At 36.9% G+C, this 72,089-nt stretch overlaps 1 protein-coding gene across 1 annotated transcript; it reads right to left on the bottom strand.

Annotated features, from left to right (window-relative positions):
* Positions 1–15,085: 15,085 nt before the first annotated feature.
* chl1a (cell adhesion molecule L1-like a) lies at positions 15,086–55,948 on the bottom strand. The gene is made up of 26 exons (XM_017487511.3): positions 55,808–55,948; positions 47,916–48,075; positions 45,444–45,552; positions 45,014–45,204; positions 44,785–44,907; positions 41,689–41,859; positions 40,917–40,946; positions 40,696–40,798; positions 40,363–40,544; positions 39,646–39,780; positions 36,857–36,997; positions 34,933–35,044; positions 32,663–32,829; positions 32,389–32,545; positions 31,954–32,078; positions 31,358–31,459; positions 31,028–31,225; positions 30,766–30,836; positions 30,180–30,402; positions 29,811–29,926; positions 29,161–29,365; positions 28,565–28,687; positions 28,017–28,196; positions 25,997–26,128; positions 19,567–19,639; positions 15,086–16,444 (listed from the first exon to the last, which is right to left on the bottom strand). The coding sequence occupies exons 2-26, from the start codon at positions 47,995–47,997 to the stop codon at positions 16,291–16,293; spliced, it is 3,405 nt and encodes a 1,134-aa protein (XP_017343000.1). The 5' UTR covers positions 47,998–48,075; positions 55,808–55,948; the 3' UTR covers positions 15,086–16,290.
* Positions 55,949–72,089: the final 16,141 nt, after the last annotated feature.

Below are 72,089 nucleotides of genomic sequence, written 5' to 3'. Positions count from 1 at the left end.
CTGCCAATAAAGTGATCCAAGTACAGCAAAAAGTATAACAAAGACTGGGAAAAGTATAAACAAGTTAAAGGCTGCATAGGTAAAGTGGTCAGTGATCAAAGTGCAGGTACTGTACAGATTTGTGCTCACCTTGCAGACCTCCTGCAAGCACAGAAAACACAAGAGGAATTCCAAGCCATTTTCCTTAGAATGTCTTACAGACTTCAGTTTTACTGTGTCAAAACCTTCAACCACAAGTCAGAAGTCTGAGCTTCAGGTAGCTAGCTATATTGATTGCCACACAGCAGTTAGTTCAGTTGATCACTTGAGTGAATTGTTTATGGGAGGGCGACCAAAAATAGGAATTAAGGCAAAAAATCAGCAACAGTTTGACTTTTTGCCTTCAAATTGAACACATCCCTTTTACAGCAAGCACTAATAGTCCCAGTTCCTTCTGGTCTCCCTCTGTCACTAAAGATTGGGGACATAAGATTCTTGGCCCCATTTAACAGTGCTTGCAGCTATATTTTCTTATTGATATTCTAGTATTTAGTAGTTCACAATGCTAGACAATGAATTAGAATGGAAAGCAATGGGCTAGTATGTTTTATTTTTGCTATGCAAATTCCCCTACACACACTCAAATTTTTTTCTGGTATGCTTAAACTTATGCAGTGTAAAACTGAATTGGACCAAAAATGTATCAGTTCCACTCTGAATCTAAGCAGACAAATCAAAGGAAGTATCGTGAGAAACCTGACATGGAATAAACATACTTTACCCCACCATCATATCTGGGCTGCCTTAGTTCTTATTAAGGTTGGTACAGCAGCGTAACAATATATTTTTTTTAGAATTGTGGCATATAGTGTTATGTACTAATAGTGTTAGTGCACATTAAAAACACTAGGGGGCTCTCATGGGTTTCTGTTATGCGAGGAGCTTCAAGGTTGATGAAGTTTGTTCCGCTTATGAGCTGTGATGAACATGAGGCAAGCGAGTTCTGTTGAATAAATATATAGTTTGAGAAACACATATATTGTGTATGCACATCATTCAATATACAACTGAAGAGGAATACTACAGGAATAAAATGCAATTTACAATATTTTATTATATAGGCCTATTGGAATTTATTTTCACAATTTTCATGAATTTTCATTTGTGTGGGTCACTAATAACATTTGGAATAGAAGACTTAAAAGGATGGTTACTTTCTGTAAATTTTGGTAGGTTGGGAAAAAAAAAACCCTCACACCAGAGGTTCTAAATAAATTGAATACTGATGCATATTTTAAATAACACATTGCGGTTCAATATCAATCATACACTTTTTTCTTCAGAGAAGGGGAATTTGATAATTATTGAGAATAAAATACAACTAAGAATTACATTGTGCATAACAATATTGGCACCACTAGATGCCACTAAGGTTTCATGGTCACATGGTCACATAATCCTGTTCCATAAAGTCCAAATTACCAGCAAGCATCAATGTCCTGAAAAAGAAAGAAACCACTGGTGTACTAACAACCAGAGAGGCAACAGGTCAGCCAAGGAAAACAACAGCAATTGTGAAGCTGTGAAGAAAACCCACAGAACAACAGTGAGTGACACCAACAATAGGGCAGGGGTGAAGGTATCACAATCCACTATTCAAAGACGACTTCAAGAGCAGAAATATAGAGGCCATACCACAAGATGCAAACCAATAATGAGCAATGAGAATTAGAAAGCCAGATTGGAATTCACAAATAAATACAGAGATGAGCCAGAAAAGTTCTGGAACCAAGATTAACCTTTATCAAAGTGATGGAAATTCCAAACTGTGGAGAAAGAATTGACCTGCTCATGATCCAAAACACAGAAGCTCATCAGGCAAGCATGGTGGAGGTAGTGTCATGGCTGGACTTGCATGGTTGCTTCTAGAATGGACTCACTAATCTTAATTGATGATAACTCATCCTGGTAGTAGCAGAAGGAATTGGTCTTTTAATTTACAGAGAAATGCATGCAATCTAATTGGGAGGAATTTCATCATGCAGCAAGACAATGATCATCAAAACACACTACCAATACAACAAGAACTTCATCAGGGGGAAACGTGGAAGGCTTTAGATTGGCCAAATAAATCACCAAACCTTAACCCAAATGAGCATGCATTTCACCTCCTAAAGGAAGAAGCACCCCCCCACACACACACCCCAAAATGAAAAGCTGAAATTCTGATCTATTGTCTGATATTCATCTTTTGATCTCAAACCCAAATGTCTTCAATGTATAGTGAAAACATATACAGTGGCAAGAAAAAGTATGTGAACCTTCTGGAATTTCAACTTTCATAGAAGTTGGGTGAAGCAACAGGCCATTTTAAATGTTGAATGAGTGTGTTCAATAAAGACATGAAAGATCAGAATTTTTTTGTCTTATTATTTTAGGCACATTATATTTATCAATACCCTTGACTTAGATGAAGATCAGATCACATTTTATGACAAATTTATGCAGAAAACCATGAAATTCCAAAAGGTTCACATACTTTTTCTTGCCACTGTAGCTGTTCCAAAATTTTGGAGGGGACTGTAATTATGTTCATGATCAGAACTAATGCACTTGTGTTACAATGGATGGTCAGCACAGTAGTATTTTCATAACAACTTCTGTCTAACAAAGCTCTGCACCAGTCAACCCACATTGCTACATTATTTTAATTTGGGAAAAAAATGAAGAACTCATTTGTGGTTACTGAGTATGTCATTACACATGCAAAATCATTATTAGTAGATCACACCTATTGCTTTTATAGAGTTGTTAGACAACATAAAAGCATATCCTTTTATGTGCATGAACACCTACAAAAGTGTGTTCAGTCAGCCACCTGGTAAAATCTAGTACAGAGTACTGATGTAAAACCTCTAAAGGAAGTAAGTGTTGCCTATATCATTAGGAAAATGTCACTGCCCTGCCCCTCTGCTGAGCTGCTGATAACCAATCAGTGTTAAAGAGAGCACAAGGAGTTGATTAAATAGGTCAACATGGCACACTTCTTTATAATGTATTCAGTCTAACGCAGTATAGATTTATACTGAACTGTGCTAGGTTATTACCTGTGCCACTTGTCTTAAAAATACTAGCAATACATAATCCACAGCGATGCTCTGATCTTAAACGTAATTTTTGATTTTGTGCTATGATCGAGGTATGGCTATATGTCTTAAGCAATTGTTGATTTTGCTGCGTATTTGTATTAACTCAGGACTTTTGATGAAACCAGAAAGTACTATTCATTTTGTTCTACAACTCAGAGTATTAACACACACCACACTGTTTCCACAAACATTATAACCACCTATTCACTGGGAAAAGTAAGCAGACAGTTTGCTATGCCTGACATTTAGTACACAAGCAATTTTATTTAATGTACTGGCAGCAAGACTGAAAACCAATTGTAAGAGCTTATCAGTTATGAGCTAGTAGTTGACTGCATGGATTGACAAACATTGCAGTCACAGACAGATTGACCATTGCAACAACTGGGCTGTTGCCCACAGTCCTCTAGGTTCAAGTGGCCTCGAACTGCAACCAGTTTTTTTCTCTCCAAATTTAAAAATAAAAGGATGATAGTTTTCAAATACAAACATTTGTCATTTTAAAAGCAATAAGCATAACTGGTGTACCACTCATTCATAAAAAATACACTGTCTCCTAATGGTGTTCATTTTTCTTGTGATGAGACCTAACCAGTCAAGGAAAGCAGACATTTCAAGAGCATGGTAGTGTTCTCACCAGGAACAGGAAACATACTATTTGCTTGCAAGTTACTGTCCACCAATTCAAACCAATTTGTAGATGCTTTCTCAGGTTGGAAGCACTCAAAACTGAGGAATACTGTTCATGTATGTTCAGCTTTCTCAAAAGGTCAAGAGGTACAGAGACATTTAACTCAGGGTTGAAAAAACAAATGCATGCAGAAAAAAACTACTGGCATGAATTATTCAAGAGAGCTGTAGCAGTGATAAAATTTCTTGCTGTGAGAGGATTGCCTTTTAAGGGAGACAATGAATTCTCATTTCCCACATAATGGCTGTTTATTTGGAATTATCGAACACAGTTCGACCCATTCTTGTAAGGACACCTTTGAAATATGGACAAAAAGGCTGGGGGAAATTTGCCCTACTTATTTTCAGCAACAGGTGAGGACTTAATTGATTTAATGGATGAAAAAAGCAAGAACGCAATTGTGAATGAATTGCTTGATGCAAAATATTTTTTTCAGTTGGTTCAACCCTTGATTTCTTCTTGCATGTTGATCAATTAACATTTATCTTTTGATTTATTAACAAGACAAGGTTTTTTTGTTGAGTGTTTTTTGCTTTCTAGCACCTTCATGTCTCTCAAATGCCAAACAGGTGAAAGCTTAGTTGAAAAAGGTGTTTTGAAGGCAGATTTGCTTGGAATTGATTTGGCAAATTGCAGCGCTCAGTCATATGGCAAAACGTTGATCATATCCGAGAAATACAGTGGCTGTCAAGCCTATATATAGCAGAAGAATCTACTGAGCCATCATATCCCATTTCAGTGCATTTGTTAAATTTAATTGGAGTACATGTTGTGCAGAGAACTACTTAGATACTCAGAGTAATTTGGACACAACTTTTTCTCATTTTGCTCTAACAGGCAGAGACCAATTTAAAATGGAGTCATCTTTGCCAATTTGCTGGGCTGTTATTGCCACCTGTTTGGGGTAAACATACCACACTGTAAGATACTAGAATATTTGTATGTGCTGTTGTCAGCTTATCTAATTGATTTAGACCACAACCTAGGCATTGGTACTTAACCTTCTCATGCTGAAGATAATCTATGATCTTGGTCTTCATTTTAATTTTCCTAACCTGTATGTTGCACTGCTCATCTTTCTGATGTTGCCAGTGACAAATTGAAAAGGAGAGCATTCAGGTTCCAAATTGGGAAGTACTAAAAGTGAACTTGAATGAAAATGACACAGAGGCACCTCGCATCCCTGTCATTATTGACATTAGAATCAGATTAATGAGAGTGCTCGACTTCAATGACATGGCATGTTAGCTTAGTGATTTGCACGCTTCTCTCACACCTCTGGGGTTGGGAGCTTGATTCTCACCTCCTCCCTGTGTGTGCAGAGTTTGCATGTTCTCCCCGTGCTTCAGTCCAAAGACATGCGTTGTAGGCTGATTGGCATCTCTAAATTGTCCATAGTGTGTGTGTGTGTGTGTGTGTGTGTGTGTGTGTGTGTGTGTGTGTGTATGTGTGTGTGTGTGTGTGCGTGCGTGTGTGCATGCGTGATTCTGCTCTGTGATGGGTTGAGACCCCATCCAGGGTGTCCCTCACTGTGTGCCCTGAGTCCCGAGATAGGCTTCAGGCTCCAACTGACCTGTGTAGGATAAGCAGTACAGAAAATGGATGGATGAATGAAAGCAGGAAAAACACCTGGCGTTTTTTTGGTGGTAAGCATAGACTATCATAAAGATCTTTGTTCTTTTTCTATTAAAAAAAACAGATTATAGACTTTTTAGGAATTTCTGAACACCTTAACTAACCTCTGGTTAATTATTGGTGTCTTGCTTCCTCATGACACTGGAGCATACATTATCCAGGTGATTCCACTGTTCCACCACTGACCTGTGTATTAGTCAATTGAGAGGTAGTCAGCTGTAGTCAGCAGTGACCCATGCAGTAGTCACTGTTACACCAGTGGCCGTGCAGTGATCAGCGCTCTACCAGTGGCCCATACAGTACGTGCAGTATCACTGCACGGCCACTGGTTTAACAGTGACTACTCCATGTTACATTAATGGCCAGTGCTGGAGTCAACATTCCATCAGTGACCAATTCAAAAGCTAAATCTCCACCAATCATGGAAACACTGCTATCCAAGCCTGACATACATTTTCCAATCCAGAAAATATATGGAACTTTTCATGCAAGAATATGTGGATGTAAATATTTTTTAAAAATAAATTGCATGTTTAGTGTTGTTATTGTCTTTGTGGAATCTTGCTTGTGAATCCTGATCCTTATGTCTCCTTATAATTAATATTTTTTGTGTTTTGTGAGTTGTCACAAGCCTCCTAAACCTAAATGTGTTAATTTGTATTTAATGTAGCTTTTATTTGGATATTGTCATGTCACAGCACACCAGTAACCTCATTTCGCAGAATGCACCGTAAACTCCAAACATGGCCAACAATGATTACAACTCCCAAACAAACACACAGACACGTTCACGTTCTCCGGAATACTAATCTGACACACCTTTTCATAATCACACTACACCACCGTTTAAAAGAGACTTCTCGTTCACAATATCTTTGCGAAGTAAATGCTCAGATGCTTTAATCACTGTCGTTACCAAGCCTTCCTCTAGTGTTGTTTATTCTGGTTTTGATTCTGTTTTGTCCTGGACTCTGATTATCTGCCTTACCTGCTTCTGTCTCCTCCTTCATTACCTGACCGATATTATATAGAAACTCACACAGGCATTGTGTGTTATTTAACGAAACTTTTTTTCTCCTTAACTGTTCTGTCGAGTAAAGTAGGACAGTGCTTTAAGCTTAACTAAAACATGTAATACAACCAAGTGGCATCAAAGATGTTTTATTAATTGCATGGTCTAATGTAACTGAACTCAGAGAAGACATAGGTTCTGAAGATTCTCTCTGACTCAACCAATACTGTATAAGAGCAGGATTCACTTGAATGGCACCCACCATATGTGGTCTAATTATGGCCCAGTTTCATGATTCCAGCTAAAACTGAGACTACAGCAAAACTGCATCAGCAGGCCTTTGTTCTTGTTATTTTTGATCCAGGGGTCATATCAACAGGAGTCCCTTTGATTTATGTCCGTCAGTGTGTTCATGTTGCAAGGATATAACAGCTGGATTATTGGACCTCCTACCATTGTTTCCTTTATCTTTAACCTCAAGTCATATCTCATTAAGACATAGGTCCATCATAGGCTCTAAAATAAAAAGTTCAGTTGCAACATGAAAACCAAGTTGTGTGACAATGTTAGCATTGTAAACCCTGCCACTTTAATGAGAATTCTGCCAACCGAAGATCCATATTTCTCTTTATGTAGAAGTACATAGGACCTATGCTTTTTGGGATGGTGTGTTCTGTTGGAATTAGCAAACAGCTCAAATAACAAATAATAACTAAAATACAGATGAAGCCTTTGTGAATATCAATTCTGTGCAGAGTATCAGTTCCAATTGTTGGCTCTGAAAGCTGATTTACAGCTAGAATGTTTATATATATATATATATATATATATATATATATATATATATATATATATATATATATATATATATATATATAGTGAAATATAGTGAAAGGGGTATACACTGCTCATAGCACCTAGTCATAATTTTAGTTTTTTACTTAACAACAGTGCCACTGTTGGGCTGACCGCATCCAAGCATCCCAGTTCACCACAACACTCTATGCCCGTGAACCCTCTAGATCTCCTCTTTTACCTAAGAAAAAAAGGCTTGACTAAACAATTTTTTTTTTTCAGCCTAAACTTAAACACTGAGGCTGTGTCTGAGTCCCAAACACTAATTGTAAGGATGTTTCATATCTGTGGAGCTTTTGCTCAGGTACTACAGTGCAAGACCATTCAGTGCTCTATAGGTCAGTTGTAGTATTTTATAATCAATGCAAACTTTGATTGCATGCCAATACACAGTGGTCATATCTTCTGGTTCTAGTAAGGACTCTCGCTGCTGCATTCTGGGCTAACTGGAGCTTGTTTATACACCTACTGGAATAATCCAACCTAGAGGTAACAATACCATTAATTAGTTTTTCTGCATCATGTAGTGTTGTAATATTTCTTATCTTAGCAATATTTCTGAGATGAAAGAAGGCTATCCTAGTAATATTATATACATGAGCTTCAAATGGAAGACTGGAGTCAGTGATCACACCAAGGTCTTTTACTGCTGCACATCATGAAACAGAAAGCCATCCGGAAATATTATGTAATCAGAACGCTTACTTCCAGCTGCATGTTGTCCTAGTACAAGTACTTTTGTCTCGTTAGAATTAAGTAGAATTAAGTTAATAAGCATCCAGTGTCTAATGTTCTTTACACATTCCACAACATTCTTAAGCTGGTAGCTCTCATCTGGCTTTGCTGAAACATACAACTGTGTAATCAGCATAACAGCGGAAGATAATACCATGTTTTTTAAAATAATTTTACCCAGATATAGTATACATTAGAAAAAAGCAGTGGGCCTAAAACAGAACCTTGCAGAACACCAAACTTTACCTTAGTATGCATAGAGAAGTCACCATTTACATCTACAAACTGATAATGATCAGTTAATAAGACATGGAGAAGGCCATTCCCTTAATGACAACAACATTTTCTGATCTATCAAGGAGAATATCAATGATCAATTATATCAAAAGCTGCGCTATGTTCAAGAAACACAAGCAAGGAGACACAACCCTGATCAGAGGCCAGTAGTAGGTAATTTATAGGACACACACAATATATATATATATATATATATATATATATATATATATATATATATATATATATATATATATATATATATATATGCTTACAGATTTGATATTATATTTATATTTGTCACTGCACACAAGAACTAGAAAATTACAGCCAAAAGCAGCACAGTTTGGCATTCTGTTCCTGCTGCGGGGGCTAGTAGCTAATTCTATTGAGTGCTCAAGTGCAACCATTTTACGTCATCGACTCAGAGTGCATTGTCCATGTTACGTAATGGCAGCCTCTGTAGGTTAAAATATGTATTAAATATTAAGGATTTTTAAAGTAATGAACATATTTCATGTGTTTTTAACAACGTATTTTATTTTAACGTATGGAACATATTGATGCAGTACATCAATCCCCTTATGACTACAGGGTGTCCCAGGAGTCTCAATACATACAGGAATTCACCATTAACATACACACATATTATATATATAGTATTCAGAGAATAACTTCCAAATGGAGCCGAAACAGGGTAGGTAGTATTTATTCTAGCTTTCCATTTTCTATTTGTTTCACTCATTCACTTTCAGTAACTGTTTTATCCTGGTTAAGGTCATAGTAGATCCAGTGGATCCGGCGCAACGCAGGAATACACACTGGATGTGATGCCAGTCCATCACAGCACACCATGCACACACACATATTCTCATTTACACCTACAAGTAATTTATCTTACCCAGTTCATCTCCACCATGTTTTAAGGGAGGTGGGAAGAAATTGGAGAATCCAGGAGGTAACCCACACAAACATGGGGAGACCCTGCACAGAAACTCTACATGGATGGAAACCAGAGCTCAGGATCAACATATTCAAATCATGCTTCGATGTTTGGTGCCCTGCTATCCTCTGTATTATAAATGAATCATTGGAGACTAGGGTCGTTCCAGCAGTACTAAAGACTGCTGCTGTTACACCTGTACCAAAGTAGGAAAATGCTGCCGTAGATGATTTTAACAATTTTCGTCCCATTTCAAATCTTCCAATCCCAAAATGCTTGAGCCTGTTGTTGCTTCTCAACTGTGTAATCATCTTACAATTAATAACCTTCTTGTACCCCTTCAGTCAGGTTTTCGTAAATTTCACAGTACTGAAACGGCATTGGTCATAGTTACCAATGACTTGTTGATGGCCTCTGTTTCTGGAGCTACTTCCATTCTTATTCTTCTTGATCTTAGAGCCGCCTTCGATACTGTTGATCATGGTCTTTTACTTACCTGCCTTGAAAGTGTTTTTGGTGTGTCTGGGACAGTTTTAAACTGGTTTAAATCTTATTTTACTTATCGTTCCCAGTTTATTCCTATGGGTGGTTACAGGTCTGGCACCAGCTCTGTATTCACTGGTGTTCTTCAGGGATCAGATTTAGGCCCTTTACTTTTCAATATTTATTTGTCTCCACTTGGGCATCTGCTGTGAACACTCAGCCTCCATTATCACTTTTATGCTGATGATACCCAAATCTACATTTACTCAAAATCTTGTGAAAACCTTTGTTTGTTTTCTTTCTGACTGTATTTCTGAGATAAAAACATGGATGAATAATAATTTTCTGTGCCTGAATAGTGGGAAAATTGTTGTTTTTAACTTTTTAAAAAGTTATGCCTATTGGTTCCTGTCAGCAAATTCTCAAAGCTGGTCCACTGTCTCTGTTTGTTGATGGCTCTGTTCTAGAGACTCAAAGTAAGATGAGGAACTTTGGAGTAATTTTTGATACCAGTCTTACATTTGATTATTTTGTTCAGAGCACTGTTAAAGAGCTGTTTCACCTCAGAAATATAGTAAGATTGTGCCCTATGCTAAACTTCTCTGTAGCTGAAAAACTGATTAACTATTTTGTTGTCACTCATCTAGATTACTGTAACGCCATTTTAGCCAGAGTGTCTAAATCCACACTCAATAAACTGCAATATGTACAAGACTCTGCTGTCAGGATCCTGACTGGGACCAGGAAATCATATTACTCCTGTTTTGGAGTCCTTGCCCTCCCGGTCAGGTTTCGTGCCGATTTTAAAATTATGATGCTGATATACAAAGCATTACATGGCTTGGCTCCTCATTACATCCATCCATCTTCTACCGCTTATTCCTTTTCAGGGTCATGGGGAACCTGGAGCCTATCCCGGGGAGCATCGGGCACAAGGCGGGGTACACCCTGGACAGGGTGCCAGTCCATCACAAGGCACAATCACGTACACACTCACACACCCATTCATACACTATGGACACTTTAGACACACCAATCAGCCTACCATGCATGTCTTTGGACTGGGGGAGGAAACCGGAGTACCCGGAGGAAACCCCCACAAACGTGCTAACCACTAAGCCACTTTGCACCCCTCCTCATTACAGATCTGCTTTATTAATTCCTTACACCCCAAATCACAGACTGCGCACCTCACAGTATAACCTGTTATCTGTTCCACAAACTCTCTTAAAATCTATGGGTGACAGGGCTTTTTCTGTCTATGCTCCTTCCCTTTGGAACTCTCTTCCTCTTGAACTTAAGGAAGCTCAGACCGTTGGCATTTTTAAAGCTCAACATAAGACACATTATTATTATTATTATTATTATTATTATTATTATTATTATTAACTTTTATAATTTAGTTGTTTCAGTGTACTGCTTATTTTGAGTACAGCGCTTTGAGAATCTGCTTTTAAAGGCGCTTTATAAAATAAAGTTTATTATTATTATTATTATTATTATTATTATTATTGCAACCTTCCAATCAGTAGTTCAACGGCTTAAACATTGAGCTACCAGAATGGTTAAATGCCTTAGAGGCTAGCAATTTATAAGAACTGAGTTTAGCGCTGTCCCAAATGATGCCCTAAACCCTGTGGTTCTCCTCAAATTGAGAACTTTGATCAATGCAAAAATAATGTGCAAATCCTTGTATAAATTAGAAAAAAATACATTTATGACAGTAGCCATTTACCGATGCACACAGTGCACATTTTACATTTACATTTCCAGTAGCATTACAGTTTCAGTCACTCTTATTAATAAATAAATATTCTAAACTGAGTGTAGAAACATTTATGAGCCTGTGTAAGATGAGAAACTCTGCCAAATATAGTTAACAAAGTATTAGGCTGCAGCATTAATTTTTTATTTATTAATTTTTTTAATCTAGAATGATCCAACACTTTGCAATACCATACTGTGATACTCTGGTGGGTGGGAGGTTTATTGAGGAGACAGAATGTAGATATGGGAAAGAGCATATCTATTTAGATTGGGCTTTCCTCTATGCCCTCTGCTCAGTACTCTCATCCAATTGAAACAACAAGAAAAAACATGCTCAATTTAAATACACATGTGCGCACACACACATAGAGGATGCTGTCAGATACATTCTCCATAACAGAACCAACTTTCTCATTCTGAGTTTTCAGCATCTCATTTGCAAGAAGTATACAATCCCCTCTGAAACTATTGGAGCGGCAAGGCCAATTCTTTTGTATGTGCTATATGCCAAAGACATTTGGGTTTGAGATCAAATGATGGATATGAGATGAGAGTTTAGGATTTTATTTTATTTTTAGCTGATTTTATTCAGCTTTTATTTCCTTGTATTTACATCTAGATGTGTTAAACAACATAAAACATAGAACCTTTTGTATCAGACCACCCAATTTTTAGGCAAGCAAAAGTATAGGAACAGATAAGTCTTGAAGTAAATTAAAGTTTTTTTTCAAAGTTTATTAAACACTTAATAGTTGGTTGCATAAGTACATCAAGCCTGCAACTCACTGACATCACCAAATTTTTGGTTTCTTCTTTGTGATGCTTTTCCAGGCTTTTACTTCACCCTCTTTCAGTTGTTGTTTGTTTCAGATGGTTTCTCCCTTCAGTCTTCTCTTTAGCAAGTAAAATGTTGCTCAATTGGGTTAAGGTCTGGTGATTGACTTGGCCTTTAAAACCTTCCACTTTTCCCCCGATAAAGTCCTTTGTTGAGTTGGCAGTGTGTTTTGGATCATTGGCTTGCTGTGTGATTAGTTGCATTAGTTGGATGAAGTTATTCCTGATTAATTTGGATGCATTTCTCTGTAAATTGGCATACAAAATGTTCCTGTAAACTTATGAATTCATTCTGCTGCTACCATTATGAGGTACATCATCAATAAAAATTAGTGAGCGAGTTTTAGAAGCAGCCATGCAAGCCCAAGCCATAACACTACCTATACCGTGTTTCACAGATGAGCCTGTATGTTTTGGATAATGAGCAGATCTTTCCTTTCGCCACACTTTGGCCTTTCCATCACTTTGGTAGAAGTTAATCTTGGTTCCTTCTGTGGAACCAATTTCTGTGGCTTATCTTGGTATTTCTTTACGAATTCCAATCTGGCTTTCCGATCCTTACTGCTGATGAGTGGTTTGCATCTTGTGGTATGGCCTCTATATTTCTGCTCTCAAAGTCTTCTTTTTATGAATTGTGATACATTCAATCCTGCCCTGTGGAGGTTGTTGGTGATGTCACTAACTGTTGTTTTTTTAGTTTTTTTTTCTCATAATAATCAACTGTTGTTGTTTTCCTTGGCTGACTCATTAATTGTTAGTTGCTCAGCACACCAGTGGTTTCTTTCTTTTTCAGGACATTTTAAACACAACAGTTTAATAATAATAATAATAATAATAATAATAATAATAATAATAATAATAATAATTATTATTATTATTATTATTATTATTATTATTATTGATCTCAAACCCAAATGTCTTCAGTGTACAGAAAAAACAAATGAATTGTTCTAATGGTTTTGGATGGGACTGTATATACTGTATATAAAGCATAGTTAATCATAAACAAGTGGAAGCACTCATTCATTACCATTCATTCTCCCTGAGTTTTCCTCCAATTCACAACCAGTACTGGATCACACCATTGCCGCCACACATACATTCTTAAATGTACCTCAATTTTAGCTGTGTCAGATATCAACAGCTAGGAGCAAAATGGGTCCAACAAGCTACTTCCCACTCATCTTCTGAGCATGAGAATTAAAAAGACATAATGGAAACTATAGTTGTCTGTGAATTTAAACCTTTTTTTTTTATGAGATGATTTTAAAATGTGATTTTTTGCCATATTTAACAGAACAGGATTCAAAGAAGCATTTAAAAGTGAAAACACAATGTCCTGAGCATCAGTAATTCAGGGACAGTTCATTCCCATAATCCTTTGCATATGGTTCATATGCTCTACCGCTTTCAAACAAAGTCATGTGTTCTCCAAGCAGGTCTGATTTGCAAGAAATAACCAGAAAAAATTCCTCTGGTTTTCTCTCCATTTGACAGATGCTCATTTCATTCATTTAATTTCATGGCTTTATCTGTCAGGAACAGAACAAATATTTCTGTTGCACTGACCTTAACACCTCATTTACACTTTGATCCCCCTGCAATAAGTCTTGATAGATCTTTGCCCTGGATCCTTTATGTAGCCATTTCTTCTGTTCTGCTGTCTACACCTGACTTTGACCTGATGGCTTATAACCAAATGTGCTGCCAAACCATCTGCACACTTGGTAGGAAAATATGATAAATAATCATATTATGCAGAAAACACCTTTACTGAGTTTTAATTACACAGGGATCTCATATCATGACCCTTCTCACTAAGCTCAGTAAAAATGCTGGAAGAAACATGTAAATAACAATCTACAGAACAAATATGAATGTAATTGTACATAATAACTGTAGAAAAATAACTGTTTATACCCAGTTTCATCAGTATGTATTTATAATCCAACAGAGTTCATTAAATGCACTTCAAACTCACTCTCAGCCTCAAATTCCTGGCACAATATTGTACTCAGTCATGCAGTTATACTGAATATTGACACTGCTGTGATTATGTGCAGCTTTGTAAACCCTCTGTATTTATATTCCTGAAGGTGTCCCTTGATTGTAGACTATGACAATACCTACCTAGATATACCTACTTCCTCCAGAGTGTTCTTGACTTGGCTAGATTTTGTGAAGGGGTTTTTCTTCACCAAGGAAAGAATTCTGCGATCATCCATTTTAGTTGTCTTCCATGGTTTTCCAGGCCTTTTGGTGTTTCTGAGCTCGCCAGTGCATTCCTTCTATTTAGGAATTTACCAAATTGTTGATTTGGCCACTCCCAATGTTTCTGCTATCATGCTGGTAAGTTGGGTTTTTTTGTTTGTTTTTATCTCAACATAATGATGGCCTCCTCCACTTGCACTGACACCTCTTTGGACCGTATATTGTGTTCCCATGAACAGCTACCAAATGCAAATTAAAAATTTGGAATCAACTCCAGACTCCTTTTATCTCCTTAATTTGTCATGAAATAACGAGGAAACAGTTAATTGTCCAATTACCTTTGAGCCTGTGAAGATAAAAAATATTTTTATATCTATGATAATATATATTAAAAATATTTTTGTTAAACCCCTTGAATTAAAGATGAAAGTCTACACTTCTGTGCACCATTTGGATGGAAGAATAAGTGTCACCTCAAAAAAGAGAATAAGGAATTACTTTTCACAAGAGAGGTCTCAGAGATCATGTATGTTTTTATTTTATGAGGGTCTTTATGAAAGAATTAAGGCAGGCTGTCCCACAATATATTTACACCTTTATATAAATGCATCTGTAAAAAAAAATAAAATAAAGCAAATTTTGTTGAACATACATTATCTGGTTAGACCCACATCTCTCCAAATACTTACACTGGCTTACAAGAGATTTTTGCTCTTCTAACATGTCAGAAAGTTACTGTATGAAAGTAGATAAATTAGTTAGCAACAGTGGATAATGCAGCATCTAGGTTTCATATATTTATGCATTTTACTCTGTAGAATATTCTGATCAAACATTGAAACTTCAGTATGAATAATAGTATTGACAAGTAAAAAAAAATGTGCTAACAAAAAATTATTCACTGAAAACAAGAAGAAGAAAAAATTACATAAATTATGTACAGTAAAATTCAGACACATAGTTTAAGACATCAGATAGAGGTAGGCATAAACTGCAATACAAGAAAACTGCCAAGACTAAGATTAAAGATTGTTTTTGTATGTTAAAAATTAAATACGGCCATGCAAAACTAAAGCATGGGTCATCACTTTATTTTAAATGTTTTCATAAGGATTCCCTTTTATTCCACTGGCAGTGTATATGTTGATTTTATTTGAGTAGAAATGTATCAGGTTTTCAGATTTATGTAAGAATCAGAAATACTTATGTTATCTATTGCATCAACATCAAAGGAAACTCATTTGCTCATAGGATCCATACCTCGTTATGACTTTTTGAGAGGACATTTTTGTGCCCATGCATACCAGGTTCATGGCATCTAATAAAAGATTTACTGTCATGACATGATCGAGTCAGTGAGGGGCCATGGACATCCATCCATCCATCCATTTTCCATACTGCTCATCCTACACAGGGTCATGGTGGAGCCTGGAGCTTACCCAGGGAACTGGGTGGGGCCATGGCCAGTTTTTAAAAATCCACCCAGTTGTTGAACATTGAACATAGGTAGTTTTGAAGTGAAAAAGAAACTTAGTTTGTCATATGATATTAAGCCAGTGTGTTTTGCAATGTTAATTAAACAAGTGAGCATTCACACACACTCAGATTCTTAATATACACCCATTTGCATCTTTAAATTACACACAGACTTTCACTCATTTAATAGTATAAAAGATGAAACAGCATCTCAAACTGTCAAGTCCATGGATACCCTTTGTTTCTAGCCAACATATTCACCAATGAAAGATCCGTCCTCACTGAACTCGCAGTCCTCATTCCCATAGTCATCTGAGCTGTCCATGCTTCTGCTGTCTTCTTTGATGTCTCCCACTAGTGTATGCTGGCTGTTCTTAAGAGGCTTTCTATCACTGTCACTGTAAAAAAACAAAACCAAACAAAATGACTAATTTCACCTGAGCAAACTAAGAGAAAAGAGAAAGAAGAGGTCAGGATGGAATCACTGTTTTTCCTCTAACTGATAAATTCAAATAGCAATGCTTCAAATGCTGCAATAGTTTATAGTGTGTGCTCAGAGACAGAGAGCAATTGCAGATGTTGGTATAATGCTAAACAATGAGAGAAACAGTGTGTGCAAACAAACAGCCTGTTGGGCTACTTTACTTCCTTGAGGAACACAGGAGCAATCCATGATTGGACAAGGAATGTAATTGAATACTAAAACAGATACAAATAGGAGGCACACTATTTTTTTAAACCTTGCCAGAAAGGTTGAGACTAGAGGTGTGCATCAGGCCTGGGATCCAATGGGAGGCAACAAAAAAGGGATTTTTTTTTCATACTTTCATACTTTATATTTGTTATAGTTTGGGTGCCAAGCTTGCAGGACAAAGAGAACATTCATTAACATGATATGAATAGGAGATGCACTATTTATAAGTGGATGGCTCCACTAGAGTGAACAAAACATTGCCATTTAAAAAATGCTACACAATATGAAAAGGATTCAAGAAGATGTAAAGAAATAATTGATGCCATTTGTTACTACATCGTGAAAGATATGGCTCCCATAGCTACAGTGTGTTTAAACACCTTGTTAAAAACTCTCGACAGAACATACACTGTGCCATTGCAACCATATTTTTCCCAAACTGTGCTGCCCAACATGTACAAAACATATCATAAAAAGGTAGCTGCTGAACTGAAGTGTGCACTCTGCAGCCACTTCTGATCTCTGCTCAAGTAGGACCATAGTTTATATAGTTTAATAGTTTGTGTTATATAGTTTATAGTAGTTCAATAGTTTGTGTTTCCTTCAATTATTTTCAAATAAAAAAGATAAGAAATGCATGCTTTCATTAGAAAAAAATATCCCACTTTTAATAGTTGAGCATATTTACAGTACAAACCTTGTCAATAAACTATGAGGGCAACAACAAAAAAAAAAAACACCCAAAAGCAAAATAATTGTTCATTAATCATAATCGAGGTAACATGTTCAATTAATCGAGATTTTGACTTTAGGTCACATCGTACCGCCCTACTAATATCACACATTTCCTCAGTAACTACAATGCTGTGAAGTTGCTAATAGATCAAATGTTGCAGCATGGACAGCATGATTTCTGCCCCAATGTTCTTCTATTAATCTTTATTGCAGATCCCATTTCTGACAAATAGGTGAAATATTAACTTTTATTAGAGCTAAGTGGGACAGTGAGCATACTTTCCTGTGATTGTGCAACATGTACTGTAGAAAGGCTAGCAAAAAAAAAAGAAAAAAAAAGAAGAAGCTAATTAGTATGAGTATTATTAGGAATTTAAAACTGTTGTGAATAAGTTGTGAATGAGGATTTTATGGAGATTAATATTGGGTTGATAGTGGATATACAGTTGCAATCAGAATTATTCAACCCCCATCGCAAATCTGGTTTATTGTCAAAATTTACAGGAATTTGAAGTATGCTTGGGATCTGTTGGAATGTTCAATGACACCCAAGCTTCAGCTTCCTCACAGATGGGATGAGGTTTTCTCCTAGGATTTCCTGATACTTCAATGAATCCATCTTGCCTTACACACTGCAGGTTTCCAGTGCCAGAGGATGCAAAGCAGCCCCAGAGCATCACCGAGCCAACAGCATGTTTGGCTGTGGACAGAGTGTTCTTTCTTCATTCTTCTTCCTCAAGACATACTGTTGATCCATCATGCCAAAAAGTTCCAGTTTTGTTTCATCGCGCCACAGAACAGAATCAAATAACTTCTGTGGCTTATTTATATGATTTTGAGACAACATTTCTTGTGCTTTGGGGTCAGTAGTGGTCAACGTCTTGGAGTTCTGGCATATAAACCTTCTGCGTTTAGTATGCGCCTCACTGTGCTCAATGAAACCTCAGTGCCTGTTACCACCAAGTCTTGCTGCAGGTCTTTTGCAGTCGCTCGAGAGTTTTTCATAACATGCCTTCTCAAAAATCTGCTTGCAGCCATTGATAGCTTCCTTTTTCTGCCCCATCCAGGTAGTGTACATTCAACAATCCCCTAGCCAGTTCAGGTATTTCAAGTATTTTCTACCCTTAACCAGTTCAGGTAGTTAATGTGTTCCAGCTCAAGCACACCTGGTGAAACTAATGAAGCCCTTAATTAATTGCATCAGGTGTGCTTGAGACAACACCTGTTTTGCATATTTGTGCTGTTGTGAGGGATTCTATTCAGGGGAATGAATAATTGTGAGACTGGAGAAGTCATTATAAGTTGCATTTTCAGTTGAATTTGCAGAAACCACTTAAAGCTTTTGTTGTGTTGAACTATTTCAATTGCTTTTACTTGATTTGTTCATTGCAAACAGCTGAAATTTTGACAATAAACCAGATTTGCAATGGGGATTGAATAATTTTGATTGCAACTCTATATGGTGGAGCTCTGGCCCACCCACCACTATGGACGAGCCACCACTGATTATCAATGTAACTGCTCTTATTATTCTGCATACTGAGTTGTGATTGAAGTAGATTTAAGTTTTAAGTTATTACTTAAGACTACAATGAAACTAAGTTGCAAGCGATAATATTTAAGTCAATTTTAGGAATGTGTGCTTATTCATATGCAATGATTGCATTCCTGTCATAGGGCCCCCACAGTCCCTAGAACAACCTCTGAGCTCTGCAGCTCCACACAAATTTGTACATAGCAAAGGAAAAGAAAAAACCTCCTACTAAGTCCATGCCACTCTTATTAATATGTACTTGCTGAAGAAGCAGAATGATGTATTGATTGGATTTTATGGTTATTACACTGTTAATATCATGCCATGAATATTTTGTTCTAAAAAGGTACTAGACTAACTCTTTCACTGTACATAGATCTACACCATTATCACACACACCCCATCCACACACAGGTTTGCACAAATTCTTTCTTCACTTGCCATGCTTTCTGCTATGATTGTATGGTTTGCTTGCAGCAGAGAAAGACATGGTGTTATGACACACTTATACAAAAGCCTCACATTAGCAACCAAACACAGCAGAAAGTATCATTTACCTGTATTCACAGGAAGTCTCATCATTCATGCCTTTAAACTCCAGATGTGGTCGTACTTCTTCGTTCTCTTTCACTGCAGAGTGGATAATTAAAAAAGAAACAATAAAGTACTTTTAGAAAAAAAAAAGTTGCCTTTATATTTCACAGTTGAAACACTAATGTTATTCTTTGATTTATAGTCATATACAGCTGTGTTGAAAATGAAGCTACTGTTTTGAGCTGTGGGCTGAAAAGCGACAGAAGGGTTTTCTGCTTTGCTTTTTTCTGAGTGGGTTTCAATGACATTGATTACTTTGAAGATGTGTACAAATTTCAGAATATGTAAGAATCCACCTTTTGCAGGAAACTCAAAGAATGACTCTGAAAACGTGTGCATTTACCTCAGATCAATAGTATTATTATAGCAATGACAGCTACTGCATAGCAACATAAATAAATCCTGAGGTTGATATGTATTGTTCTTACTAGAAAGTACTTTAAGGAAAGCTGCCAAATGCTACCACACAGAGTGTAGTGTCAGCGCTACACGTCTTTATTCTAATAATTCCTTGCAAACCTATCAGTATTAACAGGGAATAGGCCGTAAAGTGAGTTAGTTTGCAAATACAACACTCAACTGTGTAATAAAATAGCAACTCAAGGTCTGATCACTTTGCAAAGAGGTAAAAACTATAGACAAGATAATTTTCTTTTGTACCATAATATATTATATATTTCTGCGCAATCCATCCAAAGAGTATGCATCTAGATTTTTCTTTTTCCTCTGCCCTATGCAAGGTTTTATTACTCTATGGTTTTCACCACTGAGTGTTCTTTCTCATGTGTTTATGCTTCCGATGTTCTTTCTATGTCCTCAATTTCCAATCTGTTTTTCATTTTTATCTTCTTTGTTTTGTTTATGACCTCCAGCCTGTTTCCGACTACAAATCTGCGATTTGTATAATAATAAAAAGAATATATGTGCAGCTCCTCCCTGCAAGCATCCCAGTTTCTTACAGAAGACCTTGCCATAATAATGAACACAGCAAGTGTACATGATTCAGAAAGAAGGCATGGCTCTGATCTCTTCAAAGCCATTTCCAATCAGAAACATATGGGAACTAACTATGCTGGGTTCCACCTTGGAAGAGGTGCTCAAATTCCTGCAGTATGTTAACATTTACCTTCTGACCAGCTCTGCTGACTCATTCTACATCTGCAGCGGCATCTTCTACCAAACGTCCCTCTATGTCATCCTGCTAATCTCTTGATAATTGCTACTTGAGGCAAGTCCTCACAATGTTGTGGTTATATAATGCTCACTGTATTTCACCTATCAAAAAGGAGTTCCTTTGTGCCAAAACCACTATAATTATTTCATAGCTTAAAGGCAAAGCATTGGAGTGGGCTACTGAAGTCTGGGAATACGAAGGCTAACAGGTAACCATGTACAATGGTGCTTGAAAGTTTGTGAACCCTTTTGAATTTTCTATAAATCTGCATTAATTGTACCTAAAACATCATCAGATTCTCACAGAAATCCTAAAAGTAGATAAAGAGAACCCAATTAAACAAATGAGACAAAAATATTATACTTGGACATTTATTTATTGAGGAAAATGAGCCAATATTTCATATCTGTGAGTGGCAAAGTATGTGAATCTCTAGGATTAACAGTTAATTTGAAGGTGATCAATGGGATGACAATCAGGTGTGAGTGAGTGCCCTGTTTTATTTAAAGAACATGGATCAATCAAAGTCTGATCTTCATGAGACATGTTTGTGGAAGTGTATCATGGCACGAACAAAGGAGATTTTTGAGGACCTCATGAAAAGAGTTGTTGATGCTCATCAGTCTGGAAAAGGTTACAAAACCCTCTCTAAAGAGTTTGGACTCCACCAATCCACAGTCAGACAGATTGTTTACAAATGGAGGAAATTCAAGACCACTGTTACCCTCCCCAGGAGGTCAACCAACTAAGATCACTCTGAAAATCTGACGATCATATTTATGCAGAAATGTTGAAAATTCTAAAGGGTTCACAAACTTTCAAACACCACTGTATGAATGATTCATGACACTAAACGAAATGTGTTTGATTATTCATCAGAAGGAAAAGAGAGTGGAGAAGGACTTATGTGCCTGTCTTAGGGTTCCTCAATGACAACTGAATTTGCACTCTGTTTCTGCACCTTTCCTGCAGCCAATAGTTGGAATGAGGTTTCACTGCATATGCATTTATAATGTGGATGTAATGTGGAGGTGTCATGATGACATGCAAGTCTTTCTCATTAATATGTATATAGAATTAGATAATTTAATCCAAGAGAGTAACCGATTCCACACAAATCTTCAATACAAGTGTGGGGGGCCTTCAAGATCTAAGTCTTCAAGTCTAAGCTAATGAAAAGCACACTCTGACAAGGGTAAGCTCTCATCCTTCTTCCATATCCAAAAAAGCAGATTCTAGTGGCCATACCATTGTATCACAGTAACCAGTAACCATTGAACTTTAATGAAGCTGGATACCCAGCTTCCACCACAGTGCAGGATTGACCTCATCATCAAATTATTAGAAGGTACTGCACCAGCTAAATTAATTCAATCAAATCAATACTTAAATAGACCTTTTCCAACAGCATGAAGTTGGTTAAAAGGTCTTACCTAGTAAAACACTATTTCAAAATTGAAAGAAATTCCAGAAATTATGAGGAAGAAGGTGATTGAAATACATCAGTCTGGGAAGGGTTATAATGCTATTTCAAAGGCTCTGGGACTCCAAATGACCACAGTGAGAGTCATTATCTCCAAATGGAAAAAGCAGTAACAGTAGTAAACCTTCCCATTGGCCGACCTTTCAAAATTCCTCCAAGAGCACAGCCACTACTCATCCAGGAAGTCATCAGAAGCGTTTGGTTGCGGTTATTGCTGCTAAAGGTGGCACAACCAGATTTTAAATTTAAGGGGGCAATTAATTTTTACCATGGGTGATGGGTGTTGAATCACTTTTGCTTCAATGAAAATAAAAACTGTATTGTGTGTTAACTCAGGTTGCCTTTGTTTTATGTTGTATTTTGTTTGAATATCTTAAACTATTTAGTATGAGATATACCAAAAACAGAACATATCAAATACTTTTTCACAGCACTGTACCTAAATCCACATACACGAGGTTGGGAACTGAAAGACTAGTTTCTCCACTATGATGCCATAGTGCTATGATGCTATGATGCCTGTAATGCCATATGGACTGATTAATGCCCCTTCAGTTTTTCAAGCATTCATCAGTTATGTATTCAGTAACATGCTGGACAAGAGGTAGTAGTGTATATTGATGACATATTGATACACTCAGCTACTCATCCCAAACACATCCAGCATGTCTGCAAGGCTCTGAGACTCTTGCTAGATAATCATTTGTACATGAAGTCAGAATTTTTTTTCCATCAGACTTCAATTTCCTTCCTATGTTACACCACTGACAGTCAAGATGGATGACCACAGGGTGGCAGCAGTTAATGACTGGCCTAAACCATGTTCAGTCAAGGAACTGCAACATTTCCTTGGATTCACCAATTTCTATTGCCACTTCCTTAGGAACTCGATCTGTGTTGGGCTCCCCTCAAATAAGTGCTCATAGGAGGTAAAACCCAAACTCCAATGGAATTCTCAGACCACAGAGCCATTTGTAGAGCTCAAGAAAAGATTTATTTCAGTTTCACTTCTCATGCATCCTGATCCTAAGTTCCATTTCATGTTGGAGGTGGATGCCTCAGACATGGGAGTAGGAGCCATTTTGTCTCAATGATAAGGTAATTCTTCCAAACTCTACCCATATACTGTACATTCTATTCACACAAATTATCTCCTGCAGACTATGACATAGGCAAATAGGATCTCTGGCTCTCAGTTCATGACTGCAGAAATGGAGAAATTGGTTTGAGGGGACCTTGCATCCCTTTCTAGCACTGAGAGATCATCAGGTACATCCAACTAGTCAGTGAAGAGTTTGACTCCTCGTCAGGGCAGGTGAGCTTTGTTCTTTTCATGGTTCAATTTTACTATCTCCTTTTGCCCATGCTCCAAGAATGTGAGAGCTGACAGCTTTTAAAGAATTCATTAAAACGCATCTGCCAAGGTTGAGGGGAGTTCCATCATAGCAGATTAATGTATCCTAGCTCCTGTACTCCTGGGACCTTGAAAAAGAAATTGGACATGCTCTGGAGACAAAGCCTACACCTAGTAATTGCCAGGAATTTCAAGTCATGTGCCACAACAAATATGAAACAGACTCTTAGTATGGGCTCACATGGTACTAGCCAGTGGACACCTGGTTATTTCCTGCACAATCAAATATTACAACAAAGCTATTGGTGACCCTTACTGACCCATGATGTTAATATGTGAACTTTTGCAGCATATGTACAACTACTAAAATCCCCTTTATCTCTTCCAGCAGGAAAGCTCATGCCATTACACACACCACAGCAGTTTTGCCACTTTATTTTCTTTGTTTTGGCTAAGAGCTCAAGCCTGTTTCTTACGATAAGTTTGCCTGGCAATTTGAATTAGTTATTAAAAGCATGACTTGCAACTGCTTGTCCTATTTTTTAACACCTGCAAACTAAAGTGTAAATCAAATTTGCATTCATAACACTGATGTAAAGCGCTATGTGTACCTACAACTTTCTCAATGTCATGTGTGTCATGTGTGTCTTGATCAGTCTATAAATAATAATAATAATAATAATAATAATAATAATAATAATAATAATAACAACAACAACAATTGAGGGTTATTCCCTTCCATCTTTCATATGACGACAAAGTCACAAAAGCCATTACAAGTTTTGACAGACCTTTATAAAGGTTTCCAGCAGTACTTAAAAAACCCAAAACAAGCACTTATGCAATGGTTATGAATGTATTATCAAGATAACTAAGGTACCGTTACTATAAAGTGTAATAATTCTGCATTCTGTAATAATAATTAAAAAACATAAATGCTGTACAATTTAAAACTAGCAGTGACTAGCAACACTGGAACACCCCAGGGAACTATACTGTCTCCATTTTTGTTCACCCTCTACACTTCTGACTTCTCCTTCAATTCGGGAATGTGCCACCTACAAAAGTTTTCAGATGACTCCTCCATTGTTGGCTGTATCACAGATAATTAGGAGGAGGAGTACAGTGACCTTATAGATAGCTTTATAAGATGGTGCGACAACAACCACCTCCAGCTCCAGCTCATCGGGATAACCAAGGAGTTGGTGGTGGACTTCCGGCGTAGCAAGCACTCTCTCAAACCTATCGCGATAAGGTGGGTTGGAGTGGAGATAGTGGACACCTACAAGTTATAACAAACTGGACTGGTCAACACTGAGGCCCTCTATAAGAAAGGACAGAGCAGGATGTTCTTTCTGAGGAGGCTCAGGTCATTTAATGTGTGCAATAGGCTGCTACAGATGTTTTATCAGTCTCTGGTGGCCAGTGTTATATTTGCTGTGGGGTGCTGGGGAGTTGGCATTGGGACTGAACAAACAACAAAATGATCAAGTTGGTGAGGAAGGACAGCTCTGTGGTAGGGATGGAACTGTACATGGTGGAAGAAGTGAGTAAAAAGAGGATGAGAGGGAAACTGAAAGCTATCTGGACAATCCTTCTGATCCTCTCTACACTGAGCTGAGGAGGCTCAGGAGCACATTCAGCCGCAGATTCGATTCATCCAGCTGCGTGCCTCAAAACATCTGGGGGGCTCTTCCATGCCATCAGCCATCAGACTCAAAAATATCCAGTACCTCCTACTCCACTGATTGAGTCTCACAGAAACACACACTCAACAGTAAATTGTAATTTCACAGATCTTGCACATGTATATAAATACTGAGGATATTGCACATGTACATATTCAAATAGAACTGTAGCATATGTACATACACTGAGATCTGTTTTATTGTTCCTATTTTTTCTATTGTATATGTATTTGTGGAAATTATTTTCTTTCTTCCTTCCTTCCTTTCTTTCTTTCTTTGATGTTACTTATCCTACTTGTGCTGCTTGTGCTGTTGTCCCCCTATGGGGGATCAATAAAAGGTACATCTTATCTCATCTTAAAATATTACCATTTTTCATTGTTGTCTTCATTAATTTTTATTTTTTCAAAACATTCTTTAAATAGTACAACTAAATATGATTCAAAGTAAAGAGCTGACTGATAAGTTTCATGGGGAAAAGTCACAGTTTGGTAGCAAAGAAAAATCCAAAGATAATGAAATATTCAGTGTTTTGTGCACAGTATTGTGTGTCCTTATGTGCACTTCAGATGAAAGCAGAGAGAAAGAGCCTTAGGCATGCAGTATAGGTGAAGAAAACTACAAAGCTGTTATTTCGACTGAGAGTCTGACACGAACAGTGAGTGGAGTACTTCTGGAATCAACGCTATCATACCTGCATACTTTCCAGCTTTGTTCTTGGTCACGAAGCAGGCAATTAGAGCTACCAGAGTGAGCAATGCCACTGCACACATGATTCCGATGAACCAGCTTTTAGATGAAATTCTCTCATGTACACCTGCTGCATCTGCAAATGCATAAATTAATCAGGATTAGTTTACAGGTTAACAGATGATTTATAGTGCTCTCTGTATTTGTCTGCATTCATCCTATCTTCAATTCTGACCAGTCCTTTCCAGCCACTAAGAAGCACCCCCATAGCATGATGCTTCTACCACTGTGCTTCACAGTGAGCATTAGAAATAGTTTTATACCCTCGCCCAGATCTATGTCTTAACACAGTTTGATTTTGGAGGTCTACACAGAGTTCCTTGGACATGGATTTTGGTCTGAAATGTGAACTGGGGTTCATTAAACACAGAGGTTTGTGCCTTTCTAAATCGTGTCCAGAGACATTTCAAGACAATGAAAGTAAATGGGATATTTGTGAGCTAAATTTGGAGCTCCTAAAAACAAGGGTCTTAATACTTAGCTAAATTAAATAGTTCAGTTTTTTATTTGTAATAAATTTGTAATTTGTATTTAAATCAGTTTTTTATTTGTATAAATTTGTAATTAAAACTTTCCCAAAACATCTTTTTATTTTGTCATTATTGTGTATAAATTAATGGGTAAAAAGTAAAAGTAATCCATTTTATAAAAAAATTAATAAATCTAGAATCCAATAAAATGTGCAGGGGTCTGAATACTATACAAGACCACTCTATCCAAGACATGAAACGGGACACAGCAAAACCCATAGTGAGTAGACCTTTTGGCAACGTTGTTTATTTTAATGAAAAGAACCTCGATCCGTATCCAGATTTCTGGGTAACAACTAAAGTGTCATTACAAATTATACCATTATAAGATATATTATTATAAATTATATAGTTATACAGTAAATAATACATGGGTAATTTATATAGCCATATCCAGGATGTCTCTAGTCTCATTTATAGGTAATACTATTTGGACTCGTCCAAGTTCTGTTAGAGTAAGTATTTTAAATCCATGATCAGTTATAGTTTAATTTACAATAAGCCTTAGATGTAAAGGATCTAATATTTAGGAGATGAGATCAAAGATCAGATGCACAGTCTAAAGAATGTGGAACCTGGGTTATGCCTCAACCCAGCTATCAAATTGTTGATTTAGATTTATTTTGTGCCCTCAGCTCTGGATTGTCACTGATTATCTAGACCTGTCTCAAGGTGTTACAAGAGCAGCACTTTCCCAAGTAGGATGAATACAGCCCTGATCTAAAAGGCAAGACTTGCCCTCAAAAGTCACCAAAATATCTATGAAGACCTCATTGTTTTTGGAGCACCACTTGGACATCCAGTAGTTCAAGGACCAGAGCATACTACAGCACTGGACATTGCCTTTATGAATTTACACAGCTCTGCATTTTTACATAAATATTTTTATAAAATACATAAAATGTGAATTAGATTTGAATTAAATTTGCATGATCACCGTACCCAGGTGATCATGCAAATCAAGCCGACCACACAGGAAAGCTGCTGTTTTTAAATTGTTTTAAGTGTCTCGACCAATGAGCAAAATGTTAAACTGATAACCCAGCTTTCATCCTCTGACAAAAATCATACTGGTCTTTAAACACAAGTAAGTTACAAACCCCCCCCCCCCCCCCCCCCCCCCCCACGCCCCTACCCGCCACATGTTTTTTGTGAATACAGTCATATGAATGCTCTATAAATAGATCATTGATAAATGAGGACCGATGTGTTTTAAAACAGCACATCAATAGGTCTGTTTTTGCCATGCCAACCTTGGTTATAGCTCAAACGTCAGGAAAACATATGCCAATTTTTCTTACATCTAATAAAGACGTTCAGCACATTATCTTTGTTACTGACAACTCTTTACTACTCTCTACTGACAACATTTTGTTAAGGGGGCATTAAATTTTGAGTCTAATTGTTGTGTGTAACACTGCAGGGGATACTCACGTGCTGCAGAAATAGTGACACCCTCTTCAATGATAGCTGGTCCACAGCCCACAAGTGTACAAGCACTCAGAGAGAACTTGTAGAGGCTTGCTGTGTCCAGATCATTTAGAACCCACTGTGTAGTGTCTGGTCCACTGATGTTTACTCTGTATACTTCACCAACATCCGATGTATCATTGACTGAAATAAGTCAGATAATGTGTTTTTTTTTTTTTTTTTAAGGTTTCTTCATGCATATTTTCATTTAAACAACAATCTTAATCAAAGCTATCCTATAAGGTTTGTTTTGTAGGTTTGTTTATTCATTTCAAATAAGTAGGCCTGCCAAACTTGAACTCTTCCACTGGTGAAACAATGCAACATTAGTCTTCATGAATTAAGTATTTCACATTTGATCCATGGGGAATCTGCTTTCTAGGCAATAATTTTTGCATAAAATAAGAAATTTGCAATTTGGTTAAAATGTAGTTAATGATTAACCCCAAACCTCTAACTGCTGCCAACCCTTAAATTTTTCTTGGAACTGAAACAGAATCATATTGGCATACATATCTGGTACTGCAGCTTGTATCCTGTGAGAACACCATTGGCCTCAAGTGGTGGAGCCCACACCAGTGTGATGGAGTTATCCTGAGGGTTTGTAGCTCTGAGTATAGGGGGGCTTTCAGGAACTGCACACAGTAAATACCTTACTGTTACCTTACTTTATAAGAAGACTAAGAATTGAATTACTCATGAGTTGTATTGTTTTATAGCAATACAATTACTAATTTAAAATGTGAGTATACATAAATGATTCAGGTAAAATCAGGTTTTTTTTTATTTTTTTATTTTTAAAAACACTTTTGTTAAAAAAAACCCTAATCAGTTTGTGTGTGTAATATACATACATACATACATATATATATATATATATATATATATATATATATATATATATATATATATATGTGTGTGTGTATATATATGTATATATGTGTGTGTATATATATATATATATATATATATATATATATATATATATATATATATATATATATATATATATATATATAATTGTGAACAAAATAGCATAAAGGTTAAAAACATTTGCAACCCTATGTGAAGCCCTATTTAAAATGTAAGTGATGCATGTAGTGCTTGCCTCCCTGTGGTGTTGTGAAGGTGAGCGGCGTGCTGCTGGGACCATTGCCCTTCTTGTTAAAGACATTGACAGTGAGACGGTATTGGGAGAAAGGCTTCAGCCCAGGCACTATGGTGTGACTCTGATTTCCTGGGAGGTTCAGAAACTGCTTCTCAGCAGGAACTTCTGCAGAAGTCAACAGGCTTTGTGTTCTCCAGCAATGCACCTGAAAGAGAGAGAGACACAGAAATAGGGAAAAGCGAATAATAGGTACAAAAAAAGGAAATAAAGGAAGGAAAGGAGAAAAAGGTTGGTCTTTGTATGTGTGTGTAGGGGGATAGTGTTGTTGTGACTATTTGAGCACAGTTCTGGATCATAATATCATTTGACACAACCTCAGATTGTAATATGATTTATGGAATATTACCCTAAATTCCAGTAGCCTACTACACTTGTGTTACCTTCAGTTAGATTTCTATTATCTTTTACTTCTATGTTAACTTTTCATGTTAACTTCATACATTTAGAAAGTCTTTTTTCTTCATTTTAATCGCATAGAATACCAATATCAAGTCAAGTCATAGCTACAAGGGTCAAGTCATAGCTACAAGCTGCTTGCATGTAGCTAAATGATGTTCCTCACCAGACCCCATCTAAAGAAGGACACTCACACTGTAGCCTTCAAGATGGCCTCTGAGCTGGGCCTGTTGGACAGGAGACCAGCTGACATGCAGCATCGTGGAGTTGAACACCTCTACATGCACATTCTCAGGAGCTGCAATTGGCACTGGGGAGGAGAAGATAGCTTTAAACTCCAGGTAAATACATTACTAAAATATTGACTAGGCCACACAGAGGATCGGTTACCGAAGTTTCATGTTTATAAGTCACTGAAATACAGCTAGCTCTGCTATGGTATTTTTGGAGTACTCAGTCATCCTAGCCCCATGTCCCTCCTTGGCCATTTCAGTGTAAATGTTATGGAACCACTACTAGTGGGAAATGTTAAACATTTAAGAGGATAACAGTATTTTACTCACAATCTTCTCCAGAATATCCAATCACCACAATGGGTTCCACTGCCCAACCATGATTATTGTGGGCCTGGATCTTAACCTCATAAGGAACAAACGTCGGGGTGCCTGTCACGACAAAAGAATGCCTCTTCATCATCTTCTCTGTCCAGCTTTCCTCAACACCCATCTGTCTGTAGCTAAGCTTGTACTCTAGGCCAGGTCCATTGTGTTCAATAGGCTTCAAAGGCTAAAATAAAAAGATAGTGAAAGGAACAGATTTACAAGTGGAATTGTAAGGTGCATGTTCTTCTCATAATTGCACATTTGATTGATTTCACTAGAATGCACTTAAATATGTAAAACTGTTCAAATGCACAGTACAGGAAAAGAATGCACAGAAAAGTTACAATATACTCAAAAATCTGAGGAAGCACCACATATGGGGGTCATGGTCAGGCATCCACATTACTTTGACCATAGAGTGTAGATGGATTTGTGCTTATTCATAGCGATTTTTGTCAGACCATATTAGTGAAGTTTTTATACAGTATATTCATTTTGCTAACTACAGTAAAACCATAATATATCAGCAGCAATGTCAGTTTGTTACCTCCCAAGTAATGTCCATCTGATGAGGCGAATGACCCTCAATCTTTATGTTTCCTGGATTCCTATCTGGGGCTAAGGAGAAAGGATGTATTAATAATATGTGTCTTGACTGAATAATATGTACAGTACATATATTATTGTCAAATCTGCTTTGGGTGTTTGAAGCACTATATCAAAAGCATGGTATTCCATAGTTCATGGAACCAAGAAATAAAGAAACATGAAATAAACACTGGTAAGGTAATGATAAGGTATTTTATTACCAGCAGGAGGAGTTTTATATCTCTCAGAGGGTTTGCTGGGATGACCTCTGCCTATGGCATTGACAGCACTGACTCTGAACTGGTAGTTAATGTGTCCATATAATGAGAGTGGAGCAGAGTTCTTGTGGCCTGATACTCGTAGCAATGGCCTCCACTTGCCTGGCTCCCAGTGGTTCTCCTCAAATTCGATGAGGTACTCTGCTCAATAATTTAAAGCATTCAGTAGTCATTCATGACATAGAATAGTTTGTATGCACCGGAGAGCAGCTTGAAGTGGTGTATCTTTGTAGATTTGCACTCAAGCAAATAAGCAATCAACATGTACATTACCTGTTATGTGGCTGTTATGGTCCTTGGTAGGCATCCAATGAAGCTTCACACTACGATCTCTCAGATCTGATAATGTAACGTTTACTGGAGGGTCAGGGACATCTAAAGTGCATCATAAACATAATAAAAGTGTATATCATTGTGATCAAATTAACTGAATTTTATGACAACTGAATACCATGACAACAAAAGCTTTTGAAGTCATAGTGTCCAAAAGTCTGAGTTTCTACAAAGAACTGTTTGCTAGTTCATGCCTTTAATTATTTTATTAACAATAACAACAGCAAAAACAAGAATATCATCAAGAATTAGGGTTAACTGCTAAAATGTTTATAATTTAAGCTGCTTTCAATAAATTCTAATGAAAAATGTGGACTTCTATTAAAAAAGAAGAAGAATTTCTTAAGTTATTGGTGTTGAATTTAGACTTTTGGACTCTACTGTGTGCTTGCATCTACAATATTTAACTTTCTGTCGATGTATCATCATTAAGATGCTGTACATTTTATATGTACTATCTTTAATTATATCTTAAAATAATTCATTATAAAAGTCTAAGGTGTCAAAATGTTGGCCATGAATGATAAATAACATACCTAGCACAGTTACATATGCAGATGCTGTATCTTGGTCAAGAGATGTTCTAGCAATACAAGTGTACAGCCCTTCATCTCTGTGGCTCACATTGTTGATCTGCAATATTCCCTCATCAGTGTAGAATCTGTGGATATCACAAAACATTCTTCAGGACTATCACTAGGAACAATAAGCCTGAAGTCCTCATACCAACTCAGTATTCAAGTATCAAAGATGTGCAATTTTAGTAATGATGTCTTGCTTACAGACATACTGTACATGAATCCACCTATATCTTACTCTTAATCAAAACAATGATTGGCTTTAGACAGACTTTTAAAATTCATTCTACATTTACTCTAGACAATGGGTTATATGACTTCAGTCATATACATATTAAAATTATGTTAGCTGACTTGCAAGAGTTATCTAACAGTTTAAGCTATGCTGCCCACCTTGAATACTCAGTGTAGTTGGAATCTATCTCTTTCCCATCCTTCTGCCAGAGTATTTTCAGCTCTGACTGATCATACTGTGCCTTGCACAGAAGCTCTGCCATACTCCCTCTGTTGATCTTTATATCTTGAGGAGGGATCAAAATTTTGGTTGGGTCTATCAAAAGAAAGAAATACAAATATTTCCGTGACAATAACGCATATCTCATAATATATGCTGTAAATTAGATTACAAAGAGTAGTCAAACCATTTCAGTTCAAGAACATCACTAACCTTTTATATGAAGTTGTACATTTATTAAGGAGTCGCCAAACTTGTTTTTAGCAAAACAAGTATATTTTCCTGTGTCTTCCACCTCAGTTGTGTGAATCTGCAGGGAGCCATTTTTATGGAGAAAGAATCGGTCTCCTACTACAGAACCTTCAAGGCCATCTTTTCTCCTACAAAATAAACAAAAAAGTGCTCACATTAACCAAGCATTAGCTAAAGCTCTTGACCTGTATCTGCATGATTTTATGTATTGTGCTGTTGCCACATTGGCTGACTAGATAAATGCATGAATATGCAGGTGTACAGGTGTTCCTATTAATGTGGCTGGTGAGTGTATTTATAAAGGAATACCTGAGAAGAATTAACACTCTTATAAAAAATATATTTGTTTGCATTTGAAACACATGAAATATTATATTTGTCCGTTGTATTTTGGTTCTGTATATAAATACATACACTATATGGCTAAAAGTTTGTGGACACCTGACCATGAAACTCATATGCACTTAACTTCCACTCTTCTAGAAAGGCTTTCCACTAAATTTTGGAGCATGGCTGTGGGGATTTGCCGATTCAGCCACAAGAGCATTAGTGAGTTTGGGCACCAGTGTTTGGCGAGAAGGCCTGGCATGCAGTCAGTATTCCAGTTCACCCACCACAAAGGTGTTCAGTGGAGTTGAGGTCAGGGCTCTGTGCAGCCTACAAAAGATCTTTTACACCACATTTGGCAAACCATATCTTCATAGGGATCGTGTTGTGCACAGGGGCATTGTCATGCTAGAACATGTTAGGCTAAGCCCTTCATTTCCAGTGATGGGAAACTGTAATGCTACTGCATACAAAGACATCCTATACAATTGTGTGCTTCCAACTTTGTTTGCTTCCAACATTTATGGCTATAGTATATTGATACAAGAATTATTAAGGTCAATGCTACACTGTAGTTTATAGGGTCATGGGCACCCAAGGCTCATTAATGTGCTTGGGAGTTGAAGGCTAGCCTTCTGGTCCAATCCCATATAGCTATTCTAGCACAAATTGTTGAAAAAGTTTATGCTGGCTATGATAGAAAGGTGTCAGAACACATAGTACATTACACAGCTTACTGCATATGGGGCTGAGTAGCCACAGACTGATCAGAGTGCCCATGCAGACCCCTGTCCACTGATAAAAGCACCTACAGTAGGGACCCGTTAGCATCAGAACTGGACCGTGGAGCAGTGGAAGAAGGTGGTGTGGTCTGATGAATCACATTTTCTTTTACAAAACATTGAGTGAGTGACAATTCTTGTTTATAAGAAAGGTCACAGGAAAATGGCCAGACTTGTTCGAGATGCGAGGAACTATATAGTAACTAATGTAATTACTCTTTACTGTGGTCAGCAGAAAAACGTATCAACATACACAAAACATTAAACCTTAAGGTAGTTGGGCTACAACAGCAGAAGACCACATTGGGTTCCACTCTTGTCAGCCAAGAATAGGAATCTGAGACTATCATGGGCACAAACACACACATACATAAATATATATACACAGTACTGTGCAGAAGTTTTAGGCACCCTATTTTTTTTAGTATAAACTTTGTTATAGATTTTTTATTTTATGATTTCAATATTAGCGATCAGTACAAAAAAAAAAAAAACCTTTTCAATTCACAAACATTAGTTTTCCAGCTCATTTCCTTACAAAACTGCACAAATTGTACCGGAGACTACTATTTTATTTATTTATTTTTTTGTCACACCAAACATTGAATTTGTTTCCATTTACTACTTGTCATGTCACGGCAAACTAGCGACTCCATTTCCCAGAATGCACCTCAAACTACAAACATGGCCGACGACTACAACTCCCAGTGTAACACATGGCACTTTCTCCTGAGGACTAATCTGACACACCTGTTCCTAATCACAATCACACTACACTATAGACTGTTCAGTCACTATGGTTACAACACACTAAGGTCAGAACTGACAACACTGTCTGGCTCACCCTGCTTCTCTCATATCTTCCCCCTTCGCTCTCTCCAATTTTACGTGTACTTATCTCTCAATCATGAGCAACTAGTGACTTTTGAAAGTTATACTTCTGTTAGTGAAAAATCTTATTTGAAGATATTCCAACCGACTGGTAAAAATCATTTACCAGTCACCTCTGCCCTGACTTGTCTTTGTTGGTCAATCATCCACTAAATATGAATAATTTAAAAGAATATGCATATGAACAGAAAAAAGAATAAATGAACATTTCTAAAATAATATAGAACTGACCAGTGGATATCAGCAGGTGGAGAACTGAACACTTTGCAGTCCATGATGACACTCTTCCCACACACAGCACCATAATTTATAGAATTCTGTGTCAGGATGAAAGGAGGAAGATCTAAGGAGAAACCAGATCAACTTAATCATTTATTTAAAAAAAAACAAAAAAAAACAAACAAACACAAAAAAAACATTAGAGGTAACACATAGCCCGTTTAACTTGACCCACATAAGATGCAGTCATTCAAGCAAACAACAAACAAGAAGTGTAAATTAATGGTACATGCACACACACTAAGTAAGTTCTTGTCATGGTCTTAGGCAAGTGTCCAATTTTTTCCCATTTCCTTGTGTTTCCTTTGTTTGTCTCTACCTCTGTGTTTGTGCTTGTATGTCCCTCTACTACTTGATGAGAGAGCGGACAAAAAATGCAAGTCCTCCTCTATGTCAAAATCTGCACATAACTTTGTTACAAAGATTGTTCTAGGTGACTCAGTTCGTGTATAGCATCCCGTCCCTCTTGCTCTGCTGTAAACAGCAGCACTTCCGGGGCCCATTGTATCGCGAGAGTGGATTACTTTTACAATGCCCTTATAAACTTTTTGGTGTATTTCTCAACATCTTGTTTGAGGGAGCAGCAAGAGAAAAAATTCCTAGGTTAGCTTATTTATTATTTTTTTTCCATGATTAATTAATTAATCTGTGGTAAAAAAAACCAACAACATCAACATAATAATAATAATAATAATAATAATAATAATAATAGCAGTAGTATTATTGTTATTATTATTGTTGTTGTTGTTATTATTATTATTATTAATACTACTACTACTACTACTACTAATAATAATAATAATACTTTATTTTTGCATGTATTGTTCTTAGCCTATCAGAAGTATCAAATATTCAGGTTTGACACACTTATCGAGTGGAAGGTAGCAACTGATTCCGATAATGAGAAAACCAATTACCTATGTTTTTTTAAAAATTGAATTTCATCTGCCTTAAGGAATCAAATAAGTCTTACACCTTTATATATAATCTTTGCAAACCAAAGATTAAATTACTTCATCCAATACTTTGGATTATAATACAAAATCCCAGAGTTCAAGCACAAATATAAGGATGCACATCGAGGTGAACGCGATTGTCGTGTTAAATTGATAAGTAGCCTAATTTACAAATGATAAATTCATAATTGTTCTGAATTATTTATTCATTGTGTTTAATTTCTTCATGTAGAATTATACACAATTATTCACAAGCTGATTCAAAATCAGGACATAAAAATTTTGCCCATTTAAGTAGCTTCAATGTAGTTACTTTATGTTAGGGACTCGTAGTGTAGCTAACTACTTTTTTAAAAGGGTAGCTTGACTGTAGTTTAACTACTTCAAACTATGAGTAGCTTGTATCTTGAAAAGCTACAGTTTAAAAGTAGCTTCCCCAACACTGATAAAAATCTATTTATTTATTTATTTTTTTGCATTATAAATGTTTTAATTGAGATATTCTTGTAATTATCAGGTACTCATCTAATATTACATCCATTGCATCAGTTCTTTGTCAGAATTTATGTGGCATTCCATGCACTGCATTTCTGGCTTTCTTTCTGTACTATATTGCTTCAGTGTCGGTGTTATTTTGTATTGTAATTGTTATAGGGTCTGTTAATGTTCCATTTAATTTATGCGACATGGCACCAACAGGAATTCCATGTATGTAAGATTCTTGGCAAATAAAAAAATTCTGATCCTGAACATAAATAACCAGGCAGTAGAGCTTCAGCAGAGTGCCAGAAGTTATCGGTTGGGTAGATGGTAAACTTGGGAAAACTTTCTGGGTCATGAAAATGGGAAGTGTTATACAGAGAGACTTACAAAATTATAATTCAGTTCTATACTCAACTAGTGTAATACAGGTTACTTACTCATAACCATGATGTTGGCATTGCTCAGTAAAGTACCATGTTTGTTGGAGACCTCACACTGATATACTGCACTGTTATTTTGTTGTGCTCCGTAAAGGATTAGTGTGTCATGTAGCACTCTGATATGGGATGAGGGGAATGCTGAAAAAGAAAAAAAGATTGTTGTTTTCAGTTCTTAAAAATAAAGTGGTTTGCATAAACAAAGTTAATACATTTTAATATGTCTATGTACCTGTACATCCCACCATATATCAGGGTCTAGCATTGATTATTATTAAGCACTTGATGTAATATAAAGAGACAAACACCACATAAACTAATGAATCAATTAATAGGACTTAGCAACCGAAATTATTTGGCCGAAAATAGCAAAAAAAAAAAAAAAAAAAAAAGCATTTTCGGTGTTAGGCCGAATAAATTTGACCGAACAATGGCGTGTTTGATGACGCGACCAAATAGCTTAGCAACCAGAGTGAGATGCGCGAATGTCACGACCTCGATGAGGGGGCGCGCGCATGCACGAGCTACGTGCACGACGCACGTGCTCTTCGGATGTTTACTTTTTTGTTTCTCTTCCGGAGTATTCTGTCACGTCGCGAGACGTAATGGTGTGTAGTACGGAAGCAGGTAAAGACGTATTTATTTAAGGGCAGGCAGACAAATCCAAAAAACGTATTCAAGCCAGGCAAAGGGACTAAATGAACTAATTTATAGTTTAAACTAACTAAATCTATCAAGGACCATATTAACAACGTATCTAACTATACTATATCCACTATAATACTCCGCGAGGTGTACAGGGACGCGAGCGGTATATATCCCAATATATTCAGCCGTATAGAACCGAAGAGAACCATTTTTTGCACTCTTGTCAGTGTACTTTTTAATGCTTTTATTTGTTGTAGGCTACAGAGTGTTACATTCTTTCAGAAGTCAGCCTAACATAGGCTATTCAAGGGGGGCTCAAAGATGACCACATCAAAATATTTTTATTTTTACTAATTTATTAGTATTATTTATTTAAAGTTATATTGTGCCCTGTTGGTAGCCTATGCCTGCTGGAATGAAAAAAAATGTTCAGTGTTAAATAAATATTTTGAAATGGTAGTTTTTGTAATTGATTTTTTTTTCTTAGAAAAGCAAGACAAAATTGTAAAAACCACATTTTGTCTATTTAATTTGTGCAATGGTGAAAAAAATGGCAAAATAAATGGAAAAACCGCGAAAAAAAACAAAACAAAAAAAACGTGTTCGGTTTTGGCCTTCGGCTTTCGCCCAAGTTTTTCATTATATTCGGTTTCGGCTTTGGCCAAGAATGTTCATTTCTGTGCATCCCTACTTTGTGATTAAATGTGATTAAAGGAGTCGGAGCCCAAGTTCCAGAATTCTGCTATTTCAGGTGTGCTATCAAGACAGAGGCCAGTGAAGTACACTGACATTACTGTCATTCTCATAAAATTTTTTATTATAATTTTTTTTTTTTCGTTGAAACAAATACAAACAAACCAAGGCAGAATAATAAAATTAGCAGGACAGGAACTGGGAACAAAACATGAACATGACATGAAGTCAAGTAAAGCAGAATAAAAGAAAATTATGAGAAATTTTGTAAGTAGGGGGGAAAACACAAAACTTATATAAGGAGTCCAATCAAAAGAGAAAATGAATAGGAATTAATACAATAACAGAAGAAGATGTCCAAAATACATGGCAGGGTGCACCCTGTTGGCTTGGAAGGGAATTCTTCATGATGGATGTAACAGTCATGTTCATTGAACCAGTTTAAGATGACTTTTGCTTTGTGACATGGAAGTAGCCATTATAAGATAGGTGAATTGTGGCCATAAAGGGATGCACGTAGTAAGCAACAATACTTAGATAGGCTATGGCATTGAAATGTTGCTCAAGTGGTATTAAGAGGCCCACTGTGTGCCAAGAAACCATTCCCCACAAGAGACCACCACCAACATTTTGAACTGTCCATGGATTCATGCTGCTCATGCCAAATTCTCACCCCACCATCTGCATGTTGCTGCAAATATCAAGATTCATCAACCTTGGCAACACCTTTCCAATCTTGAACTGTCCAGTCATCCTGTGCCCACTGTAACCTCAGATTCCTATTCTTGACTGCAGGACCTATAGCCGTTGCTGTTGTAGCCCATCTGCCCTTAGGTTTAATGTGTTGTGCATTCTGAGATGTTATTCTGCTCAGCATAGTAAAGCGTGTTTTTTATTTTTATTTTTTTATTATTGTAGCCTTCATGTCAGCTCAAAGCAAGCTGGCCATTCTTCTCTGACCACTCTCATTAACAAGACATTTCTGCTTGCAATCTGTCCAGTCCAGTGTGTGGACCAGATTAACTGTGAATTACCAACAGACCACCACAACTTCTCTTGCGAAGTGAATAAAATTCCATAAATAATGGCATCCTCAATGAGAAAAGTGATTCAGTAGGACCCAGAAACATAAAAATTTAGGAATTTACACATCAGTACAAAAGAAAACAATGAAGGTTAGAGCTTGGGGTTCAGTTTTTTTTTTGTTTTTTTTTTTGGGTTTTTTTGGTTTTTTTGCATGCAAAAAAGAAATACACAGTGGTAAATGTCCAGCTCATTTTCAATAAATCTATGTGATTTCAAATATAATTGGATCTTTTTTTTTTACTGTAATTTGTAGTACTCATTCATTTTATAATCAGCATTGTGAGACAGATAACATTTCAGTATTGTATGAGTCATTTTGCCTGTTTTCTGTATGTTTTTGAGTGTGTGTTGAGTTTCCTTACTTTGGAGCGGTTCACCATTCCTCATCCAGGTGATTGTGGGTGGTGGATTTCCTGACGCATGGCATTTTATGTGTACATCTGATCCAATTGCCACTACTTGACTTTTTATTGGCTCTTGCACCCAGTGTGGTGGCTCTAGGAAAACAGGATAGTGATTATGAAAATGTCCAGATTAGAGCAATATTTTCCTTCTTGTGTAGTTCAATAAGCTTGCTTGAAAACTGTAGGTGTGAGTTATAGTGGTAATTCAATTAACTTTACTAGGAACAGCAAGGAATTATTAAATTATAATTTAACCCTCATGTCCATATCGGGGTCCATTTGAAATTTTCCCCAACGTAGAAAAATATTTTTAAAAATATTTTATCATCATTTAACCTATGTGACTAGACAGATCACAACTGAATTTTTTTATTTTATATAAATAAAAGTATTATGAAATGACAGGTCAAAGGGATCATATTTTCTCCTGCCATCTCATTTTATTTGCACACTTGTGCATACAGGAGGATATGGTAATATTTAAAGGGGTTTTGTAAGTCTTTTTCTATAGATATTGTTCATATGAATAATCATATAAAAGACAGTGGATATGTTAAAATAAACCTTTACATTTATGGTCAAGAGAATCAATGCAATATTCAGTGTTAGTAAGCAGAACACAAGGGTTAAGATCCTAAACTCATTTCATTAATAAACTAAAGAATAAATTCAAACCTTCTACTGTAATGTCGAAGAAATGAACTGCTTCACCAGCAGAATTCTTTGCCTTGCACATGTATTTTCCACCATCTTCCTCAGTGACGTTTGTTATAACCAAACGTTTTCCATGGTTCTTCATGTTGGTGCGTTTTGGCAACTTCCCTCCAATCTTGGTCCATTCTGTCATTGGTGTGGGGCTAACAGAAAGAGTACATATTAAAATACTGCGGATCATCCAACATGCAGCTCTCACATTTCTGTATATTATAGAAAAACTAATTACCAACAACACTGTGAGAATGATTTGATAGAGATAACTAATATTTTACAACAGGAACACAAACTTACAGTCCCTCTGCAATACACTCAATCTCAAGATCCTGTCCTTGCACCAGATATGTTTGGGACAGATAGCCAGAGGGCACCAGAATATTTGGTTTTCTTTCCGAAACTGAGAATGCAAATTCCAAATGATACTGTAACTCAAAGTAAAATCGGGTAATCTGATAATCAATAACTTTGACAAACATTTGTCAAACAAATGCAAATTTGAAAGATGATTGACTCACTTGTGACATCTGTTTCACCAGTTGAGTTTGCTGGAAGGAAAAAGAATAGCAAGTATTTTCTTACAGAACTGCAGACAAATAAATGCATCAATATCATCAGTTGGGGCCACATGTCTGAATCCACTATCAAAATCGGTTTCACAGTGTTAGGTCTACTCACACCATGAACTCACATCCCAGCCTGCACTGCAGCCTAGAAACATAGCAGCCACAGACTACAATTCCGAGAACGCTCACACATTGACACATCCACTCTCATATTAATTTTAATCACATACATCTGCATCCAATACACACCACAATCACAGCCACAGTATAAAAGGACTTTCATTACACTCACTATTTGCAAAGTAAACACTCCATTCCTTGTGTTTGTGATGATACCAAGCCTGTTTATCTCTCTGCTCGTGTTTCTGTTCTTGACCCAAATTTGCCTAGTGTTTTTTGATATTGTCTTGCCTCTGATATTCTGTTTGTTGATCGCCAATCATTGCCTGTTTTCTGGATCTGATTATTGTCTACATTTTGGATTTGTTTGCAATCTCAATAAACTCCTCTACCTGCATTTGCATCTGTCTGCCCATTCCATCACATGACAAAACATGAGCAAATGGCTTGCCTCAGATTCAAATAATCTACTCCTGAACTAGAGATTTACTTCTATGAAATCAGATTTTTTAAAAAATATTTTATGAAACAGTTTTTGGTTGTGGGCTCAGACATCTGGAACTGTACATTTCAGTGGACAGGTAAAGTAGAGGACGTAACATACAGGACACGACCACAATAGCCATGGCAGTTTTCTGGACGATGGTGCGAATCTTTGGGAAAGAAGCATAACAGCAGTAGTCGCTACGGCTGTCTTTGTCTAGCACGTTTGAAAAGTACAAGTTCCCATTCAAGCCCATGGACACTCGCTCATCCTGTTCAATGTGTTGAAGATCTGCAAACAGTACCAAGAATATAGTTATGCGGAAAAAAAGCTGATCTTATGATGCAGTATACAATGTCCTTTATGAAAGCTTATGCCACCTTTATGAACATGAGCAAAAATTATTAATTAAAAACAATATCACATGCAATAATTGACACATTGGACTCCGTAGTGGAGCAACAGACAAGTGTTCACCCTGTTGAGATTGTGAGAATTAAAATCCCGACAATGCCGCAGCCTTCTGCGGCTGGTAGTCCAAGAGAACAAAACTGCATACTCTCTCGCCCCTATCAACCACTGACACTATCCAATCATGGGCTCTGAGCTCATGCGTGCAGAAGGTGGCAGATAGCACATTCATCTGAGTATGTTTCAACACCTCATGAGACTGCATGAGCAGCCTTCACCCATTTTAGTTACCTGTACACACCAGTCAGCTCACCCCTATCATACATAGCCTATCAACTGAGAAGGGTAAAGGCTGGCTAGAATGCTAGCACATGGTTCCATCAAGACACATAAAGCCTGACAAATGCCATTTTTAACTGCAGCAAAAGCATTGTCATACCCATGGAGGAAAGCACTATCTACCCTTTTCCATATACATGAGTTCACAGAGGCCTGCTATTGGCTAGCACTGCTGTTATTTACAGGGGAGAGAGCATAAGCCAACCTCAGTGTAAGCACAGCCAATTTTGCTTCCTTGGCTGCCATCTACGGACAGGAGTAGCATCATCAGGATTCAACCTCTCAATCTCACAACGTTAAAGCAATGTTTTTCTGCTGTGCCATGTCAGAGCCCAACAAAAAAAGTTTTCTTTTAAGCAATGCAATTTTATACAAAATAAATAAATAAATAAATATGCTGCCTTGGAGAGAATAATAGCACTGAATCGCCGACCTTGTAACATCTTAACAAGATACACTTGTAGAGAGGTCTTGGTTCACTTACTGTACACGTGCAACATTTTACAGTAAGCACCTTTACATTCTTAGACTTATGAAAGACATCTGAGAGGTTTTCAGTAGGGTTAAAATCCAAACACCTAGGTCATCATTGCAAAACAGTGATTTTGTGTTTCTTTGACCATTTTTGTGTTATTTGTGGGCATATTTTTGGGCTGAATTATCCAGGTGCTTAGCACACTTCATGTGGTGTAGAATTATAAACTATGGCAGTAATTTTATTAAGGTTAAAGTGATCAGGGATGTGGGTCAGGGACACCATGTGAACTAAACCTGGTCATCTGAACTATGCTTAACTAAAATATTCCTCAGGACATGTTTGGTATCAGTCTAATCCATATTTCATGTGGTGACCTCATTACTATCACAAGTTTAGGAAATAACATTTACAGTATACAGTTTTATATTTTGCAATGTGTGATTGCTCTTTCCACACACACACACACACACACACACACACACACACACACACACACACACACACACACACACACACACAGAGAGAGAGACACACACTGAGGGCACCTGGTCTACATGGGAAACCTTTTCCTATTGTTCCAAAGACTCAGTCTCACAAACCTATTTACATGTAACACCTAAGGGTGAGCTACCCAACTGGGGGTGCACTCTGCCATTGAACACATTGTGTCTCTTCCATTTTATACTCTAGTCATTATACATTTCAAAAAAGGCTCAGGGGTATAAAAGGGAATGCATTTTACAATGGGAAAACATGCATTTATCTTCGAGCATCCTATGCCCACAACTCTACCCATTGACTCTGTAAGTTCTCTTTGTTTTTACTTTCTGTGTTTCATGTAGTTTTCCTTTGTACAATAAACCCATTTATTACTTTCAACAACAAAAAGATTATTCCTTGGAATCTGTTACATTAAGTTAACAGTTATAAATTGGAGTCAGATAATTAATTAAATGTATTGGAATCAGATATTTAAATCATAAATCCACCTATTTCCGTCCTTGGTCATAGGAGAGCAGGGGACTAAGATAATATCATTTTATATTTTAGTCCTACACATGATGTTATCAAACTTCACAAGAGCCCTGAAGCAACAGCCAACAAACAATAACAAACATTTTGCCATGGTACTGGATAACAAAGGGATTCAGTATGTGTACACGTCATAGTTATACCCCAAAGGTAAAAACAACAGCAGAGTTCCTGGGAACTGAGAACAACAGAACAACAATAGTTCTCAAGAAAGACTATTTGTTTACATTTATTTAAAATAGTCATTAGATATGTCATTCATTTTAACCGTCCTATGTTATGGGTCAATTTGACCCATTTCTGCATTTGAGATGTCCGAAATACTGGTTAATCTCTCTTTTTCTCTTAGAAATTTTTTTGACTCTTCTCATTTAGGGTCAAGAACTTATATGCAAATATTTCTTCTTGTAGTTTGTCTTGGACAAGCCATAATAATAGCTGTTCTTTGCTGTATTTATGTGTATTTAAACTGTGGAAGTCATTTTGAGCCATAGCGTAATGGATGTAACTTCTTTTTTCCAACATAAAAGGAGGGTTAATGATTTTTGTTAAAACGAGGAACATTAGATCAGCTTTTGTTTGAGTGAAAATTTTAATTGTGGCTTACCCTCAGTGGTGCTTGAAACTTTGTGAACCGTTTAGAATTTTCTATATATTTGCATAAATATGACCTAAAACATCATCAGATATTCACACAAGTCTTAAAAGTAAAAAAGTTAAAACTTAATTAATTATTTAATTATTTATTTAATTACAAGAAATGTTTTAAATTCCTCATTTTTGCCCATTTTTTGAAAGGTGCTAATAAGGGGAATTGTAGAAGGGCACTGTACATAATCTGGCTAGCAAACTGCGTATGATCATTTCACCACCTGATCCTACAAGCTAAAAACTAAAAGCTAAAGACAATGATCCATTAGCACTGGAGCTCATCAGCTTAAAAAAAAAATACTTACCAATAGTCATCCAGTAGAGAAAGCAAGGTGGAATGCCTTTTGGTGGATTACATTCCAGGACAACTGGATCTCCCTCTTTAACCACTGCTGGCTCTACAATTTCTTTTGGAAACTTTGGTGGAGCTTTGCAACAAGCGCAATAAAACACAAAGAAATGCTGATCAAGTCCTATCACCAATACATATCATCTAATAAGCAACAGCACTGTTAATTATGGAAAATAACTTACTAGGTACAATGAAATGGGTTTCCTCTGACACTGCAACTCCCAGTTTATTGGATGCATAGCATCTATATTTACCCTGATATTCTGCAAGGTATTTGTTGTTTGGAATAACAAAACTTCCACTGTTTTCAAAGATTTTGAGTCTTGAGTCATTATGTGGGTTAAAGTTCAGGCCATTTTTAGTCCAGTAAAACCTATTAAATCCAAAATTCAGAACAAAAATTAGACTTACTCAACCAACCTAATGTACATAAATGTAAATATCCCATGTATCCCCTCATAAACTGTATGAATATAATATCTGTTAAATGTAAAATAGGGAAGGGAATTATAAATATATCTCATTTAACATGAACCCAGACCATATTTACTATTTATAAAAGCACAGATAAAAGACTACACCATCAGTCAGTCACATGCTGGTCTAACTCACACTGGTTTTGGATTCCCTGTAGCTTCACATGTCAAAGTGAAATCATCATCAAATGCCACAGCAACAATAGATCTTACAGATTGAGCTGTGATTGTTGGTGGCTGCTCCACTGCAGAAAAAAATTAAAGTTGAAAAAAAGCTAAGTTGTAGTCAGACGTTAAGATATTATCTATTATAGTATCTGTTGAACTAATTAATATAAATGGGACAGTCACATCTTGAACTGATTAACCCAAATCTTCCATATCGTGATCTCAGGTTTATTAGCACATAAATAATACACTGCATTAATTCACATAAGTCTTTTAAAACTTTCATTTTCTTGGTAATGACATTGGCAGAACATATTCGGCTGATATTTTGCAGATCCTTACACTGATACATGTGCAGATATAGAGAGATTTGCTCTACTGAGTATGGGAAATGCATGTGCACAGAAGCAGAAGCAACCTGGAATTTTTTGTATTATACAAGCCACAGGCTACACTTTATTTACTCCAATTATTTCAGCTTTTTAACAACCATTTAAAATCTATGTATTAGCCTTGATGTCATCTTCCCAACATGTTTCTGGTATATGGATCTCTCCTTAGTTAAGGAGGTAGTACCTTGTTTTTGTATAACTGGACAGACTTTGAGAAGGATTCTGTTCAATGTGTATATTCACAGTGCATCCGAGTCTCATAGATAAATATTCACATCAAACTTATTGAACCTTATATATAATAACTATCAATATATTATATATTCTATATACTGTATATACAAACAATATCAACATTCTGCACAAAGTAATTTAACCATGCCCACATATCCACTACGGATAAGATTAATATATAATACATTTACTTTAAATATATCTTGTTTTTAACCATATTGAACACAGCTCACTTAATAAGTAATTTAGTGCTTTTCATGACATATATAATTAGATTTCTCCTTTCAGTGGTAGTCAGAGACTCTGGCTTGCAAGTCACCTTAATATTTCAGGTGCTTATTTAGCTGTTCTCTTTTGTGAATCTCAGTCATATCAAATAGAAATTTTTGATATGTATAATTTTTTTATTTATTCCAGAATGGAATAAACAAGACACTGTAAAATTATAAATATTGCTAATTGTTATAAATGTCTAAAATTTGGGTAGCTGTGGCTCAGGTGGTAGAGTTTGTAGTGTTGGCGGATTGATTCCCGGCCCACGTGACTCCACATGCCGTGCCTGAGCAAGACACTGAACCCCAAGTTGATCCCAATGGCAGGCTAGCGCATGGATTGTGAATGTATGTGTGAATGGGTGAATGAGAAACAGTCTAAAGCACTTTGTAGAGCCGCTACAGTTTAAAAAGTGCTATATAAGTGCAGACCATTTAACAAATTCTTCATGCATGTGTTTGGGATGAAGCAGAAGAACCAAGAAGAAACGCACACGAATACAAGGAGAATATGCAGAACACCACAGACAGTAACCCAAGCTCAAGACCAAACCAGCTATCCTGGAGCTGTGAGGCAGCAAAACTACCTGCTGTGCCATTATTTAAAAATGTTTTATTATTATTATTATTATTATTATTATTATTATTATTAATATTATTATTACGTTAATTCTTATAATTTTTTCACAATATCTGCCATGGCTCATGTTTGCAGCTAGTGCAAGCACTCTGTGGGAAGAAACAAGCGAGTACTGTATCCCTTTACCTTTCAAAAGGACATATTGGTCAATTGCTAGCCAGCTGTCTCCTATCATATGACAGCTACCAACAGGGGAGGGTGAAGGCAAACACATGCTTCCTGTGAGACACATGAAGCCATGCAACCACAGCTTTCGAATTGCTGCTCATGCTGCATCACAAGGTAGTGTAACACACTCAGAGGAAAGTGCTATCTGCCATCTTCCACATACATGAGCTCAAAAATGCCCTTGATTGGCTAGTGTTGCTATAATGGACAGGTGAGAGAGAATATGCCATCCCTCCCACCCAAAGAACATGGTCATGTGGCATTTAAACTTGCAATCTCCTAACAATAGGGCACGGGAGCCCAGGTCTTCATATTTTTAGAAACAAATGCTATTTTTAATCAGTCCTTGCATACATTTTATATACCAAAGGGAGGAGAAAATTCTCTTACAAAGCCATATGTTGTCCAAAGCATTAAATTATCAATGAAGTGAGCTATACTCAATATGTTTAAAAGTCAGGGAAATGTATTTAATACATATTGATCTTATTCAAATAGAGTAGTGGAGATGTGGGTGTGGTTAAGTGCAGAATGTGATCCCAAAACAGTAGAGTGAAAGTTTGGTGCATATAGAAGGTGCTGCCAATAGGTTTACACATGAACAGTTTTTTTTCTTCTATGGACTGGGTTGCACAGTAACAGATGATCATGCCTCTATAGTAAAATATATTGTATAAAATATAGTAAAAATAAGCAAAACAACCACTGAGGAATTTTATGGCCAGACTACTTACCCTCATAAGGTACATGCAGGCTAAAGGCAATAGAAAAGAAGTTGAAAAGGAGCCCAGCATCAAAGCCCCTGAGTCCCCTCATCCCATCAACCTGATGTGGGTACTGATTTCCACCAACTTCTCAGTCAACACACTTTGCAGACTTTTAGAGAAAAGAGATCTATAAGGTGAGAAATATGAAAGTAGAACATAGAATAAATATTTTTTTCTACGTACAGTAGGTGTTGACTAATTCCATAAAAATCAGATAAACTAAGAACACGAGTTCTTCAACTCAGGGAAACACAGGGTTACTCATTGCTAATGACTGAAGTGTTACTGTGTTGTTCTTGAGTAGTTAATGATGATGTAGAACAGTATTTTATAGTGAAACATATGGAAACTGAAAAGTGTTACTGTGCTGGTATTCAGGAGTTAATCATGTGGAACTACATTAAACATTGTTATTCATTACTACATTTTGTTATTTAAAAGAAAGTCATTTACATTTTTTTTATGCATGTTAATGGGGAATATCTGTCACTCTTTGATACATTACAGTCTTGTACTTTTGTAGATTATTGTTGTCCAGATTATTGTTGTCCATTTCTTTCTTTAGACCTTGACTGGCTAAATAAAAAGAACACTGAGCTCCTCTGAGGAGGATACCAATTTGAGTTACCAATAATAACTCAAATAAACATTTACAGTTTAGACATTTAGATATTGGTATAGGTTGAGGTATATTAAGGTTATCTTCAGGAGGAAGATAAGCCTTTGCTATTGGGAATTAATGCCAGTGTGATCCATAATTAATCAGTAGTTATTTAAAAAGAGCCATAGTTTGCTAGTAGTTCTGCAGGAGAAATGTAAGGCTTTGAAATTACAGTATAAAACTCAGAAATTACTGCATAGTTACTGTAATATTGAACTTCTACAAACATATTTACTGAGTGATTAACTAGTAGTTATTATTACTTAATAGAAATATGATGTGTTAATGAAGAACTACTCATTAGTTCCTGTTTAGTTCCTGCATAATTCTTACATAGTTACTCATGAGTTGTTGAACAGTATTGTAACCAGAACAGTAGTGTTACCAGAACATGTTCTCTATATCTCCAGATCACTAGAGAAGGACTTGCTTTCACTACAATATCAGCCACCCTTTTTTGTTGGAATTTTAAAGAAGGCTAAGTTTAACCTCTCAAACACAGTGCACTCTGTGTAGTAAGAATGTTAATAGTGTACTAAACTATTATCCATGTCCAAAGTGCTGTTAGTGGTCACTTTAAACATAATTGTTATAATTATATAATATAATTGAAACATATAAGTAGAACTGAATAAATTTCAATTGACAGTAGTTTCCCAGCTGTAGTAAACATGCCAAAGGCTCATTCCAGACATATTACCTCACTGTCGTGTGAAAGACAGGAGTAAAAGACATCTTCCACAAGCCATGTCAAATAACAGCAACAATAAATGAAAAAAAAAGAAAGAAAGAAAGAGAGAAAGAAAGAAATGTGCTATTGCTGGTTGGGGTTTTAAGGAATCTGGTGCAAGCACATGCTGTATATAGTTTCAAAAGGTGCTTTGAAGTCTGAAGAATTACACAACAATTGTACAAAAAACATAACTGTACCACCACAGAGACAAGAAAAATTTAGTTTAGAGCATAACCACAGGTCTGCAGGTTCAAGCTCTGTCATCTTTCACGTAAGGCACAAATTTAAGGTACTCTAATGTCAGCTGTCAGGCCATAACATAAAAGTCCCCACATTGTAGCCACGGGATTTGCCATCACATTTTACTTAGCGAAAAGCTTCCCCAGCCAATGAACACTCAGTAAATATACCATAGAACACCTACCCAAAACCTGTGTCAGAGAGTTCTCATGGAACATACACCAACAATAACACACTGAGAACTACTGACATGGTGAAATGCAAAGTACCTTCTCCATCAAAATGTTCTGCCATAGTCTGAACATAAGCGTAATGCTTAGATACATTTTCAGATACAACTTAACTAAAGCTGCTGTTAATTTAAAGAAATAAAGAAACTAATCTCTGCATTGAGTTGTTGCACCAGCTCTAAGTACAAAGCTACACTATAAATAAGATAAGTATAACTAAATACTATACTAAATTAGCCAGTAATGCTACTTGCATACTGTGCCTTCTTAACATTGCCAGCATTTAGTGGCGAATGGTGGTGCAAATATTCATTCAGACCACTCTGCATCTTAGTTAGCAAATCATTATTATATAATTCATCTTAAAAGTTCCCTCACACTGGTACCTTTAAATTCTTATTTGACTACGCATATTTAGATAAGTAAGATCTAAGCATTAAGCAAAGCTGTTCACAGCACCATGTTTGGGAAAAGAACCAAGAAATTTTAATTTCACCATACAGTATTTACAGTCGTGATTATGGTACAGATAGCAGCATCACATTTTTCTTCAGCTATTAATGAGACTATACTAACTTGCAACACTTTCACAAGCATGAAAGGGCAGTGTTAATGAAAGTCAGTAGTTACATCAAGATGCAAAAACAAATACCAAATACTTACTGTTAAACTGTTGCTACTACCAATTAATGATTTTTTAAATTTCTGATACTGCAGGATTATGTCAAATGGAAATGCGCAAAGTAAGATCCCGGAGTGTGTCCTAGGTACATTAAACTCTTCATACATGATTGCACTAAATCAAACAAATGAAATGTCTTTACTTACTTAAACAAGTCCCACTCTGTAGTATCCTCAACAAATCAGCCCAACAATTAAAATAGTTGGAAATAGTTACTATATTAAATACTTGTCCAAGCTCTCAGCATGCTGCACTAAGCCACACATTCTCTCACCGTCTCTGTCTCTGTCTCTCTCCCTCTCTTTCTCTCTCTCTCTCACTTGCTCTCTCTCACACACTCACACACACACACACACACACACACACAACACACACACAGATATGCCTCACTACTTCAGCAAAGCACTAAAGGAGAGCCACTCATTAGACATGTGTAAGCAAAGCCTCTCCCTAGGCTAGAAAGTTCAATATGTGGAGGACAAACATTCCAGCAAAGCGTGAGCTATTCAAAAGTCATTAAGGTATGGCACAGGAAGTGATGGAAGTCCTGACTGTCAAATGTAAAAAAATCCAGCTATTATGGTTGTAATACAAGGACTTTTTTTGTCATATATGTTAATAAGCAGATGGAATTGCTGGAGTTGTAGTGCATTGATTAGTCATTTTAGGATTAGAGTGTTAAAAATTCTCAGTAAAGCCTACAATCTCTTACTGCTTTGTGATAGTACAAATGAGCAATGTACATTGTCAAATCTTTTTTTTTTTTTTTGCCAATGATATGATTGCTTATCCAAAATGGGTTGTGTTTGATAGAGATCACATGTGGCTTTTGAACTAATGTGTTTTTACAAGGTTTTGTTTTCCTTTCAACCATTTTGTTTCATTGATTTATATAGTGTATCAGAGACAGCATGCCTGTTTTGTGTATGTGGAAGGATAACCATTTCCAAAAAAGGTGAGGAACACTTGAACACTTTAATATCACATATGGCTGAACACTTGGTACTATACATTTCTACTAAGTAGATGATTTTAAGTATTTCTAAAGATTAGAAAAATCCTAAAATTGTGTTACGGCCTAAATCCTGTTATGCTCTACTTAAAACAATACACTGGATACAACCTGGAGATAAAAAAGTCTACACATATCTGTTAAAAGTGCAGTTTTATGTGATGTAAAAATGAAACTAAGATAAAATTCTCTCTCTAATTTATCTTTGATCTTTCCCCTCCTTAAATGTGAAATAGTAATCAACAAAAATCATGTGAAATACAAATAGAAATGTTTTAGGAAAGAAAAAATAAAAAAGCACAATGACCTGATTGCATTAGTGTGCACAACCTTTTTAAATAGGGCAAGTGACTGTGCTCAGAATGAACCAATCACATACCAAATCATGTTCAAAAGTAATTATCATACACCTGTCATCAATGAAGTGATTCTGATAAACCCCAAATAAAGATCAGCTGTTTCTGTAGGATTTTCTTGGCATTTTGGTTTAATCCGACTGCTGTAGCCATGGTTTAGAAAGAGCTTACTGTACAAAGCATGTATGGGATATCATTGTCGAAAGGTTTCAATCAAGAGAGGAGTATTAAATAATTTCCAAAACTTTATATACACCTGGAACACCTGTGAATGTCATCAGCAACAAGTGGAGAAAACAGGGCACCACATTGACATTACCAAGAAAATGAAAACTTATCAGGGAGGCTGCAAAGATGCTTATGGCAGCATTAAAAGAGCTGCAGGCATATCTGGCTTTAACAAAGTACATCAACCAACGTTTCACTCCCTTCACATGAAAAAATCTGTTGTATTCTTCACATGTTTGGACTACATGGTAGGGTGGTTAAATGGAGGTCCTTTCACACAAAAATAAAAATAAAAATCATTTTGTCCAAACATACATATAATCACGTGGCCATTATTGTCTGAGGAGACCAAGGTAGAACTTTTTGGGTATAATTCTAAAAGATATGTTTGTCATAAAAATAGGACTGCTTATCACCCAAAGGACACCATATACGGTGCATGGTGGTGGCAGCATCATGCTATGGGGCTGCTTCATTGAACTGGGACTGGGGCTCTAGTCAAGATAGAGGGAATCATGGATAGCTGTAAATACCAGTCTATTTTGACGCAAAACTTGCAGGTCTCTGTTAAACAACTAAAGATGAAGAAAAAGTTCCAGAATGATAATGACCCAAAGCTCAAATCCAAGTCAACAAAAGAGTGACTTTAGAAGAAGAAGAGAAAAAGAAGTAGAAGAAGAAGAAGAAAAAGAAGTAGAAGAAGAAGAAGAAACAGAAGAAGAAGATCAACATTTTAAAATGGCCCATTCAGAGCCCAGTCTTTTCGAAAACCTTTGGAATAACTTGAGGACGTCTGTGCACAGGAGATCAATTTGATAGATTTGGAGCTTTTCTGCTCCAATGAAGAGTGGAATGAAATTGCCAAATCAAGATGTGCTAAGTTTGTAAACACTTACCCAAAATGACTAAGTGCTGCATTACAAGCAAAGGGTGATTTAACCTTTTTTTTTTTTTTTTTTTTTTTCATGATTTATCTCACTTTTATTTTACGTTGCAAAATCAAATAATTTTAACAGGGGTGCATAGACTTTAATATCCCCTGTGGATGCTACCTGTTATTTTTTTACAACTTCTATGTTCTTGCTTTGCTTCAGTTTCTATTAGATGTAATATTTCAGAGGTTGAGCTTGGATAGTTTTAACCTGAAAGTAACTAATTGAAAAATGTAGATCATATTACAATGTTGTGTTTTTCCATAAGCAGATACAAATCTGGGCGTTCCTTTGCAATAGCCTGATATTATCTCAGGATAATATTAAAGCAGATAATGTTAACTGAGATAACACAGAAATGACAACAGAGCTATTAAGGACTCGCATTAAAATAGTTTATTATGCAAATATAATGACTTATAATAGTCTATAAATCTTATTTGCCTGTTTGTATGTCTACATACAAATTAAATACAAACTAAATCAGTAAAAGCTTTTAGCCAATCAGTGCACTCATGTCTTTTAGTAAAGTCAAAATTGAATCTTTAAATTTAATTTTCTCCCTTTTTACTTTTGGGGGTAAGCAGACTTTAAAATGCTAGTACTTCAATCCAGATTGAGGTACATGCAAAAGAGAAAAATATTTAAATTCAGGAAGCTGAATGGTTCTCCCAGGTATTAGGTATTTAGTTTTTTTTTTTTTTTTTTTTTTTTTTTTAAATGTAATTATATTATAACTGCATTATTATACAATCAAAAGCCATGAGGCATGAGTCATAGAGTATTAAGATTTACACAAATAATTGAAAGGAAGAGAATTTGGGTCTGTTCATGACAGCAGTCTGTTCTCTAGAAGTCTTGAAGTGAGTCAGCTTCCTAGAGTGGAAAATGTAATTGTTCTCACGGGTAGGAGGTGCATTTAAAAAAGAATAAGTGGATTAGATGCCCTGACATGTCTAATAAACACTGAGGAGTAATATGGGAATGCGGAGCTATCATTCAAAAATATAAAAACAAACACAGCAAAGTTTGTGTGACAAAAAAAAGGCTGATTACATAGCAGTTACAGTAATTTATGGTCTTGAGAGACCCTGGGATTTTGGGGGATTAAGCCCTATAATCATACTAGTCATATTCTTGAATTATGACACCACTTTAGACTTTATAGAAAATTTGTGGACTGGTGTAAAGATAAGGCAGAGGTCAGATAAGGTTCTGTGATGTTTGCCAAGTTTGTTAAATAATAAAACAAACGATTCAACAGTTAAAAAGGATTTGACATGAGTCATAAAGAAAGTGAGGAGTATTAAAACCAGACACATGCTTTCATTTTATGGGCTTTGAATAAACATTTTGTGTGATGTTTCTTGGCTCTTAGTAACTAGCAGGTATGCCAGCCCCTAAGCATATACATAATATATATATATATATATATATATATATATATATATATATATATATATATATATATATATATATATATATATATACACACACTTTAACTTGCACACTATTGTTATTGAGGACAGTTCAAAATGTTATTGCAACACCTGCATTTCTTTCAGTGGAAGGTGGGCAATCTTGTTCGTTTGTACTCAACCAACTGTCTTGTATGGTCTCTCAGTTTGGTTGCTGTGGAATAGGTTTTAGTATTTGTTAATGTAATACTGTAAAATATTAATGGTTTAGGCATTTATTACATGATATGAGTGTTAAATATCATGATATAACTACTTTTAATACTATCAGTTGCTTAGTAAGGTCAGAAGATTATGTTTGTATTGTGTTAATCATAATTTTGACCCCACTATAAAACCTCACTTGTAAAGATTAGCTAATTATGAACATTTTATGTAGAATATACAATTAACTTTCCATGGATGCATGACATTTTAACCAGACTATCAAGAGTACATTTATAGCATGTGGTATGTGAGGCACGCAAATGTCTAATCTTTATAATGGTTTGTGTTGAATAGTTCTTTAAGATAATAATAAGATACATTCAAGAGGCCAACAGACAAATAGCCAAAGCTAAAACATCCAAACAAACTGGTTAAACTAATCACTAAGTACACTCCAGTAAGAATTTATAGAACACACCAAAACAGGCAGTCCTTTTTTAAATTCTGCATTTAACCTGCATTTTTAAAAGTCATTCCACGTACGAACAAATACTGCATACATAACCAGACCTACGTATAGGGCATGATCATATTTGTAGATGCAGCAGTTCTGTGTGTCCCTATAAGCATTTAATCACTGACACACATTCATAAACAAACACACACCCACACATGCACACGTTTTTACAATTCGCACGAATGCTAATGGTGTTCAACCTAAAGACACAGTACACGCAAGAGCTGCAAAATTTCACTACGGATGACACTGTTCATGAGTGCTATGCTTGGAGTATGCACTGAGAGTTCTAACCCAGATGTTTGTCTGGAATAATAATATGTGAATGTATACTTTAGAAGCGCAAAAATCCATGTGCATGCAAACACAAAAGAACAGGTAACAGGAAAAGTACATTTTAATATTATATCCTCCAAAATAAATATAATACATATCACTATTTGTTGACATCTATAATGTATATTGATAAAACATCACTTTTTGCAGCTGGATCAATTTGTGGGCATAGTATATACTCCTTACCAAAAAATAACACCTGAAAGTAACATATTTTCAAAATAAAAAGAACATTTAAAAAAAAAAAAATTAACTTTTAGAGTTAGGGAGACAGTTTCATTGCAGAAAGTTTATAAAATACTCTTACCTTTAGCAGTTTCTCCCTCCCTGACACCTGCGCAATATCTCACCAATGTTTAATCCTGTAGTGAACAAGCAAGAACAAAGCCATGAAATTTCCCAGAATTGAACACACTTACCATATAACAAGCTGCTGACAGTCTACTGACAGTTGGAACCTGTAAAACCAGTACTTGTAGATAGGCTGTATAAAAAAGTGGCGCATAAATTTAAATAGAGTACACCGTGGGCTCAAATGATCTTCAAAGTAGACAACATGGAATGTAAATATTGTTGATGTTTTAAAGATAGTGCTAAGAATTTATAAGGAAAATCATCCTCTGGCTAAACACTTTAATTACTATATCTCCTGTTTGTCTAATATCATCAGATTAAAATGCAACAGCTACACTGCATGTACATTACATGTCATAATTGAGGACCTTTTTTATGCTCAAGAATTCAAAAATCATTATAACTAACACTTTTTAATGCTTAAAAAAATTCTGAGACTGAATGATTTAGTGCTCATGTGGTACAAACATGTCTACTTAGTTTCTTAGGCATTGGGAAACTAAGTGCACATTAAATGTACAGAAGACCAGCAGTTGAACAGATGTTCAATATGTTAAACATATTGAAATCAATATATAGTACATGAATACACAAAAAGCACTGATCGTGGCTACTGTGAGCTACTACACCATCTTCCTTAAATATTTCTGACACAGCACAGTCCAGATTATTCAAATAAGTCTTTTAAAACTCACTACATATTCGTAGAAATTGTATATCAGTTCATAGCACATGGGGGAAAAAAGAGAGAGAGAGAGAGAGAGAGAGAGAGAGAGAGAGAGAGAGAGAGAGAGAGAGAGAGAGAGAGAGAGAGAGAGAGTTCAGTTTACCCAATGCAGCTTTTCTGTGGATTACTCCTATATTTGGGACATGAACCTCATAACATCTTAAATTCCTCTACTGTGTCATTCAGAAAATTACTTTATGTCTTGCTTTATCACAGTAGGTAGCAGCAGCATAAGCAACTCTCTACTTAAACATTTAGATCTATTTTATCACAGAAGGACAGAAATTATGCCACTCTCAAACCTCAAATTTTACAATTCACATGACAGCATAAAGCAACATAAAGCGATGTAAAATGTCAAAGCGAGGTTGACTGATGGCCAAACATTGATGAAATTAAGCATGCTTGCTTGCCAATTTGACAAATTTACCAATACTACCAGATAGAAATATATAAAAAGCTTCAGTAATATGTAGTAAATAAAAGTTTTGCTGTGTACGGGGGTCTGTAGCTGTAGCTGAAATTGTGTGCCTGGAGCCCTTCCTTCCAATTAAATGCAATGCATGGAGAAGAATCTTGGATAAGAAAACATCTCTGAAACATAAGGATAAGGTTAAATGAAAGGTTAAAAAATAAGCAAAATTGAGTCTTGGGTAAGACTTCATTCTAGCCCATACTTGCTTGATGATCCCCACTGAGTCACCTATTATTCTCTCATGCATGCTACAACAAAGCCCCAAATGGAAGCGGAAGCAGCATTATTGCAAATCACATGTTCACATAGAATACAAGTAAAAAAAAACAAGTCAGAAAAAAACATTGATAAAGATATCATAGCTAAATTACAGAACTTGTTTTTACTTTCAGAAGTTTTTAGATATTATATGCAGTATACTTGGCTCCTTACAATGAGCAATATTCCACTTCCTTTCTCCTTATCATAGCAATCCCATTTTGACACAAGTTTTGTATTTCTTGCTATACTGTTTTATTATTTATTGCATGATGTATGTACATGAATTGTACGCTAAATTATCTTGTTCTGCTTTGACAAGATTATACTCAAGTTTGCCAAGTAAGAATAAAGAGTTTCTGATTGTGGGCTCTATGTTCATGTAGGCACAAGCACTAAACTTAACAACACTTGTGCATTGCTAATTTAACTGATATCAACCAATTTTTCCTTGTTCTTGATTAATTTTTGTTCTGGAGGTCAGAAATGACCATTCCTGCATTAATAGGGATGGAGAGGGGCAACAGTGGGTGTGGCACTTAAATTCTGCTATTTTAGTGGGATTTTCAAACCCACTTTACAAGTTCTGTCATTTCTACAACTAATATATTGATATGAAATCTGTAAATAAAATGTCACTGCACTGCACTGCATAGACATCCAGTCTTTCAAAGGAAAGAGACAGGCTGATTGGGTACTGCAGAAGCACGCCTATCCACACCTCTTGATGATGTCTTCATTCACACCCTACCCTTTTTACTATTATGCTGCTCTTTGTCTCTCCTACAATAGTCTTCATGTTGACCTAGAAATACATTTTCCATACCCACACAAGACAAAGATGTAATGCTGTGTCCTATTTTTGTATTTGTATAATGATCAGAAAAATAAATCACTGTTTATGATTTGGAAATTTACTGTAGTTTAAAGTCATCTTCCCAAGTAGTCGAAGGCTTACAGGGTTTCCTAGGGGCAAGATATGATTTTTGACATATAATTCTGCAAAAAGTGTTAAGTCTTACTATTATTACTGCTCAATTCTTCTATGATTATCATTTTATATAATGCTATACAAAAAGCTTGATTCTCTCAGATGTTACAATAACTTAAGATCATGGTATTTACAGCATTTCCATTGCCAGATGACTGTTCACCATCTTTCAGCAACAAATTATAATGACTTTCTGTAAGGGGAATTAGACTGTGTAATCATAATAGCTGGTGAAAATGTGGTGTAGCTCAGCCACATTAGCATTTTGTTGCATGAATGAATGTGTTTGTTCTAGTCTGTGTGCCTCAGTGAAAGGCACCATTAACAACAGGTCTAGAGGATTGCAGAGTGTTAGGTCATGGCAAGAGTGAAGGACAGGGTGTGTGTGTGTGTGTGTGTGTGTGGGGGGGGTGATAGAAAATATAACTAAAAAAAAAAAAAGAATCAAATCATAATTGTGTGTATGTGTGCGTGTGTGTGTGTGTGTGTGTGTGTGTGTGAGAGAGAGAGAGAGAGAGAGAGGGAGAGAGAGAGAGAGAGAGAGAGAGAGAGAGAGAGAGAGAGAGAGAGAGAGAGAGAGAGAATTATTTTTTGACAAGAACAAAGAAACAAACATAGGCCAATCCTTAGCAACATATTCAACAGCATCTAACCATTCACCTACTGAACACCTATGACTCATTCTTATAACATGAAATCAAAGCGGCAAAGCGGCACTGCCTAATATTTATATCAAGGCTGTACTCTAGCCTGTACTCCAGCCTGTGTGTGTGTGTGTGTGTGTGTGTGTGTGTGTGTGTGTGTGTGTGTGTATGTGCGTGTGTGTGTGTGTGTGTTTGTGTGTGTGTGTGTCTATGTGCGTGTGTGTGTGTGTGTGTGTGTGTGTGTGTGTGTGTGTGTGTGTGTGTGTGTTTGTGTGTATGTGTGTGTGTGAGTGCATATGCGTGTGTGTGTGTATTCCAAAGTCACTCAAGGCTTTTCAGCAAAAATACTTTGCACATTAATTTTTCTCACCTGATGCTAATTGTAGAACACATGCCATCTGAAAATCTTTCCATACCATTTGACACTCTATAACTGCTTTTCTCCTTTATACAGAGCTCATGAAAGATAAGGCTTCTCCCATGAGTGACAAAAAATTTAAAAATCATCTTCATCAACCTACTGCCATATCACAGCAAACCAACTACATTTCCCATCCTGCACTATGGCCTACAAACATGGCCTCCATGGACCGCAATTCCCACAACACTCACCTTCATTCTAATCACGCACACCTGCATCCAATTCACAGCACAATCACAACCACAGTTTAAAAGGACCTTCTATATGTTCACTTTCTGCGAAGTATACGCTAAGTTACATTTTGTTTTTTTGCTAGTACCAAGCCTTGAGACCTTGTTTGTTGATTCTGGTTTTGACTTTGTTCTTGTTTTTGACCTCGTCTTTTTGCCTTGACTTGTTTGTACTGTTTGCGTGATCATCTGACCTGTGCCTGTCTTTTTTATTGATTTCTGCCTGCTCATTTGGACTTATGTTAAACTACCTAACCTGCACTTGCTTCCATCTCAGCCTCCATTATGTGACACCTACCTACCTATCTTTTCAAATTCCCTGTATGTAGCATGTTCTTTCCTCACTGAGCTTTCAGCTTTTATTTCATGCTCTATAATAATGCATTAACATTAATCTTTTTTTAAGCATGTTTTCACCAAAATCTTTGGAAAGCTATAAACACTAGCTATGGCAGTTTAATGGTGTTAGAAAGCTTAGCTTACCTGACAATCATAGCAACATATTGAACACCTTTTTCATTCTTGAACTAGTTGTATATAATTATATATTAGGACAAGTCATTTTCAACTTTATGATGAGCTGAACAAAGCTTGCTTAATATTCCTACAGAAGCTTGTGGATGACATACTTACAATATTCAGCAAAGTATGTTGACTTTTTTTCTAATTTGAAAACCAGGATTTGCATGTGCTTATCCTCTAATAATGCCTCAAACAAGTTTTTAAAAAAGTACTATAAACTGAACACAGTTCTTGCAATCTGTATAATGAAAATAATAATTAAGTCTGACAATACTTATTGCTTCCTATTTACACAAATGATACTATTAAATGATATAAGTGACACAGCACTGCAAAGAAGTTGTATGTATTGATATTAAGGGATTAGAGATGCTGAATATATTTTTCTTGCTGAGATTATCGCTCTTAGCTTTCAGCTGTTTATCAAACTTATTGTATATTTACAGTATATTGACCCATTTGGCAGATGCTCTTATCTGCAGCAGCAGAAGTGGATGAAAATAAAGACAAATAAACTAGTACCTAATATACTTCAACCTATTCAAAAATCTTACTGTCTTAAATGTTTGTGTATATGAGTTATTACAGGTCTCCTCAGAGGAGCACAGGGGCAGTGTGTTTTATTTAGCCAGTTAATGTCTAAAGAGAGAAATGGACAACAACAGGATATACAAAAGTACAAGGCTGTAATGTAGCAGTGAGTAACAAATATTACCCATTAACATACCTACTTATTCAAAATTTGTCTAGCTATACACAAAGTAATTACAAAGTTTAACATGAGTAAATGCAGGGAAAATATTGTATAGTGTATCCTGTATACTGTCTAATTAGGTAGATTTTTAAACCTTTGTGTAATTTATTATGTAAGTCCACAATATCTGATAACTATTTCAAATTTTCTTATAACAATATATCACCTACCTTCAATGCTGATACCACTTTATCTAAAAAGATTACTAAAAGAGATGTCACTGATATGATGATCTTAATACACTGTTTGGTAAAGTCAAATCTGTTAAAATCATGTGTTGACCTGTTACAAAAACTCCTGGAATTTCAACTTACTTGAACTGTGACAGTATTTTATTGTGCCTTCCTATGTATGTGTCAGTTAACTACAATGTCAGTCCTCAAGCTTTTATCTGAAATGGTGTGTGACATTGCCTAATTGGTGTCCGACAGACCATGCAAAAGAAGAGATGGTGAAGCAGGGACCAAGTATGTGACAAATATAAAGCTTGTTTACATCATGTTCCAGCAACTGAAAAACATTGTTCACTGGAAATATTTTGGGTCTTGGATGTGTGACAAGAGAGAGAAAGCAAAACAAAGTGACTTTAAATTGGAAGGCACAAGGAGATCTCTGTTGATCAGGGCAAGCATGGCTAAAAGAGTTATATGCACTTCATGTCCAAAGCATGACCATATTCAGTAGGGGAGATGCGCGCAACTGGCTCTTGTCAATGGTAAAGTAGTGCATGAAGTAGGAGGAAGTATACCGTAGGTACAAGAGGCTAGCAAGCAGGAACATGAGTCACACTTATTTGAGTGTTTTATTTAATTTTATTTGTCCATTTAATTAAGGTATGTTTTCTGTCGAGTTACTGCTGTTGTACAGTATATTTAGGTTGATTTTTGTTTTCATGATTAGAAAATCCTGCATGAATGCATGTGAAGGTTACTCAAACCTGGTTTCTTACAGTTTAAAAGTAGAAATTCTTAAATAATATATATTATTTCTTGTCAGGATTATATAAATATCCTTGTCAAACATGTGAAACAGCAATTACATTAGTTTAGCAATTACATACTACAGCCACCAGGAGAAGACATGACCTCCTTCTTTGTTCCCAAAGGAAACCTAGCTAATATATACTCCCACTACTGTGCTAAATAAAATAACTGCTGGCAAACATCTACTAAAAATGAGAATGAAATCTATTCAGAATAATTTTTAAATTACGGTTAACATCAGCTTAGCTGCATGTAATACTGAAATAAATATGCCATGTGTCTCAAAATTAAGATGTATTGTGCTATTTCATCCAAAACCTGAAACAACCTAAGAACAGAATGCCACTGGTGCATTACAAATGGATTGATAAAAGAAATTATTTATGCTTAATATATAGTATGTATAAAATATGGTCTCTCAAGTTTAATGAGGTAACTCTGGATTTCATTTCCCGGCAGCCACTGCACCATACTACATCACTGTCACATGACCACCTGCACCTGTATCACATATCTGTTTAATGACCACTCATATATATAGCCACTATTTGTACTGCTTCCTTGTCTTACGTATTGTCTATCTTGACCTTTGTCCCTGTACCATGTTTGTTTCATCATTTATGTTTACCCTTAGCCACAGTATTTTGCCTAGTTGTCTTAGTGTCTTTGTTTTGTTGTTTGTTTGTTTATTAATTAAATGTTTGAGAATCTGCGCTTGCTTCCGTCTCCAACTTTGTACCGTGACAGATATGATAAATTGACATGGCTGTAGACTAGGAGACCAGAGATTGTAACATGACTGATGTTATGCTATACTGGTACAGTGGCCCCAAAAAGTATTTAGACACTTAAGCCACACATACTCTCTCTCTCTCTCTCTCTCTCTCTCTCTCTCTCTCTCTCTCTCTCTCTCTCTCTCTTTCTCTGCACTAGAAAACAGGTTACCCCCCATGTATACTGATGTACTGTTTAAAATGAGACAATTGGACAATCAGCAGTGGCTTCATTAAAGATCACAGTTACAGTATTTTATTTTGAAATCCTTTCTTTCACAGAACCTCATGATAATGTCTGGGCATGGAATCAACCAGTTTCTGTAATAGATGTGGAGGAAGTTTCAACCAACAAATGTTCAGTTCATCCACACTAGAGCATTGACAATCCGCTAATTTCATCTCCATTTTCATCCCATACACGCTCTAAGGGTTTAGCTCAGGGCTCTAGAAGAGGCCATTCTAAGACTTTAATTTTGTTTTTGGCAAAAATAAATGGTGGCTCCTATGCTTTGGATCATTATCCTGCTGAAGTATTCACTTCTGTCACTTGAATAGTTTCGTTTCTGATGCAAGTTTGCATCCAAACTTCCTATGTACACTTCTGAGTTCATGATATCATCAATGAACACCAGCTAACCAACACCACTGTAGGAAAAACAGTCCCAGACCTTGCCATTTCCACATCTGTACAGTTTTTTTTTGGAATTCTTCTCCTGGCTTTCTCTCTCTGCTATCAAATCCAAGTTAACTTTGGGTTAATCTGAAGATAAGACAGTTCTACAGAATCTGTTGCCTTTCTTTGCATGTTCTTTTGTTTCACTCTTGAGAATGATACATGGTTGATGTTATATCCAGGTTTGTCATGTCTTATACATGCCCTATAAAGTTTTGGTGTTTGGGCTGAATATCCGCCTGCAGTATCAAATTCCTTAAGTTCTCCCTGAGGAGACAGAACTCACAGCTTCATGCATGCAATACCAATAACAAGACCAGTCCAACAGACATCTACATGTAAAGACAGGCCTTTTGCTGCAAAAATCTCCAAAACAATTTCTTTTTCAATCCTTTCAAAATCCTTTAAAATTATAATGAAGCAATTATTTGGAAGCTGTTGACAATGTTATTGGTAAGATATGCAAATGCACTCACCCCCACAATCAATGGATATGGCATGAATTCCTTATCACTGCTGTATTTTTGCATTAAATTCCAGGGGAAAACAAGCCTCCTAAAATGCTAAATGCACAGGTCATGAATATTCACACAACAATGACCATACCAGCATCTTTTATAAAAACCTAAACATGACCTAATTAAGCATTAGGAAAAGGATTCATTTAGAAATATGGATAATCAGACTACAGTTATGTTTATATGGATGACAATTTGTATGTCAGTGAAGCACTATATAATAGTTTACAGAGTAGTCACACTGAAAGAGATGACATTAGTTGAGTTTGGTATACTGTAGTACATCTCATCATTCCAACTAAATGGCAATAGTAGATGGTACTGGGACTGTTAGCTAAGCATAAAGCTGCATGACTGGGTAATGATAGGCAGGGGAATCCTTAAACTGGCAAGCAAAAACACCTTGAAAGATGTTGCATTACAGTTTGCTGATTGTACCATTGCTGCACTTCCATGAGCAAGTTATAATTTGAATATATAGCAACAAATATGACCTCAGGGCAATTTGGATGGGACTAGATTTATATGGGGAGGTGGGGTAATGTAATAATTGCCAGAGCCTCTCTGTGATTTTAATCCCATGCAAACTGGTCATGTCAGTTATTTTTTCCTGACTTTTTCCAGACTGTGTGTTCCCGAGTCGGTGAAGATTACAGCATCTTTTACTTTCAATAAAACGGCCTGTGAAAATAACCCCAGGTTAAACTAATCCTCTACAATGCACTCTCTGTATTTTTTTTATATAGTCGATTCATTCTCGACATTTAATCCAGTCACAAATACACCACTTTAACAGAAGGAAATCTATCACAAATTTCCCGAAAAATGCCCTCCAAAACAGAATGCTTATGTACCATTTATTCAAACAGCATTGGATAATTCCATTCTCCCCAAACTGAAACTGAACATAAAGTTTCAGATCTTGTCCAGTTGCAGCTTTTCATTTGATTCGTCTGTGCTATATTGTATTATCAGACATTGAGGTGCAGCATCATGTTATGTATGACACACAGGGCTGCTGTGATGGGACGTCAGCACGTAAATGATGAAGACACACTCATCTAATTAATTTCTACAGATATCGTTTATCCTGTGTGAATTGATGATAAATATCACAGACGTCCATAGTAACAATTACTTTACAGTCATATGTCCTGAAAACTATTCGCATCCGAATAGGGCTATATTTGTTATTTGAATGTCATTTTGTTAGATTAAGTATTGTTTGTTAGTGCAGGGTTGTGGTAGCTCTAGACAATGATGTATACTTCTCACATTGCTAATCTGACTCGCTCATGAAGGATGAGAAAGATCCATCCATTTTTATCTAAGCAGGTCACTCAGGTACTTGTTATGTCCCTTGTCATCTCAACACTGGACTACTACAACTCATTCCTGGCAGATCTGCCCCTACATGTTATCAGACCCTTGCAACTGAATGCTGCTGCACAGTTGTTTTCCTTTTCCCTAAGTTTCCCCACACCAGCCAATTTTTGCATTACCTGTAGCTGCCTACATCTGATTTAAAACACTGATGCTTGTCTACAAAGCCAAAACAGACTAGCTTTCACCCTCCTGATAACATTTATCAAACCCTGCCCTGCACCACATTCCCTTCAAGCGTCTCACAGAGCTTGACTGTACTCAGAATTTCTCCTTCCTGGCACACAGGGGGTGAAATAAATTTCCAAAACAGCTGAGTCACAGGCTGTCTTCATACAATAACTACAGACCTACCTCTACAACAAGCACTTGAATTAGCACTTAATTAATCTATTTAAGAAATCCTTTGATTTGTGTGTTTTCATTTCATGCAGTACTAACCTATCCTTAACAGGGATTTTAGTGTAAATTTTTAGTGGAATTCTTAGTACATGACCTAGTGAACTGGCAAGAAGATACGTTTTTGATAGATACTACAATGACCTATTATAAGTCACATTTTGCTAAATGCTGTAAATGTAAATGTGTTTGTTTGTGCCAATTTTTGTTATACTATCATGTTAAATCAGCATGTAACATGACTATTGTATTTACTATGTGTCTATAACCTATTGTATTTATTATGTTTTCCAATAACAGTGCATTGTTTAACAATGCTTTCTGGTCAAGTTTCTTAATCACCAAAGCCACAAAATGCTTAATCATATGTATTTTTTGTTTTTATAGTAGCCAAAAGCAAAGAGCATGTCCTTTGTGTTTTCCTGATCTTGATGGATTCCATGTAATGTTAATGATATTACGAGTAGACTATATATCAAATTGTTAAGTGTTTTGGAGTAATTCAGTAATTCTTACTGATGCATGTGTCCCAATGGCTCCTTCAAATCTTCTACAGGTTGACAGTGAAAAGTCCTTAACCAGATGCATCATAGAAGGTAGACGGTGGTGAAAACTGCCTAATTAATTTATAGCCATTGTACTTATTTTAATGTATTTTTGACATGTTGCATTTAATTTAGTTTAAACTTAATGTTGTCTTTACCAGTATTGTATATCCAAACCACTAAAACAAATGTTATGGTGAAATATAATCCATTAGAATTCCTCTAGAACATTTACAATATGCTGTGCATTCTCCATCAAGTCATTTAATTTATGGTGCAGTCATGCAAGAATAATTATACTCTTTCTAACTCTGCAATTCAATCCAACTTGAAATATTAAAATTTTTTGAATATATGATAAAGCCATTATTGATTCATATCAGTTTTATGTACACAGAAATGCACATACACTATATGGCCAAAGGTTTGTGGACATCAGTGCATAACAGCCATATGTTGTATTTTATACCCATATAGGGTATTTTATGATAGATTATTGAGATTTATATAGAAAATTCAAGTGACTGTAGCCTTTTGCCTTGCTAGGGACCAGCTGCAACACAGGAAAAACTTTAAGAGGATGCTTTTATTGCCTATTGTCATTAACCTGTGTTTGTAGAGTACCCAATGACTCTGCTGCCATTGAATTCCAGTAAATTCTCTAATACTCTCTAATCTCTGAGGGATTCTCAGAAACTGGTTCAGTCCTGAAGCTACTCTACAAACACAAGAAAAGCAGACTGTAGAGAAAGCACGGAATTTTGTTAAATTGAGTGAATGCACTATGTATTTTTATGTATCCGTGTATAGTAGCTTGCACTGAATCTTATGACATTCTTTTGAATATAATTTCCATAGAGACCATAATATCTATTTATTGATATATAGTGCGAGAAACATTTGCGTGCGCATGAGAAACTTTTCACATGCACACGAGAAACATCTGGGTTATGCATGTAACCCTGTTCCCTGAGAAGGGAACGAGAAGTTGCATGAGTTTCACACTGTTGGAAACACCCTCACACGTGACTGCTATCTGAAGTCTGTATGAAATCACATGAAATCATGCGTCGTGTGACTATAAAACGGCACCTGTGAACCATGTCATTAGCCTCCATTATCTGAAGCAAAGATGCAATTCACAGCCATGCCCCAGTATGACAAAGCTACACAATGTCTCGTTCCCTTCTCAGGGAACAGGGTCAATGTTGCATGAGCTTCACGCTGTAGGAACGAGAATATCCACTTCTTCATTCTGAGGGTATGGCTTGTTCAAAAAGATCTGAGCCCGAGGGCCACTGCAAGACACTCGATGTAAGGACGATGAAAGGAGCCGTATATTGGGAGATTCTTGAGAAGAATCTGCTGCCATCCACCAGGATGACAAAGATGAGACGTCGGTGGACCTTCCAGCAGGACAACGATCCAAAGCATACAGCAAAGGAAACTCTCAATTGTTTCAGAGAAAAAAAAATCAAGGTGTTAGAATGGCAAAATAAATCACCTGACTTGAATACAATTGGACAAGATTTAAAGACAGTATGTTTAGAAGAATGGATCAAAATCACACCTGAATAGTTTCTTCATACAGGAAGAGTCTTGAAGCTGTCATTTCAAACAAAGCCTTATCCACTAGTATTAAATAAATTTCAGTTAGCATGTTCAATAGTTTTTGCCTGTGCCATTCCTCTTTATTACACATAACTTCATTTATGGTTAATACTGATGTCTGGTGAAAATTTTATGTGTATATCCTCATTAGAAATATATTTACTGAAAAAAATGTTGCGTCCAATACTTATTTCCCCTGTACTGTACATACTGTAAAACCTGCCATTGATGTCAACCTCATATGGCACATATGTCATGCTATGATTTTCATGAGTTTGGTAAACAGTTTCTATAGCAACCCCTGGTTTTAATCCTAAAATATTAGCCAACTTTCCATTAAATGTCAGCGTCGCCTTTCAGAAACACTTTGTTTTCAACATGATCATAACCAAGACTCGCGTGTGGTGCCAGGATTGCGTTGATCTCCCTGATCAAAAAAATTACATCGTTATAATATCCAGTCTTTAACCTGTGAACCATTTGATATCATGCCTTCAACATTATATTTGGTGACACGATTCTCTATCTTCGTTGTTTCAACTTATTGAAAATGAACATAGCATCTACCTCATTCAATGTGTACCATGACATCAGATATTCAAATTCGATCAAACTGACTTGCCATTCTCCTTTTAGATTTATATTTTTCGCTAATCGACTTGTATAACACAAGACAAACAATAAACAGTCACTGAGGCACTTCATGATAGCATGACCCTCATTCATGGTTGTTTTTTTTACATGAATGTGTGCTACGTATGAGGGTCATTTATTTTATGTGGCCTGTACATCAACCAGTTCTTTCTGGTCGATCCATGACATGAAATTTGCAGGCCATCCGAGCCATCTGACCAAATGATTTTTGGCCTTGTTGCTGTATTTTCCACTTTAAATGCTTTGTTCCCTTTCAAAGGGAACTTTGACGTTACGTTTAGCATAACACTATGAGGAGCACCTTTCACGTGTGACAGGCATCTGAAGCTTGTGTAAAATCATGCCTATTTATAGGCCTGCCATGATCAGGTGCCGTGATTTAAATATGGCACCTGTGAACCGCGCCATCAGCCTTATTATCTTCAGCAAAAGACTGCATGTCGGTTGTTTGTGTAAAGAAACAAAAAGATGCTTCATTTTCTCTCTATCTTTTCTCAAAATCTCTGGACTTTTCTATCCCTTTAAAAAAAGAGAAGAAAAAAAAGGAACGAGTGAGAGAGAAAAATATGAGTGAGAGAATTCAGGAAGTGTGTTACGGCTTGCTCCCGTTTCATCACGGGATTAGTGCACACTTTCTGGGTGACGTATCTAGGTGTGTAGCATGCGATGGCAGCCTCGAAAGGCTGTGCATGGTAATGCCTACATTAAGCAGTTCTGCTCGGGACTCACGCTCTTCTCGAAAGCCGAAACGAGTTGGGTTTCAGGGCCTCGCGGATCTGGGCCGGCCGCTGCCGAGGCAGCTAGCCATCTCAGGTCCGGGGGATCTTTTATGGATCCGGAAGAAGAGCCAAAGATAAGCGCTGCTCTATCTCTTGCTCTGTCTTCCGGGTCTGGCTCTACACTGGATTTTGGAGCTCGCGTCGTGACTCCTCCGTCCGCTATGGAAAGCCAAAAGGGAAAAAAAACACACACACAAAAATAATAGTAATAATTCCTCTCTGACTCTGAGGAGCCAGAAGGATGTGCTAAAAACTGAGAGCAGCATATAAAGAGCTGCTTGAAGTGATTACTAAGGCTGGATGAGCCTTTTTCTCCCCAGTGAAAGTAAATCCCTCACACTGCAGAAACTCCCCTTTCTTCCAGAAGTACATGACAAAATATCATGCATCTGGGGAAAACCATGCATAAGCTGTATTTATAATCCCATGATGTTGTATTATTCAGCCATAGTGGGGAATGAACGGCATGGCTATTTAGCTATGCTGAAGGTGGACGAGGCGCTTGCGAGCTACCTCTCTCCATTGACGGCAGGTAATTAGGGGGGGCGGCTTTGCCATCCAAGCCACTGTGTAAGGCCACTGTGGCATTGGTGGGCAAGGCCTATGCAGTAGTAGTCTTGCTTGTGGGTCACTGCAGACAATGACAATGTTGCAGGCCTACCAAGAAGACCTGCTGAGTGAGCTCGATATATGGCGGCATTCAGCTAGTTCCTTCCCTGTTGTGTCGAGTACACCTGGGCATCTACAAGTGGAGCCTGGGCCAGCAATAGTGTGAGGGAGACAGAGAAGGCGAGTATGGCAGCCCACCAACCCCCGCAGACAGCCAGGGGAACCGGGCAGCCACAGTCACGGCCTGCTACTAGGCCTGATCTGAGAATGGTCATAAAGGCCAAGCAGGGAAAGCAGAGCGGTCCTGAGGGGCTGTGGAGGGACGTATCAGGGGACATGAGGTTGTTGTTGCAGTTAGCCCCCAGTGCTACTGTAGGACCTCCCCTAGCCAAGGCGGTCCCAAGTTTTCAGTGTTCTCTGGTCAGCGAGCTGTCACAGGGCAACAAAACGCTGATGCTTTCTCTCCAATAGATTGTGGAATATTTAACATCACTAAAAGAACATCTGGCAGTGTGGAAACTACTGCCAAATGTGTCTCCATGGGTTCTGTCTACTGTAGAAAAGGGTTACCGGGTCCAGTTTAGAGCTCGACATAGAAATATCACTAGCTTTATCCCCTCGCACCTTCACAAAGTGCATGGATGTCACTCTGGCTCCATTGTGACTCCAGGGCATCCGTGTACTAAACTACCTGGATGACTGGTTAATTCTAGCACGATCCATGGAACTGGCGGTTCAACATCAAAATGTTGTTCTCGCCCACATGAAGAGCTTGGGGCTCAGGTTGAACCTCAGAAAAGTATGCTTTCCCCAGTGCAGTGGACAACTTTTCTAGGGTTTATAAGGATTCTACTACGATGAGGACATTTCTATCCCCAACATGCGTAGGGTCAATCCTATCAACACTGAGAAAGATAAAGCTGGATCTTGGGAGACTATTGGAGCTTATGGGCCTATTGCACAGGAGACCGTTTAGTGGTGGCTGAGAAGTTTGGGGTTTCTTCCAAGGTCAAAACCTCTGAGAGTAATCAGTGTCACGCGGCGATGCCTATGTGCTCTGAGAATTTGAGTGTCCCCGGTTTCTAGCCTTGGGTCACACTCTAGGGGTGTCTCCTTAGCACAAGACAGTAATGACAGACACCTCCCTCACAGGCTGGGGTGTGGTCTTAGACAGCTGTCCAGCTCACGGTCTCTGGAGCGGCCCTCATCTGGAGCGGCTTATAAATTGCCTAGAAATGTGGGCCATATTTCTAGCACTGAAATTTCTTCTTCCTCAGTTGAGAGGTCACCATGTGTTTACAGACAACACACTGGTGGTCTCATATATTGACCACCAGGTAGGATTATGTCTGCGCCCCCTGTTCAGGCAGGCGCAACTAATTCTTCTCTGGACAGAAGGAAAGTTTGTCAGTGAGTGCAGTGTACATTCTGGGAGTATGGGGGCAGACATCCTGTTGAGGCAGGGGCTGAGGCCCAGGAATTGGTGGCTCCATCCACAAGTGGTGGAGTCCATATGGCGATGTTTAGCCAAGCGGGACTGCATGTGACAACACTCAGCCCGCTGTGATTCGCCCTCACTCCTCCCGCACAATTAGGGTTGGATGCCATGGTGCACATGTGGCCAAGGTCACATCTGTATGCTTTTCCCCTGATCGCTCTGCTCCCACAAGTTCTAGCGAGAGTTTGCGAAGACAGTCTATGTCTGCTGCTAGTAGCACCTTAATGGCCAGCTTGAATATGGTTCTCAGAGATAATATCCCTGCCAGATGACACTCCTTGGGAGATTCCCATCCACAGGGATCCACTGTAGAGCCAGTGAACTGTGCAATAGCTACAGTCCTGGAGTTCTTACAAGAAAGTTTCTCAGCGGGGTGGGCTCCTTCTACAATCAGGGTTTACGTGGCCGCCAGTTTGGCCAGCCACGCCCCTGTTGATGGAGCCTCTGTGGGGCAACATCCTCTAACTTCGAGGTTTATGCGTGGTGTCAGGTTGCTGAGGCCCATCTGCAGGCCGCGCATACTTTCCTGGGACCTTTCTGTGGTCCTGGAAGGTCTGTCAGGTGCCCCATTTGAGCTGTTAGAGTGGATCTACTGCCTGAAGCCAGAGGGCTGATTTATCACCCTCAGCCAGAACTATGGAAACTGTGGGTCTGGCCCCTGAGGGGCATCAGCTCATAGATTCTGGTCTCACAACTGAGGTTGTAGAAACCATGTTAAACACTAGAGCACCATCCACAAGGAAATTGTATGCACTCAAGTGGCGGCTTTTTGTCTTGTGGTGTGA

This window comes from Ictalurus punctatus, chromosome 15 (assembly GCF_001660625.3).
Source record: "Ictalurus punctatus breed USDA103 chromosome 15, Coco_2.0, whole genome shotgun sequence".
Taxonomy (NCBI): domain Eukaryota; kingdom Metazoa; phylum Chordata; class Actinopteri; order Siluriformes; family Ictaluridae; genus Ictalurus; species Ictalurus punctatus.
Note: the sequence above shows the minus strand (reverse complement) of the source record. Positions and strands in the feature narration are given on the sequence as shown.

Bases quoted from the DNA above. Each gene is read 5' to 3' on its own strand.
- chl1a (XM_017487511.3), bottom strand. From the start codon at position 47,997: ATGAGGGGACTCAGGGGCTTTGATGCTGGGCTCCTTTTCAACTTCTTT. The intron at 29,927-30,179 runs GTGAGTAAAATA...TCTCCTCCCCAG, and splicing joins TGGATATTCTGGAGAAGATT to TGCCAATTGCAGCTCCTGAG. The intron at 16,445-19,566 runs GTAAATGATACT...GTTTTTTTACAG, and splicing joins GAGACTTCCTGTGAATACAG to TGACAGTGATAGAAAGCCTC.